The sequence below is a fragment of the Hyperolius riggenbachi genome, chromosome 4, assembly GCF_040937935.1.
Source record: "Hyperolius riggenbachi isolate aHypRig1 chromosome 4, aHypRig1.pri, whole genome shotgun sequence".
Taxonomy (NCBI): Eukaryota; Metazoa; Chordata; class Amphibia; order Anura; family Hyperoliidae; genus Hyperolius; species Hyperolius riggenbachi.
Window position 1 is genome coordinate 27,986,680 of NC_090649.1, and position 72,089 is coordinate 28,058,768.

The following is a 72,089-nucleotide window of genomic DNA, read 5'->3' on the forward strand; positions in this document are numbered from 1 at the left end:
AAGTGCCAGTTGATTGATTTGGAATGTTTACAGCACTTTTAGTTATTAAATCCCTCACATTTGGTGCTCTTCTAAATATCACTCTCAGTTTTTCAGGTATACAATGTGACAGTTCATGATCCGCCCGCAAGATGTGCCAGTGTCTTTGTAGAATCTTCCTGATATCTCTATGTTGTACACTATAGTCTGTAATCATTGACACTTCCGGTTCTTTCATATTAATTGACTTTTCCTTAAATATTATCGTTTCTCTATCTTTCCGTGTTACTTCTTCCCGAACTTGATTGATTTCTTTCTCATCATAACCTTTTTCTAAAAATCTTTGTGTTAATAGGTCTGCTTCGGTATTGAAGTCTGACAATTGCGTACAATTTCTGTAAATCCTTAGCATTTCACTCTTAGGCACTGATTTGAGCCAGTTTTGGTGGTGGCAACTATCATTGGGTATATAACTATTCCGATCCGTGGTTTTAAAGAAAGTTTGGGGTTTTAGACTACCCTCTTGTTTAGTAATGGTTAAATCTAAATAATCTACTTTTGTTGTGCTATAATCGCATGTGAACTTGAGGTTTTCTTCATTCCTATTAATGAACTCAATAAAGGCCAGCAAAGATATTTCATCCCCCTCCCACATAAACACCACGTCGTCTATGTACCTTTTCCAGAATTTCAATGCACTATGTCTTCTTGGGTCTATAAATTTCTCTTCCCATTCAGCCACATAGAGGTTAGCGAGACTGGGAGCATATTTAGCTCCCATGGTTACGCCAACCTTCTGTAGATAGAAACTGTTGTCAAACCAGAAATAATTTCTGCTCATGGCAAATTCCAAACATTCAAGTAAAAAATGTATTTGCTGTTGGTTAAAATTTCCTGAATTAGTTAAAAAATGTTCTACAGAGGATATACCTTTTTTCTGGTCAATGACCGTATATAAGGATGTCACATCAGCTGTGACTAAAAAACTATTCTCAGATAATTGCACATTTCCCAATAATTTAATCAGTTCTTTTGAATCTTTTAAATATGAGGGCACTGTAACTACCAATGGCTGTAGGAAATTGTCCAGAAATTCTCCCAATCTTGACGTTATGGAGCCGATGCCACTGACAATCGGCCTCCCTGGTGGTTTAACACAATTCTTATGAATCTTTGGTAGCGCATATAGTACTGGTGTTCTGTAGAAGGAGGGGACTAGATATGTGGCCTCCTTATCTACCAATAAACTTTCCTCTTTACCCTTACTGACAAGTTCTGTCAGCTCTTTCATAAATTTGGGGCCTGGGTCTTTCTTCAATTTTTCATAAGTGGTGTTATCTTTTAAAATATCCTGCATCATTTCGTCATATTGTGTTTTCGATAAAACAACTACCCCCCCCCCTCCCCCCGCCTTTGTCGGCTGGTTTTATTATTAGCTCCTTTTTATTCGTAAGGCTTTTAATAGCATCTTGAATATTTCTTTGGTTTCTTACCTTTCTCATCTTGATATTTTGTAGATCTTTATTAATAAGACTATTAAATGTCTCTATTTCATGATGATTTGAGTGAGGGGGATTGAAGGTGGAATTATTTTTAAGTCCACTAATTAGTGTTGATCTGCTCAAACTAGTATCCACAGTGCTTGTGGTAGGAGCACTGTTACTGGCGAAATATTTTTTAAGGTGCAACTTTCTAACAAACTTTTGGGCATCAATGTATGTTTTTGTTTTATTCAGTGGTTTTTCGGGAGCAAATTTCATTCCTTTATCCAAAAGTGTAATTTCATCTGCAGTTAAACTAATTCCACTTAAATTGAAGATCCCTTCTCCTCCCATTCCTTTCTGTCTTTTTTGCTTACATTGTTTCCTCCTTCCTCCTTTACATCCTCTTCTTCTGAAGCTTTTCTCTTTACCTTCTCTCTGGGAGGCATTCCCAGGCCTAAAAAATGATGATTAGTGTTGATACTTGGGGTTTCTGGTTCTGAGATCACAATGTTGGGAATAGTCTGTAACGGAGAATATTTATTGTAGGTAGGTATGTGGTATGTGGGTTGAGGTCGCCATCCTCTGTGAAATTTCTTTGGGTGTCTATATCCTGGCGAGGGAGGACCTGAAGGTTGAGGATATCTACGTGGCGGATAGTAAGGTTGGGTTGGTTGATAGTGAGGCTGTGGCAGGTAGTGGTCCTGATATTTAGGTCGATTGGGTGGGTGTCTAGGATAATATCTAGGTGGCCTCATGGGTTGGGGATTTCTTGGGTATGGATGTATTTGACTTTTTAGATAATCGAAATATAGATTTAGAGCAAGTATTTGTGCAAAAATACGAGGAGAAAGTGGAAGACTGTTTAGAATCGCAATTTCAGTTTCTTAGTTTCACATGTGAAAAAAAGTTAGCCTTATGGTGGGACATAGTCTCACTTGAACGACAAAGTAAAGAAGGAGTGATACCTAGGAGATTACGGTGGGACTTTACACCTAATGAACAAGAGAGGGAATGCATTTCAGATGCAGAATGGCTGGAATTTTTGAACAAATGTGGGAGAGAACTAATCACGGTCCTTTTAAAGGGAAAAAGGAGAAGATTAGTGGACATAAATAAAAAGATAGATGAAGCGAAAAATAAACTTGAACCTTACAAGGAGCTGGATGACTATAGAAAGTTATCAGCAGACTTACAATATTATTTAAAAGGCGTGGATAAGGATATTAAAATTAAAAAACAAAAGAAATACGTGAGAGACCATACTGATTATAAAAAGAAGACTGCATATAAATGGCAGTCAGGGAAAGTCCCAAATCCGCCCCCAAAAAATGAGAATAAGGATTCTAATATCACTCTCCCAGGTACCCCAGCCACAATTCCGAAAGAAGTTAAACCCCAACCTGAGGAAAAACCCACCCCAAGGGACCCCAAATGGATACCTAACAAACGACCATACCCAAGAAATCCCCAACCCATGAGGCCACCTAGATATTATCCTAGACACCCACCCAATCGACCTAAATATCAGGACCACTACCTGCCACAGCCTCACTATCAACCAACCCAACCTTACTATCCGCCACGTAGATATCCTCAACCTTCAGGTCCTCCCTCGCCAGGATATAGACACCCAAAGAAATTTCACAGAGGATGGCGACCTCAACCCACATACCACATACCTACCTACAATAAATATTCTCCGTTACAGACTATTCCCAACATTGTGATCTCAGAACCAGAAACCCCAAGTATCAACACTAATCATCATTTTTTAGGCCTGGGAATGCCTCCCAGAGAGAAGGTAAAGAGAAAAGCTTCAGAAGAAGAGGATGTAGAGGAGGAAGGAGGAAACAATGTAAGCAAAAAAGACAGAAAGGAATGGGAGGAGAAGGGATCTTCAATTTAAGTGGAATTAGTTTAACTGCAGATGAAATTACACTTTTGGATAAAGGAATGAAATTTGCTCCCGAAAAACCACTGAATAAAACAAAAACATACATTGATGCCCAAAAGTTTGTTAGAAAGTTGCACCTTAAAAAATATTTCGCCAGTAACAGTGCTCCTACCACAAGCACTGTGGATACTAGTTTGAGCAGATCAACACTAATTAGTGGACTTAAAAATAATTCCACCTTCAATCCCCCTCACTCAAATCCTCATGAAATAGAGACATTTAATAGTCTTATTAATAAAGATCTACAAAATATCAAGATGAGAAAGGTAAGAAACCAAAGAAATATTCAAGATGCTATTAAAAGCCTTACGAATAAAAAGGAGCTAATAATAAAACCAGCCGACAAAGGCGGGGGGGGTAGTTGTTTTATCGAAAACACAATATGACGAAATGATGCAGGATATTTTAAAAGATAACACCACTTATGAAAAATTGAAGAAAGACCCAGGCCCCAAATTTATGAAAGAGCTGACAGAACTTGTCAGTAAGGGTAAAGAGGAAAGTTTATTGGTAGATAAGGAGGCCACATATCTAGTCCCCTCCTTCTACAGAACACCAGTACTATATGCGCTACCAAAGATTCATAAGAATTGTGTTAAACCACCAGGGAGGCCGATTGTCAGTGGCATCGGCTCCATAACGTCAAGATTGGGAGAATTTCTGGACAATTTCCTACAGCCATTGGTAGTTACAGTGCCCTCATATTTAAAAGATTCAAAAGAACTGATTAAATTATTGGGAAATGTGCAATTATCTGAGAATAGTTTTTTAGTCACAGCTGATGTGACATCCTTATATACGGTCATTGACCAGAAAAAAGGTATATCCTCTGTAGAACATTTTTTAACTAATTCAGGAAATTTTAACCAACAGCAAATACATTTTTTACTTGAATGTTTGGAATTTGCCATGAGCAGAAATTATTTCTGGTTTGACAACAGTTTCTATCTACAGAAGGTTGGCGTAGCCATGGGAGCTAAATATGCTCCCAGTCTCGCTAACCTCTATGTGGCTGAATGGGAAGAGAAATTTATAGACCCAAGAAGACATAGTGCATTGAAATTCTGGAAAAGGTACATAGACGACGTGGTGTTTATGTGGGAGGGGGATGAAATATCTTTGCTGGCCTTTATTGAGTTCATTAATAGGAATGAAGAAAACCTCAAGTTCACATGCGATTATAGCACAACAAAAGTAGATTATTTAGATTTAACCATTACTAAACAAGAGGGTAGTCTAAAAACCCAAACTTTCTTTAAAACCACGGATCGGAATAGTTATATACCCAATGATAGTTGCCACCACCAAAACTGGCTCAAATCAGTGCCTAAGAGCGAAATGCTAAGGATTTACAGAAATTGTACGCAATTGTCAGACTTCAATACCGAAGCAGACCTATTAACACAAAGATTTTTAGAAAAAGGTTATGATGAGAAAGAAATCAATCAAGTTCGGGAAGAAGTAACACGGAAAGATAGAGAAACGATAATATTTAAGGAAAAGTCAATTAATATGAAAGAACCGGAAGTGTCAATGATTACAGACTATAGTGTACAACATAGAGATATCAGGAAGATTCTACAAAGACACTGGCACATCTTGCGGGCGGATCATGAACTGTCACATTGTATACCTGAAAAACCGAGAGTGATATTTAGAAGAGCACCAAATGTGAGGGATTTAATAACTAAAAGTGCTGTAGACATTCCAAATCAATCAACTGGCACTTTGGGTGATTTCAAAGGGTTCTACAAATGTGGTTTTTGTTTTGCTTGTAGACACTGTCCGAATGTTGCCCGGAGAACTTCTTCCTTTACTAGTAGAATGGGAGGAGACACCTTCCCTATTAAGAACCTTTTGAACTGTGAATCTAAGATGGTGGTTTATCTCCTTGAGTGCCCGTGTGGCCTACAATATGTGGGTTTGACGACGCGGGCACTCAGGGGGAGAACCTATGAACATGTAAAGAACATACGTAGTGGTTTTATGGATCATTCTGTCTCAGCACATTTTAAAGAGAAACATGGTTGCGATCCTAGGGGTTTGGTTTTTACAGCTATTGACCAAGTGAAAAGAAACTGGAGAGGGAACAACATGGATAGAGATCTGGCAAAGTTGGAGATGAATTGGATAGTGAAACTGAATTGCATGTATCCGAATGGCTTAAATATAGATTTTAATTTGAATTGTTTTTTGGCCAACAGTTGAAAATACCTGAAAGAAACACTTGAGGTGGGAATATTTATGTTGGCTACAATATAATGAAAGGATAGTGGAGTGAGATGGTAAGCTGTTCTCTATTTCAATATAAATATAAATATATATACCTATTAAGAAACATAGTGTACTGTTTAAAACTAAAGGGACAGATGTGCAATACACTGTTTGCCCACAGGATGGAGCAGGAGGATTCCTATCTAATTTGAACATTATGGCAAACAAAATAAGAAGAACAACTTGCCTTTTCACCACAAGAGGGAGTCTGTAGGACATTGATACATTGTTTCAATGAGACAAGATTGTATATATATATATATATATATACGTACATTATAATTAATTTTTTTTTTTATTTTAAAGAGATTTTTTATGGACTGTTTTAATTGCGCTGTTTTTTATGGTTTACATGTTCTCATATGTTTCTTCATATGTAATTTATTAATACACAATAGGCTGTGGTAGAATTTTGGTAGTCAATATGTGCTAATACTTGCTAGATACTATATGATCTTAATTTATATTTTTATAACGAATTTTTAATTATGAAGTCTTTCCCATAAGAGCATGATTCATTATTATCAATTTATATAGATATATGTGTATTTTATGTGCGGCGCACTAGCCGCTTACTCAGATGAAGCGCAACTGCGCTCCAACAACGGCCGTGTATCACTGTGAGACGCACGCGCGCTCCAGTGATGGCCTGGTTCATTCAGTGAACTGGAAGTAGTTCCGATGATAGCCGGAAGTGCCCGCTACGAGCGGCGGCTGTCATTCCGCAATCATGCTTACTGCTGTTGCTAACACTGCCTGAATTACCTTAATCCTCTTGCCTGACGATTCTGTACTGTATCTTTCTGTCTATTGCCAAACCGATCTGTCTGACTACTCTACTCACCAGGGAGCCCTTGTTACTGGTGAGGTTCTTTATTGTTAGTGCCCACCAGCTCCTCTGGTGAGGACTACTGTATTGTTATCATCCACCAGCTCCTCTGGTAAATAGCTTCTGTACTGATAGTGCTCACCAGCTCCTCTGGTGAGGGCTGCAGTACTGATATCATCCACCAGCTCCTCTGGTAATAGGCTTCTGTACTAATAGTGCTCACCAGCTCCTCTGGTGAGGGCTACTATACTGATAGTACTCACTAGCTCCTCTGGCGAGCTATCTGTATTACTGTTGCACCAAGAACGTTACACCTGTTACACCTTACACTCTACAATCACTACCCGTACCTGAACAACCGTGGACCCATCTGTCCATGGATTTTGTGGGCGAATTGCCCAGATCTAAGGGGAAAACAGTCATTTGGGTGGTAGTCGATAGGTTCAGCAAGATGGCCCATTTCATTCCATTGGACGGACTCCCCTCTGCTCAAGAATTGGCAGAACTCTTCATTCACCACATCTTCCGGTTGCATGGTATCCCGGAGAATGTGGTGTCAGACAGGGGAGTCCAGTTCGTGTCCGAATTATGGAGGGCTTTCTGTCATCATTTGGGTATGAACCTATCATTCTCCTCTGGCTACCATCCACAGACTAATGGACAGACTTAAAGGGTTAACTAGTCCCTTGAACAGTTCCTTAGGTGCTATGTGGCAGATGCCCTTGCCCAGTTGGATTGTGTAAAGTTTCTGCCATTTGCAGAGTTTGCACATAATACTTGAAGAGTGGCTCTTCAGGTTTTTCCCAGTTCCAGATAGTAACGGGAAGGTCACGCAAATTCTCTCCTCTGCCAGTGGTGTCATCTCCTTTCCCTGCTTTGAAGTGTGGCAGGGAACTTTGAAGGAGATCTAGAGTATGGTTAAAAGAAACTTAGAAAAGGCCTTTCAGACACAGAAAAAACAGGCAGATAAGAGACGGTCTGTGGAATGGGAGTTTGCACCTGGTGACATGATGTGGGTTTCTACCCGGCATTTGGCTTTAAAGCAGCCCTCTGCGAAATTGGGTCCCAGATTTATACGCCCATACCCTGTGTCCAAAAAGATTAATAATGTCTCTTATGTCATCTCTCTACCCTCCAGTATGAGAGGGATTAAATCATTCCATGTGTCGCTGTTGAAACCTGCTGTGCATGTAGACTCCCCTCCCCCCACTGGTGATTGATGGAGAACCTGAGTATGAGATTGAGCACATTTTGGACTCTCGGTGGGTACAGAACTCTATACAGTACCTTGTTCACTGGAAAGGGTATGGGCCTGAGGAGAGATTTTGGGTACCAGGGCATCGCATGCATGCAGAGAAACTCAGGAAAAGATTTCATGAAGTACATCCTGAGAAGCCAGATGGACCGTGTCCGGAGTCCACGCCTCGAAGGGCGGGGTACTGTAACCATCCCTGGAGAAGCAGCTGCGGGCAGTCTGGATGCCTCCGCAGCTGCTTCGGTTTCACTGTCAGGCATGTCTCCAGTCCCTCCGGCATCTAGCACGCCGAGGAGGGGACTGTCAGTGGCTCACAGAGTAGCTTTGTCGTGCATGCGCGCACAGACGAGACCTTTAGAGAAGGAGGCGTGTCAGCTGACCGGACGGTCGGCTGACATCAGCAGAGACTCTCGGCGTCTCCGATTGGCTGATGAGCGGAGGCGTGGCCGAGGGGTCTCCTCTGCTTCTTAAGCAGCGTGGATTCACTTGCAAAGTGTCTGCTGTTGCGAATGCTACGTGTTAGCACTCAGACCCTTAGATAGATTCGGTGTGCTTTGATCCGGGAGGAAACCGGGGATTTCACACAGACTAGGATTTATTATTGTTATTTGATATATTGCTTGATACTTGTGTATGACACTGGCTCTCCACTGATTTCCCTTTCGCTTAACGTCTTTGTACTATAGCCATCTGATCCTGTTGCTAACACTGCCTGAATTACCTTAATCCTCTTGCCTGCCGATTCTGTACTGTATCTTCCTGTCTATTGCCAAACCGATCTGTCTGACTACTCTACTCACCAGGGAGCCCTTGTCACTGGTGAGGTTATTTCTATTAGTGCCCACCAGCTACTCTGGTGAGGACTACTGCTTTGATAGTCTCCACCAGCTCCTCTGGTAAATAGCTTCTGTACTGATAGTACTCACCAGCTCCTCTGGTGAGCTATCTGTATTACTGTTGCACCAAGCACGTTACAGCTGTTACACCTTTTGTATTTGTTGTCACGGAAGCTTCTGATATACCAGCATTTTAGGTGATTCTGCAGATCATCGTATAATCAGGTATATATCTGCATTATTGGTGATACTGCAGATCACCTAATAATCAGAATTCTGCCTTTTGCTGACACAGATCATTACAAATGGCCAAAAACTGAGAAATAATGTTTTTTTTTTCCATTTCTTTCTTAATCTTCCTGTTAAAATGGATTTAGAGTAAAATAATTCTTAGCTAAATATATCACCCAAAGAAAGCCTAAATGGTGGCGGAAAAAAACAAGATATTGTGAGAAAATGCGGAAAAACCGCCGCAAGTCCTGAGAACAAGGCGGCGGATTCCGCGTCCGACGCGGCGGTTTGCACGCATAGGCCTACATCTGTCAGTATGGCTGAACACGGAGAAACCGCCGCATGCTCTGATAGCGGTGCGGCTGGTTCCGCGTCCAGCACAGCGGATGGTTTACAGCACATGTCTGGTGTGGCTGGGACTGATAGTCCACACAGGTTCAGAAGGACGCGTGCGCGCGCTGAGAGGCAGAGCTTTTATGACAGCCAGAAGGGAGTCAGCTGACCAAGCCGGTCAGCTGACAATTCAACCACTTCTCATTGGTCCAGCACTTAGGGGAGGCGCTGGAGAGCGCTATAGTATATATACTGGGTGCTGGTCATTTCTCTGGTGTCTGCCATTGCGATCACTACGTGGAAGCACTCAGACCTTTTGTCAGATTCTGTGTTATTCTCTAGACCAGTTCCTGGGTGTTGATGACCAAGGACCTCACACCCCAGACTAGGAATTCTGTATATCATTTGTGTTATTCTCTAGACCAGTTCAAGGGTGTTGATGATCACGGACCTCACACCCCAGATTAGGAATACTGTATATTATCTGTGTTATTCTTCAGACTAGTTCCAGGGTGTTGATGACTACAGAGCTCACACCCAAGACTAGGGATTAGCTTTACCATCCTGTTATACTTCAGACTAGTTCCAGGGTGTTGATGATCTAGGAGCTCACACCTAAAGACTAGACATTGTTGAATATTTGTTATGACCTTCTGCTTTCCTGACCTCTCTTCTGATCTCTGATTTGGTACTTTGCTATATCTGATATTCCATTGCCAAACCTTGCTTGCCTTAGGATTCCGTATCAGTCTCTTTCCTCTGTATCTGATCTGTCTGTCTGTTGCCGACCTGGCTTGTCCGACCTCGAGAACTATCTCCTCTGTTTAGAGATAGTTCACAGATCTGTCAGTGACACTCCACCATTGGTGTCACTCACACTCTGGTCCTTCCCACTCTCAGCCTGACTCCCTTGGGGAGCCTCGGGCAATTGGAAGGAGCCTGTTCTTTGGGCAGTATCTCTTACTGCCTTGCACCCTCTATATGGGTGCTCTCCTCAAAGTATTACTGTTGCACCAAACACTCATATTACTCAGGTGTCCAGAGGTTAGAGATATATCTGATTATCGGTGATACTGCAGATCATGAATAATCGGGTATATATCTGTATTCTCGCTGATACTGCAGATCACCGATAATCAGATCCTCTCTGTGTTACACCGATCGTTACAGATATAGATCATTTCAGTGTGATAAGTACTGATAAAGTTATTGGCCAATGAAAGGGAGGTGGAAGTTGCTCGGATGCATAAGGTGAAACAACACTGTAGGCTGAAGTGGTTATTATTATTATTATTATTATTATTATTATTATTATAAACTAGGGGTGTCATTTCTGAAGAAATCACATGATTTTAATAATTGTTATACAGTATGTCAATTAACAACAATTACTAGAAACAATTCATAATTGTGCTTGTTAAAAATTACCTCTTGCACCTGTTCAACAAACTTAATTAGTGTTATTGTACATAGAAATTGTCATTTGGGAAATACAGCTCATGGGAAATCTAATTACAAGAAAGGTTATTCTTGTTAAGCGAAGTTGTGTTTATAAAAAGACACCATCCAACAGCCTTTATCACTCTCTAGGGCTGATCATATTTCTGCTGAGGTTTTCACTTTTGGTATGTTGATGTTACTTTTACTTTGTTGCACAGATGTCGTCAAACAAGCCTGCTTGCTTTTTATGGAGATGTTAGTTGTCATTTACACAGAGCACTGGCTGTAGACCTTTTTTCTAAAACTCTGGGAGAACATTTGATACCAGTTCCCCTGAGATTAATTAACATCTGCTGCATTATAGCATTCTAGAAAGGTAGACAGATTAAGGACTTGGAGTCCGAAACATGTTAGTCTAAGTGTTTTACCTGAACTGGACATGTCCTGAATAAACTACATTGGAGTGGAGACTAGTGTTGGGCGAACAGTGTTCGCCACTGTTCGGGTTCTGCAGAACATCACCCTGTTCGGGTGATGTTCGAGTTCGGCCGAACACCTGACGGTGCTCGGCCAAACCGTTCGGCCATATGGCCGAACTAAGAGCGCATGGCCGAACGTTCCCCGAACGTTCGGCTAGCGCTGTGATTGGCCGAACGGGTCACGTGGTTCGGACCCGAGCGCGCTCTGATTGGCCGAACGGTCACGTGGTTCGGGTAAATAAATACCCGAACCACGTCATATCTCCGCCATTTGTCTGTGGGTTTAGCTTTGGGTAGGCAGGCAGGGTAGTTCGCGCTCCAGCCACGCTAGCCAGGGTCCCCCCTGTCATTGTGTCACTGCTGGGAACAGTAGTACACCGCTTGCTCAGCCACACTATATAGCATTCTGTTTACTGCCACTCTGTGTACCTCGCTCAGCCACACTATATAGCATTCTGTTTACTGCCACTCTGTGTCTGCTGGGAATAGTAGTACACCGCTTGCTCAGCCACACTATATAGCATTCTGTTTACTGCCACTCTGTGTACCTCGCTCAGCCACACTATATAGCATTCTGTTTACTGCCACTCTGTGTCTGCTGGGAATAGTGGTACACCGCTCGCTCAGCCACACTATATAGCATTCTGTTCACTGTTCTGTGTCTGCTTGGAATAGTGGTACACCGCTCGCTCAGCCACACTATATAGCATTCTGTTTACTGTTCTGTGTCTGCTGGGAATAGTGGTACACCGCTCGCTCAGCCACACTATATAGCATTCTGTTTACTGTTCTGTGTCTGCTGGGAATAGTGGTACACCGCTCGCTCAGCCACACTATATAGCATTCTGTTCACTGTTCTGTGTCTGCTGGGAATAGTGGTACACCGCTCGCTCAGCCACACTATATAGCATTCTGTTCACTGTTCTGTGTCTGCTGGGAATAGTGGTACACCGCTCGCTCAGCCACACTATATAGCATTCTGTTTACTGTTCTGTGTCTGCTGGGAATAGTGGTACACCGCTCGCTCATCCACACTATATAGCATTCTGTTCACTGTTCTGTGTCTGCTGGGAATAGTGGTACACCGCTCGCTCAGCCACACTATATAGCATTCTGTTCACTGTTCTGTGTCTGCTGGGAATAGTGGTACACCGCTCGCTCAGCCACACTATATAGCATTCTGTTCACTGTTCTGTGTCTGCTGGGAATAGTGGTACACCGCTCGCTCAGCCACACTATATAGCATTCTGTTTACTGTTCTGTGTCTGCTGGGAATAGTGGTACACCGCTCGCTCAGCCACACTATATAGCATTCTGTTTACTGTTCTGTGTCTGCTGGGAATAGTGGTACACCGCTCGCTCAGCCACACTATATAGCATTCTGTTTACTGTTCTGTGTCTGCTGGGAACAGTAGTACACCGCTCGCTCAGCCAGAGTATATAGCATTGTGTTTACTGCCACTCTGTGTACACCGCTCAGCCAGACTATATACCATTGTTTACTGACACTCTGTGTACACCGCTCAGCCAGACTATATACCATTGTTTACTGACACTCTGTGTACACCGCTCAGCCAGACTATATACCATTGTTTACTGCCACTCTGATTCTGCTGGGAACAGTAGTACACCGCTCGCTCAGCCAGACTATATAGCATTGTGTTTACTGCCACTCTGTGTACACCGCTCAGCCAGACTATATACCATTGTTTACTGACACTCTGTGTACACCGCTCAGCCAGACTATATACCATTGTTTACTGAAACTCTGTGTACACCGCTCAGCCAGACTATATACCATTGTTTACTGCCACTCTGATTCTGCTGGGAACAGTAGTACACCGCTCGCTCAGCCAGACTATATACCATTGTTTACTGACACTATATAGCAGACTATATAGCATTGTGTGTACACCGCTCAGCCAGACTATATACCATTGTTTACTGACACTCTGTGTACACCGCTCAGCCAGACTATATACCATTGTTTACTGCCACTCTGATTCTGCTGGGAACAGTAGTACACCGCTCGCTCAGCCAGACTATATACCATTGTTTACTGACACTCTGTGTACACCGCTCAGCCAGACTATATACCATTGTTTACTGCCACTCTGATTCTGCTGGGAACAGTAGTACACCGCTCGCTCAGCCAGACTATATAGCATTGTGTTTACTGCCACTCTGTGTACACCACTCAGCCACACTATATAGCATTGCGTACTCTGCCAGTCAGTGTGTATATTGCTGGGATCAGTAATACTCCACTCACCGTCAACCACTATATGAGCTCAACATGAGTTCCCCAGAGACCTCCGCTGTGAGCAGCACTCCCAACAACAGCAACAGCCAACGCCCCACGCAAGCTATAACATCCACCCCAGCAGCCAGTGGTCAGCAGCAGCCCTCCCCGGAGGAGAACGTTGTGTCCATCAGTCCGTCGCCAGAGCGATTAATGAGGGCTGCCATTGAGGAGATGATGGGGCCTGATGTGGAGGAGGAGGTCTGGCTCAGGCCAGCATCCCAAGTTAATGTTGAGGACGATGAGGGGTCTGTGTCTGGGGATGTTGGGGTGGCAGAGGTGGTGGGTGGGTCAGACTCAGGAGAAGAGTTGTATGATGAGGATGATGATCGGGACCATCTGTATGTGCCTCAGAGTCCGACCCCAGAAAACATGTTGTATCGTGTGTTTAGGTACTAAAATCTGCGTTCCCTCCCAGTAGTGTTGGGCGAACAGTGTTTGCCACTGTTCGGGTTCTGCAGAACATCACCCTGTTCGGGGTGACTATATAGCAGACTATATAGCATTGTGTTTAATGCCACTCTGTGTACACGGCTCAGCCACACTATATAGCATTGTGTTTACTTCCACTCTGTGTCTGCTGGGAACAGTAGTACACCGCTCACCCGCCACTGTATAGCATTGTGCTCTGTGTCACTGCTGACAATAGTGGTACACCGCTCACCCACCACTGTATAGCATTTCTGTACTGCCACTGTACTGCTGCCAGTCAGCGTGAACTTTAAGGATAAGTGAAATGAGGAAGAAATCCGGTGAAAGAGGGAGGGGCAAGGGAAGAGGTGTTTCCCCTGACGGTTCACGTACAGGCCACAGGGGAGCACCCAAGAAAACCCACTCAATACTGCCCATGTTGTCCAGGACAACAACCCTCACAGATCCAAAAGAACAGGACCAGATAATTACTTGGATGACCTCTCAAGCGTCCAGCAGTGGGTTAAGCAGCACCAGCACATCACGCACGAGGTCCGAGTCCTCAGCCAGTTAAAGTCTGGGCTTTCTTTGAAGACTGCACTGAGGATGTTACCATGGCGATTTGCAAGGTGTGCAAGACCCGCCTGAGCAGGGGGAAAAGTATTAACAACCTCTCCACCACCAGCATGAGCCGCCACATTCTATCCAAACATCCCACTCTGTGGGCAAACGCGGCAGGACAGGGTACCACCAGCAACACTGCCTCCCTTGGGTTCACCAGACTCACCACCAGACCCGCCTCAGCAGCAGCAGTAGCCCAGCCATTGCGTGGTTCACAACATTCACAAACATCAGACGATGCTGACACTGTCACTTTCCGGACTAGTGCTCTTGAGGTCTCCCAGTGTTCATCAAACACAACAACCAACAGCCCTTCGGTGTGCAGCGCTACGGTTGAGTTGTCTGTCTCTGAGATGTTTGAGCACAAGAGGAAATTGCCAGCAAATGACCCCCGGGCCGTGGCAGTAACAGCCAGCCAGCATAGCCAAGCTTCTGGCCTGCGAAATGCTGCCATATCGAGTGGTGGAGACAAACAGCTTCAAGGGCATGATGTCAGTGGCCATCCCACGTTACGTGGTTCCCAGCCGCTACCACTTTGCGCGCTCTGCAGTGCCTGAGTTGCATGAGCACGTGGTCAGCTAAATAACCCGAAGCTTGAAGAATGCCGTTGCCTGCAAGGTTCACCTCACCACTGACACCTGGACGAGTGCGTTCGGCCAGGGTCGATACATCTCCCTTACCGCGCACTGGGTGAACCTTGTGGAGCCTGGCAGCGATTCCTCACCTGCTACGGCGCGGGTGTTGCCCACGCCGCAAACAGCTGGATAACAACAGCAGCACCTACCTCTCTGACTCCTTCTCCTCCAACGCATCTCAAAGCTGTACCTCATCCGGAAATGCTAACCCAGCACCAGCAGCAGTAGGATCGTGGAAGCAGTGCAGCACAGCTGTTGGCATGCGTCAGCAAGCGTTGCTGAAGCTGATCTGCCTTGGGGATAAGCAGCACACAGGGGAGGAAATTTGGAGGGGAATAAAGGAACAGACGGATTTGTGGCTGGCACCGCTGGACCTGAAACCGGGCATGAAGCTAGACACCTGGCACGAACTGGCAATGTACGCAATAGAGGTGCTGGCTTGCCCGGCAGCCAGCGTTATGTCGGAACGCTGTTTCAGTGCTGCCGGAGGCATCATCACAGATCGGCGTATCCGCCTCTCCACAGAAAATGCAGACCGTCTGACTCAAATGAAAATGAATCAATCCTGGATTGGAAACGACTACGCAACACTCCTGGACCCCAACCAAGTAACATGACCGATGAACATCTGGGATGGTTTAGCGTTTCCGGTCCCTGTTTATTGAACCTCTCATCTGTATTACATTTATGACTGCATGGCGGCAAAAAGCATTGCTGCTATATCCGCACGCTTTTTGTCCTCATGCAAGGCCTGGGTTGTTGTGTCTCACAAAGCGTGGCCTTCTCCTCCTGCGCCTCCTCCTGTTCCATCACGTGTGCTGCTGCTGCTGCTGCTGCTGCTGCTGGGTTACCGTTGCCGGTCCCTGTTTATGGAACCTCTTATCTTTATTACATTTATGACTACATGGCGGTACAAAGCATGCTATCCGCACGCTTTTTGTCCTCATGCAAGGCCTGGGTTGTTGTGTCTCACAAAGCGTGGCCTTCTCCTCCTGCGCCTCCTCCTGTTCCATCACGTGTGCTGCTGCTGCTGCTGCTGCTGGGTTAGCGTTGCCGCGTGGTCCCTGTTTATTGAACCTCTTATCTTTATTACATTTATGACTACATGGCGGTACAAAGCATGCTATCCGCACGCTTTTTGTCCTCATGCAAGGCCTGGGTTGTTGTGTCTCACAAAGCGTGGCCTTCTCCTCCTGCGCCTCCTCCTGTTCCATCACGTGTGCTGCTGCTGGGTTAGCGTTGCCGCGTGGTCCCTGTTTATTGAACCACTTATCTTTATTACATTTATGACTGCATGGTGGTACAAAGCATGCTATCCGCACGCTTCTTGTCCTCATGCAAGGCCTGGGTTGTTGTGTCTCAAAGCGTGGCCTTCTCCTCCTGCGCCACCCTCCTCCTGTTCCATCACGTGTGCTGCTGCTGGGTTAGCATTACCGGTCCCTTTTCCTGGAACCTCTTATATGTATTACATTTATGACTGCATGCCGACAAAAAGCATGTTACCTGTGCAAAGAAAACAGACATTTCCCGCATTTAAAAGACAGTTTTCCCTTTGAAACTTTAAAATCGATTTTCTCAAAAACTATAAGCTCTTTTTGCTAAATTTTTTTTCCTCTTGTACCCACTCCCAAGGTGCACATACCCTGTAAATTTGGGGTATGTAGCATGTAAGGAGGCTTTACAAACCACAAAAGTTCGGGTCCCCATTGACTTCCATTATGTTCGGAGTTCGGGTCGAACACCCGAACATCGCGGCCATGTTCGGCCTGTTCGGCCCGAACCCGAACATCTAGATGTTCGCCCAACACTAGTGGAGACATCAGTGCGGACCTTCTTTTACTATTATAGCATTCTGCTGTATTGTATAGTGCCTTAATTGATAGAAATGTAGTTTCTAGACTGATTTTTTTCAGATCATTTAGATTCAGCTTACCATTACCAAATGTTTTCAGAGAGTTCAGGTTAATTGTAGGCAAGCTCACAATTCTGTTCTGAAGTACAAGGTTTCTGTGCTTTGTGGACACACATCTACACACAAACACACACAGGGCCGGTTTAAGGGCCTCCGGGGCAGGTTTACGCATGGGGCCCCGCTACCCCCCTCCACACATACACACGCAGGGGACCCTGCTACCCCCCCCCCCCTGCTGTATCCCGTGGCCCCTGCTATTGCCTGTTAAAACTTACTTGTCGGTAGGCAGCGGCAGCACTGTCCATGCACTTTTCAGTCACGCTGTCTGCCTCTCTTTGTCCAGCGCATGTTATATGAAAACACGTGCCAGACAGACTGGAAAGTACACGGACAGTGCAGCTGATGCCTACCAACAAGTAAGTTTTAACAGCTAATGTGCATGGGAAGCAGAATGGCTGATAGGAACAGGGTCTGGCGGCAATTGTCCCCTTTGTCTCTATGGCAACGCCAGCCCTGCACACACACATGCATTAATACACACAATCTTTAAAGTGTAAAGCAGTCTGAAGCCTGGCACACATTTTAAATTTCAATTGGCCAAACATTGACCAGTATTACCACCTCCACGTAGTATGAGTATTTACCAACACAATCTTTTTATAGTATTCAAAATCTGTTGGCCCTCATACTACATGGAGATGGTAAAATTGGCCAGTGATTGACCAATCAAAACTGAATGTGTGCATGCAGCCTGAGGAAGAAGTCCAAGTTAATTGGTTTTGTTGGGTCAAAAATGTTCAAAGTGAGTTAATGTCCTGATTGTAAATTATACAACTATGCTCCCCATACTATTCATTAAAAGTAAGAATAAAACATGTGGAGGCCTGTAAGGTTGTTTATGATGTACACTGTTCGAAGAACATGAAGGAACACTTGGAAAACATATCAGATCTCAATGTGAAAAAAAGTATGCTGGATATTCTGATATGGACTAGGTATTGTGTTAGGAAAAAGTGGGCGTTAAATCATTTAATGGAAATAAAAATTAACAAATGATCATTCTACAGAGGAATGAATTCAAAGACACCCTGAACATCAAACTGAAAAAATGATGCCTCAAGCAAGTGCATTTTGTTGAAATTTTATTGCAGCACATTATAAATCCTAGTCAGTGGTGCTCAGATGTCCCAATCCATGAATTCGGCAACCACGGTCATCTGCGATAGCAAAGCGTGATTGGCTCCGGATTTTGAATCGCGTCCATGCTTCGACTTTTTGTTCGTGAATGACGCAATCACGACCGGATCTGGATTTTCTTTTAACGTTAATAGCAAAGCTCCCACACATACTACAATCCCCCAAATTGCATGGATTATCAAGGTGATAAGGGGCTACAACTTAAACAAATAATTCCAAAAATAATTTTTTGTTTGTGAGAAAATGGATTTTAACGTGAAATCAACACTTTAAATGGGGCTATTAATTGGTAATAAGTGGTTTTAAACAGTGAAATACACGTTAAGTAATCACAGAGGTGGAGGTGAGTCCCAATGGCACTTGGCGATGATGGTACCACTAGAGGAGGATGAGTGGCTGACGCCAAAAAGACTCAGAAAAGGTTTATATATATATTTTTCTTTTTTTTTTGCAGCGATAGCAATGACATGACAGCAGAGTTGTCTGTGGACCTGGGCAGTGTGAACGCAGACTTTAGTAGCGACGGAGTCAGGAGGACAAAGCGGCCGGTCAGTGTGGCAGCACAGAAGGACCATGGCACCTCACTAGTAGTACCACAGTGTAATAGTGCAGCCCAAAAAAATTAGATGCGTCCGTGGACCCGGGCAGTGTGAACACAGACTTTAATAGCAACTGAGTCAGGAGGGCAAAGCGGCCGGTCAGTGTGGCAGCACAGAAGGACCATGGCACCTCACTGGTAATACCACAGCCAAAAAATTAACCAAGGTAGGCAGGTTGTAACTTGTTTCTTTGGAAAGGCAGGCATGGTTAACAAATTGCAGCAGCCACTTCAGGCCCCCCTGTGGCTGACAATAGGGGCCAGGAACTCACCTTCCACCCAAGCCTTGTTGATTTTCAGGAAGGTGAGTTTGTCCACAGAGGTGTGGCACAGCTGAGAGCGCTTCTCGGTAACCACACCACCGGCCGCACTGAAGCATCTCTCGGAGAAGACACTGGAAGGGGGGCAGGACAGGAGTTTCATGGTGTACTGGGCAAGCTCCCGCCAGATGTCCAGTAGAGATGGCCTGAACCTCCGATTTTAGGTTCGCAAACTGGGTTCCCGAACCTTCGCCAAACGTTCGATTCGCGCAAACTTTCGCGAACCGCAATAGACTTCAATGGGGAGGCAAACTTTGAAAACTAGAAGCATTTATGCTGGCCACAAAAGTGATGGAAAAGATGTTTCAAGGGGTCTAACACCTGGAGGGGGCATGGCGGAGGGGGATACATGCCAAAAGTCCCGGGGAAAAATCTGGATTTGATGCAAAGCAGCGCTTTAAGAGCAGAAATCACATTGAATGCTAAATTGCAGGCATACAGTGCTTTAAATGCTTTAAAACATCTTGCATGTGTATACATCAATCAGGGAGTGTAATTAGAGTACTGCTTCACACTGGCACACCAAACTCAATGTGTAACGCACCGCAAACAGTTGTTTGCGTGGTGACGGCTGTGCTGGACTGGTGCGCACCATGGCGAGATTGCTCTTCCTTACTCAGTGATGTCAGGTAATGTCTGACTGCCTTATCAACTTTCAATGGTTCTTTCTCTACAATTGTTAAAGCTTACATCTATTTTTTTAAATACTTGTTCTGCTTGCTGTTCAGTACCTGCAACGAGAATCTTTTATGGAGGGCAAGTCTGCCATTGTGAGTGACCACGGGTAATGGCCGGGAATCAGGGTTCGATTCCGGTCCGTGGCTACCACCACCGCACATCCAAGTAAGGAACCATTTGCTGTATAAGTAATGTACCTGCCCTGACCGTGCTTAGCAGACAAGGCCTTGACCCAGCATAAGATGAACCAAATCGAAAGCATTTGCCAAGAATGTGTTATGGGGGGCAAGTCTGCCATTCATTCACCTGTGTGAAACGTTCGATGGTACTTTCTCAGTAGCATGACCATGGGTAATGGCCGGTGAATCCAGTTCGATTCCGGTCCGGAGTGGGAGCCTAAGAAATGGCTACCACCACCACACATCCAAAGAAGGCAGCAGGCACGCTGTGGGCAAAGGAGCAGGAACGTCTACCACACATCCAAGGAAGGCAGCAGGCATGGCATGCACGTCCCGAGGTAGTGAACAAAAAGAGGATTTTCGAGGCCCTGCTGTATATGACACTGATAGACTGTACTACCTGTAACGAGAATCTGTTATGGAGGGCAAGTCTGCCATCCATTCAAGTAAAAGGTATGCCCTGACTTCCAGGTAGAATACAATGTGTAGTCAAAGATGCAGTGAAAGGTATGCAGTGACTGCAAACAGCTGTTTGTGTAGTGACGGCCGTGCTGGACTGGTGCGCACCATGACGAGAGTACAGGTGATGGCGACTTTCCAGCCCATATGGTCGCTGGGCTGAGGTAGCTGAATAACAGAAAAGTGACTGTCCAGCTGATCAAATTTGGTCTGTCCACAATGAGGCAACGACCTTATTATCTTTGGTGTGTTACCCCCCGAGACACTCATATAGCTGGCGGTCATTGCTTCATTGTGATACACAAGCCCCTTCACCGCGGCAAGGTAATGATCATGAAGGGGAATGGGTACATGTACATGCCTTCTGTTTTGCTGTTGCAGCTGCAGTGCAGCCAGAAAAATTAGGCAAGCATGTACACGCACCAGAAAAATTATTATAGCGACCGCTGCTAGCGGCCTTAAAAATTCAGGAATCTGCCTGGAGTCCTGGACCCTGTTTGTTGGTGGTGGTGGAGAAGGCAGCCAAGCGGCCTGCTGGCAAAGGTGCTGTGTGGGGGGCGACTTAGTCTTCGAGCAGGCAGCCAGTCACACAGCGTGCAGGCAGAGATGCTGTGTGTGGGGACTGACTTAGTCTTCGGGCGGGCAGTAGCCCTCTGGGATCCATGCCTCATTCATTTTGATAAACGTGAGGTATTGAATACTTTTGTGGCTTAGGCGAAAGGTAGAATGCTGGAGAAGCCTTGGTCCTCCTGTGCAGCGATGATTGCGCGCGATACCCAGGAATTACACAGGAGCGGCAGTTTGGCACAGCCCGAGCTGAGCTCAGGCTTACCGCTTCCAGCTCCTGAAATGGAGCCCGAGCACAGCTCAGGAATACTGCCAGGGGGGTTAAGGTGGCCTCTAACGGTCAAATTTCTAGCGAAAAATCGTTCAAGTGATCAGATAATTCTGTTTGGATGTGATCAGATTGGTTGTAAATAATCTCCATTGATGGGCACAATCAATTACGAATGATTATAAAAACGATTCTGAATGAATTTTGATTTGGATTTTCTTGTTGGTTGTGATAAATGGGAAGCAAAGATTTGTTCGTTGATGATGTAGTGAACTATGTATTATAATATTTCACTTCCGATAAAAATTATCTGAACGTGTAACGATCGGTGTCAGCACACAGAGAGAATCTGATTATTGATGATCTGCAGAATCATCAACAATACAGATGTATACTTGATTATGGATGATCTGCAGAATCACCAATAATACAAGTATGACTAACCTCTGGACACCTAATAAAGTGTAAGTGCTTGGTGTAACTGTAGGCTATCTCCTGAGAAGCGGGAGATATAGGCAGCTTGGCCAAGAACCACCTGTGGGGGAGGTGGCCCTGGGCAGTGCAGAGACTATCTCCTGAGAGAGAGAGTAGTGAGAACCTGGCAACCAGGGATATCTAATAATTCAGATAATACACTGTACTGCAGCCAGGGAACTCCAGGGGAAGAGGCCACTGGCTGCTGACAGGCCGGACTCTGTGAGGAGCGGTAGTCCTAAGTGCAGCTGACACTAGGTGGAATGGTGTCACTGCTAGCACAGATAGACTGAGCACTCAAGGGTGAGTGACAGCCTGGAAGGTCGGGCAGGCCAGGTCGGTAACACACGAGCAGATGAGGTACAGAGACAGAAGACTGATTCGGTAACCAGGTACAGGCAGGGTCCGGCAACAGGTAGGCAGATATGCAGAGGTACCGAATAAGAAAGCAATAGAGAAGTCGACAGAACAAATAGTCATAACAGAAATAGAACAGAGTCCTAGCCTGAGGTGTGAGGTCCTTGGTCTCGACACCCAGGAACTAGTCTAAAGTGTAACACAGTAATGACACAGTAATCCTAAGCTTGGGTGTGAGGTCCTTGGTCTCGACACCCCGGAACTGGTCTAAAGTATAACACAGCAATGACACAGCAATCCTAAGCTTGGGTGTGAGGTCCTTGGTCACAACACCCCGGAACTGGTCTAAAGTATAACACAGCAATGACACAGTAATCCTAAGCTTGGGTGTGAGGTCTTTGGTCACAACACCCCAGAACTGGTCTAAAGTATAACACAGCAATGACACAGTAATCCTAAGCTTGGGTGTGAGGTCCTTAGTCACAACACCCCGGAACTGGTCTAAGATAAAACACAAGTGTAATCTGGCTAAGTGTGAATTCCCAGGTCCTCCTGGTTCTAACACACTGTGGGATCTGACTGAGGTCTGAGTGCTCACACATAAGTATTCGCAACGGCAGACAACCTGAGACTGACCAGCAAGATCTACATATAGTGCAGCGCTCCTCAGCACCGCCCAGCACCACTCAGCCAATAACCCACTGCGCTGGGATCAGCTGATCGTCCTGATCAGCTGATCCCTCTCCTACTGGTATAAAGGTCCTGCCTCCCTGCCCGCGCGCGCGTAGCTCTCCATCTGTGTGCACTAGAAGGCTCAGACAAACCAGATGCATGCTGCTGTGCGGAAACCGCCGGTCTGAACGCGGAGACAGCCGCCCCGCTGCCAGACTGCGCGGCGGTATCTCCGCAATCCATTACAGAACGCTTGAATGATTTTTTGCTAGAAATTTCATCATTAGTGGACACTTTTAGACCAATAGTTTTACATATACTATGTGCTTTTAGATTCCTCATATTTACCAGTGGAAGTCTGACATTTCCTCCTCCTTCACTCAATTAAAAAACCTCCTACGTCAAAACCTACTCTTGTAGAAGTCCCTTCTAGCAAGAACCTCTCTTAAAGCCAATGGGTACCGATTTAAAAAAAAAAAAAGTCAGATACTCACCTAAGGAGAGGGAAGGCTCGGTTCTAATGAGCCTTCCCTCTCCTCTCCCGGTGCCCGGTGGATCGTCCATTCAAATCCCCCTCCGCGGGGACTTTGGAAGTCTTCAGGAGCACTCAGGCTCCTGAAGACGGGCCACTCCATACCACGCACGCGCGAGTGCGTCATAGACCCGCGTGAGTGCGTCATAGAGGGCGCTCGCGCATGCGCATTATGGAGCTGCCCGTCTTCAGGAGCCCGAGTGCTCCTGAAGACTTCTTAAGCCTCCCTTCGGCGGCCAAAGTGGCAGTATTTGACCGAACTGGTCGAATACTGCTACGGGGGATCCTGAGCGGGATCGGGCACCGGGAGAGGAGAGGGAAGTCTCATTAGGACCGAGCCTTCCCTCTCCTTAGGTGAGTATCTGACTTTTTTATTTTTAAAAGGGTACCCATTCACTTTAACTCAAAGAATGAGTATTACAACATAGACAGGTCACAAATAGATATGCGTAAACACTAAAGAAAAGACTTCTTATCTAGTGTTGAGCCGTAATTTTCGTAATTTTGTGTTTCCTTAATTACAGATGCAAATTTTGCCGCTACGACAAAAATTCGTAGTTTTTTAAGTGCCATGCAAACTGAAATTCTGTAAGCAAAATTTCAGTTTCATAAATTTTGAGTTCTGGCACAAATTTGTGTTTAATGCAAAATTTCGTAATTTTGTGTTTTCTATAGAAACAAAATTATTTTAACCACTTTGTCCTCCTTGACGTATAAAAACGTCAAGGAGGACATGTGCGCTCCCACGCACTCCCGCGGCCGTTCGCGCGTGTACACGCGCGCTCCCGGCTGCGGATTCGTTAGCCCAGGAATCAATGAATTGGGCTATGGTGCCCGATCACTGATTCCTCTCCCCCGCAGAAAAAGAGACAGCTTCTCTCGGAAGCTTCTTTTTTTCTGACTCCTATGTCCCTCTAAGCGTACATTGTACGCTTAGAGTGACGTCATGTAAACAAACTCAAGGTTGCCATCTTGGGGCCAAAAAGTAAAACTACATCTAAAAGTAAAAAAAAATTAAAATGCACATATAATTCCCCAAATAAAACACTTTTTACATCCCACCCTCCCAAAAATACCCACATAAAATGTTTAATAAAAAAACAAAAAAACATTACAATAAAAAACAAACAAACACATAAATATTTACCTAAGGGTCTAAACTTTTTAAATACCTATGTAAAGATGAAATATTTATATATATTTTTGTTTTTTATAAGCTTGTAAATAGTGATGGATGCAAAACGGAAAAAATGCTCTTTTATTTCCAAATAAAATATTGTCGCCATACATTGTGATAGGGACATAATTTAAATGGTGAAATAACCGGGACAAATGGGCAAATACAATACATGGGTTTTAATAATGGAGGCATGTATTATTTTAAAACTATCGTGTCCGAAAACTGAGAAATAATGAATTTTTTTCCGTTTATTATAATTATTCCTGTTAAAATGCATTTACAGTAAGGTAGCTCTAAGCAAAATGTACCACCCAAAGAAAGCCTAATTGGTGGCGGAAAAAACAAGATATAGATCAGTTCATTGTGATAAGTAGTGATAAAGTTATAGGCTAATGAATGGGAGGTGAACATTGCTCGGATGCATAAAGTGAAAATGACTGAGGGCTTAAGTGGTTAATTACGAAAATGGACGTAATTTTGTTTCTAATAGTAATTATGTGCATTTAGGTAATGACTAAATTCAGGAAAGACTCTCACTACTCTGCGTCTCTCATCACTTTACTTTGGTTCCTGCTCCTATTCACTGCAGATGTGGTAATTCCTCTATAATACTTCTTATTGATACTTTCTGTTGCATTGTATTCTTGTTGGATACACTGTATAGGTTTGCACTGGCACTTTGGTCTATATTGGCAATATCGGCCATCTCTTTGCACTAGCACATTCATTGCTATGCTTCAATCTTAAAACTTTTTAACTTTTTGGGCATTTTTCTATAGTGTTATCTCCCTTACACCAGCACCATATGATATCTACGAATATTAACAATATTGCACAGATCTATGTATAGTTTTTCAGCATTTTTATTGTATGATTCACAGGAAAATATTTTTATATATTTTTTTGTTTTTGCAATTTGTTCTTGAGAGATCACACATTTTATAGTTATATTATGCTTTTTGGGCTTGATTCACTAACCGGCGCTGAGCCGGTTTGTGCGACTTATCTGAGGTTAGTGTGCCTTATCTGAGGTTAGTGTGCCCTATCTGAGGTTAGTGTGCCTTATCTGAGGTCAGTGTGCCTTATCTGAGGTTAGTGTGCCTTATCTGAGGTCAGTGTGCCTTATCTGAGGTTAGTGTGCCTTATCTGAGGTCAGTGTACCTTATCTGAGGTTAGTGTGCCTTATCTGAGTTAGTGTGCCTTATCTGAGGTTAGTGTGCCTTATCTGAGGTTAGTGTGCCTTATCTGAGTTAGTGTGCCTTATCTGAGGTTAGTGTGCCTTATCTGAGTTAGTGTGCCTTATCTGAGTTAGTGTGCCTTATCTGAGGTTAGTGTGCCTTATCTGAGGTTAGTGTGCCTTTTCTGAGGTTAGTGTGCCTTATCTGAGTTAGTGTGCCTTATCTGAGGTTAGTGTGCCTTATCTGAGTTAGTGTGCCTTATCTGAGTTAGTGTGCCTTATCTGAGTTAGTGTGCCTTATCTGAGGTTAGAGTGCCTTATCTGAGGTTAGCGTGCCTTATCTGAGGTTAGTGTGCCTTATCTGAACTTAGTGCCTAAAAGATGCACAAAGCTACATCGCACACTGCACGATAACATCGCACCCGCTATACTGTACATGATGCGACCTTAAGGTTGCATAGGATGTGACCTAAACGGTGCATCAGTGCACCATTATCGTCGCATCCTATGCGACCCTATGGTCACATCATATACAGTATAGCGGGTGCGACGTTATCGTTGCACCGCGCGCAAAGATCGACGCATTACGTTGTGCACGCTGTGCGCGGTGCAGTGCGCGATGTAGCTTTGTGCATCTTTTATAGTGCACAAAGCTACTTAAGGGGCACTAAGTTCAGATAAGGCACACTAACCTCAGATAAGGCACACTAACCTCAGATAAGGCACACTAACTCAGATAAGGCACACTAACCTCAGATAAGGCACACTAACCTCAGATAAGGTTAGCGCTGTAGTTTGTGCCCACTAAGTGATAAGGCACACTAACCGGCTTAGTTCATGTGAGAGAACGCGGAAAAGCCACCGCGTGTACTGGCGGCAAGGCGACTGATTCCGCGTCCAGCACGGCGGTTTGTCCGCGGCAGCGTGCGTCTGGTGTGGCTGGGTCTGTTAGATTGAGGAATACGCACGCGAGGAGAGGCAGAACCTTTATGACAAACAAGGAGGGATCAGCTGACCAGGTCGGTCAGCTGACCTTAAGGCAAGTGACTATTAGTTGATCGCTGATGGGTGGCGCCGGAGAGTGCTGCCCTATATATAGTCACTGCTGGCCAGTCTCAGGTTGTCTGCCGTTGCGAACACTTACGTGGAAGCACTCAGACCTTAGTCAGATCCAACAGTGTGTTAGAACCAGGAGGACCGGGGAATTCACACTGAGCCAGATTACCTCTGTTATTATTGTGTTATACTTCAGACTAGTTCCAGGGTGTCGAGACCACGGACCTCACACCCAAGACTAGGGATTCTGTGTTATCATTCTGTTATACTTCAGACTAGTTCCAGGTTGTCAAGACCATGGACCTCACACCCAAGACTAGGGACTCTGTTTTATCATTCTGTTATACTTCAGACTAGTTCCAGGGTGTCGAGACCACAGACCTCACACCCAAGACTAGGGACTGTGTTATAATTCTGTTATACTCCAGACTAGTTCCAGGGTGTCGAGACCACGGACCTCACACCCAAGTCCAGGAATACTCTGTACCATCATATTATACTCCAGACTAGTTCCAGGGTGTAGAGACCACGGACCTCACACCCAAGACTAGGCATTGTTGATATCTGTTATGACCTATTGCATTCCTGACTATCCCTCTGCTTTCTGATTCGGTACCTACGTATATCTGATTACCTGTTGCCAGACCCTGCTTGCCTTGGATACCGAATCAGTCTTCTGCCTTTGTACCTTATCTGTCTGTGTGTTGCCGATCTGGCTTGCCCGACCCAGAGAGCTATCTCTCTCCTTCAGAGATAGTCTCCAGACCTGCTAGTGACATCCACCTGTCAGGTGTCACTCACTCTCAGGTCCTTTCTACCTTCACCCTGGGACTCCACCCCTTTGGAGGTCTCAGGCTGCTGGAAGGTTTTTGCACTTCCCAGAAAGCGGTATCCTCCATACTGTCAAAGACCACCTGCTCCTCGGGTGGTCTCACTCAAAGTTATTACCGTTGCACCAAACACTCACACTATATAGGTGTCCAGAGGTTAGTTATTCTTGGATTATCGGTGATTCTGCAGATCATCAATAATCAGGTATAATCTGTATTCTTGGTGATACTGCAGATCACCAATAATCAGATTCTCTCTGTGCTGACACCGATCGTTACAGTTCATCACTCTAAATAGCTTGCTTATTAAGACTTTATTTCTTAGTTATTGGAATGTCTCAGGATTAGGTTATTACTGTTAATACTATTGTTAATACAGTACATTTTCCACAAGCCTTTGATCGTCACCATTGCACGGCAATTCCCAGATGGTCAGTTCTGCAAACAGAATTCTATTTCTTGTATTGCACATGTACTTTTTAACCTGTTTTAATTCCTTGGACTACAATACAAGTAAAACACACAGTTTTACACTACTTCCTGCATACTGTTTAGTACACAAGATAGTGTGGGGACATCCAGTGGCCAAACAAAAAAATTACACATACATACACGTACATATGTTAAAATCTACATATATATAAAATCGGATATACCGTATATACTCGCATATAAGCCGACCCGCATATAAGCCGACCCCCCAACTTTTCCCTGAAAAAACAGGGAAAAATGATTGACCCCCATTAGTGTTGGGCGAACAGTGTTCGCCACTGTTCGGGTTCTGCAGAACATCACCCTGTTCGGGTGATGTTCGAGTTCGGCCGAACACCTGATGGTGTTCGGCCAAACCGTTCGGCCACATGGCCGAACTAAGAGCGCATGGCCGAACGTTCCCCGAACGTCCGGCTAGCGCTGTGATTGGCCGAACGGGTCACGTGGTTCGGACCCGAACGCGCTCTGATTGGCCGAACTGTCACGTGGTTCGGGTAAATAAATACCCGAACCACGTCATATCTCCGCCATTTGTCTGTGGGTTTAGCTTTGGGTAGGCAGGCAGGGTAGTTCGCGCTCCAGCCACGCTAGCCAGGGTCCCCCCCAGTCATTGTGTGTCACTGCTGGGAACAGTAGTACACCGCTCGTTCAGCCACACTATATAGCATTCTGTGTACTGTTCTGTGTCTGCTGGGAATAGTGGTACACCGCTCGTTCAGCCACACTATATAGCATTCTGTGTACTGTTCTGTGTCTGCTGGGAATAGTGGTACACCGCTCGTTCAGCCACACTATATAGCATTCTGTGTACTGTTCTGTGTCTGCTGGGAACAGTAGTACACCGCTCGTTCAGCCACACTATATAGCATTCTGTGTACTGTTCTGTGTCTGCTGGGAATAGTGGTACACCGCTCGTTCAGCCACACTATATAGCATTCTGTGTACTGTTCTGTGTCTGCTGGGAATAGTGGTACACCGCTCGTTCAGCCACACTATATAGCATTCTGTGTACTGTTCTGTGTCTGCTGGGAACAGTAGTACACCGCTCGTTCAGCCACACTATATAGCATTCTGTGTACTGTTCTGTGTCTGCTGGGAATAGTGGTACACCGCTCGTTCAGCCACACTATATAGCATTCTGTGTACTGTTCTGTGTCTGCTGGGAATAGTGGTACACCGCTCGTTCAGCCACACTATATAGCATTCTGTGTACTGTTCTGTGTCTGCTGGGAACAGTAGTACACCGCTCGTTCAGCCACACTATATAGCATTCTGTGTACTGTTCTGTGTCTGCTGGGAACAGTAGTACACCGCTCGTTCAGCCACACTATATAGCATTCTGTGTACTGTTCTGTGTCTGCTGGGAACAGTAGTACACCGCTCGTTCAGCCACACTATATAGCATTCTGTTCACTGTTCTGTGTCTGCTGGGAATAGTGGTACACCGCTCGCTCAGCCACACTATATAGCATTCTGTTTACTGTTCTGTGTCTGCTGGGAATAGTGGTACACCGCTCGCTCAGCCACACTATATAGCATTCTGTTTACTGTTCTGTGTCTGCTGGGAATAGTAGTACACCGCTCGCTCAGCCACACTATATAGCATTCTGTTTACTGCCACTCTGTGTACCTCGCTCAGCCACATTATATAGCATTCTGTTCACTGTTCTGTGTCTGCTGGGAATAGTGGTACACCGCTCGCTCAGCCACACTATATAGCATTCTGTTCACTGTTCTGTGTCTGCTGGGAATAGTGGTACACCGCTCGCTCAGCCACACTATATAGCATTCTGTTTACTGTTCTGTGTCTGCTGGGAATAGTAGTACACCGCTCGCTCAGCCACACTATATAGCATTCTGTTTACTGCCACTCTGTGTACCTCGCTCAGCCACATTATATAGCATTAGCATTCTGTTCACTGTTCTGTGTCTGCTGGGAATAGTGGTACACCGCTCGCTCAGCCACACTATATAGCATTCTGTTTACTGTTCTGTGTCTGCTGGGAATAGTGGTACACCGCTCGCTCAGCCACACTATATAGCATTCTGTTTACTGCCACTCTGTGTACCTCGCTCAGCCACATTATATAGCATTCTGTTTACTGCCACTGTGTACCTCGCTCAGCCACGCTATATATATAGCATTGTTTACTGCCACTGTGTGTACACGGCTCAGCCAGACTATATAGCATTGTGTGTACTGCCACTGTGTGTACACGGCTCAGCCAGACTATATAGCATTGTGTGTACTGCCACTGTGTGTACACCGCTCAGCCAGACTATATAGCATTGTTTACTGCCACTCTGTGTACACGGCTCAGCCAGACTATATAGCATTGTGTGTACTGCCACTGTGTGTACACCGCTCAGCCAGACTATATAGCATTGTGTGTACTGCCACTGTGTGTACACCGCTCAGCCAGACTATATAGCATTGTTCACTGCCACTCTGTGTACATGGCTCAGCCAGACTATATAGCATTGTTCACTGCCACTGTGTGTACACCGCTCAGCCAGACTATATAGCATTGTTCACTGCCACTCTGTGTACATGGCTCAGCCAGACTATATAGCATTGTTCACTGCCACTCTGTGTACATGGCTCAGCCAGACTATATAGCATTGTTCACTGCCACTCTGTGTACATGGCTCAGCCAGACTATATAGCATTGTTTACTGCCACTGTGTGTACACCGCTCAGCCAGACTATATAGCATTGTTTACTGCCACTCTGTGTACACCGCTCAGCCAGACTATATAGCATTGTTCACTGCCACTCTGTGTACACGGCTCAGCCACACTATATAGCATTGCGTACTCTGCCAGTCAATGTGTATATTGCTGGGATCAGTAATACTCCACTCACCGTCAACCACTATATGAGCTCACCATGAGTTCCTCAGAGACCTCCGCTGTGAGCAGCACTCCCAACAACAGCAACAGCCAACGCCCCACGCAAGCTATAACATCCACCCCAGCAGCCAGTGGTCAGCAGCAGCCCTCCCCGGAGGAGAACGTTGTGTCCATCGGTCCGGCGCCAGAGCGATTAATGAGGGCTGCCATTGAGGAGATGATGGGGCCTGATGTGGAGGAGGAGGTCGGTCTCAGGCCAGCATCCCAAGTTAATGTTGAGGACGATGAGGGGTCTGTGTCTGGGGATGTTGGGGTGGCAGAGGTGGTGGGTGGGTCAGACTCAGGAGAAGAGTTGTATGATGAGGATGATGATCGGGACCATCTGTATGTGCCTCAGAGTCCGACCCCGGAAAACATGTTGTATCGTGTGTTTAGGTACTAAAATCTGCGTTCCCAGTAGTGTTGGGCGAACAGTGTTCGCCACTGTTCGGGTTCTGCAGAACATCACCCCGTTCGGGGTGACTATATAGCAGACTATATAGCATTGTGTTTACTGCCACTCTGTGTACACGGCTCAGCCACACTATATAGCATTGTGTTTACTGCCACTCTGTGTCTGCTGGGAACAGTAGTACACCGCTCACCCGCCACTGTACAGCATTGTGCTCTGTGTCGCTGCTGGCAATAGTGGTACACCGCTCACCCACCACTGTATAGCATTTCTGTACTGCCACTGTACTGCTGCCAGTCAGCGTGTACTGTAAGGATAAGTGAAATGAGGAAGAAATCCGGTGAAAGAGGGAGGGGCAAGGGAAGAGGTGTTTCCCCTGACGGTTCACGTACAGGCCACAGGGGAGCACCCAAGAAAACCCACTCAATACCGCCCATGTTGTCCAGGACAACAACCCTCACAGATCCAAAAGAACAGGACCAGATAATTACTTGGATGACCTCTCAAGCGTCCAGCAGTGGGTTAAGCAGCACCAGCACATCACGCACGAGGTCCGAGTCCTCAGCCAGTTACAAGGAGCCAGTGGGCACAAAGATGACACAACCGGCAGCGACACCACGCACACAACTGCCAGATAACCAGACGACGTTGGAGTGAGCTGCGCAGAGGTTGTTCTGGGGAGCTCTACTCCACGGCGGCGGCCCCCCACAATGACATATGACGAGTTTGAGGAGATGGAAGAGGAGGGTATGGACAATGTGGACATAGACCCAGATTTTGTTTGTGAACGAGAACATCGCCGTCGTAGCAGCAGCACAGATGAGTCTGTTGAAGAACCCACTGCTGCACGAGTTCGCCTTGTGCCACAAGGTAGGCGGCGCGCAATTTCAGGCACCACAAGCGTGGAAGTTCAAGTGAGAGGCAAAAGAGGCGCAAACAGAAATCGCCAGCAAGGCAGGTGCTCCAAAGTCTGGGTTTTCTTTGAAGACTGCACTGAGGATGTTACCATGGCGATTTGCAAGGTGTGCAAGACCCGCCTGAGCAGGGGGAAAAGTATTAACAACCTCTCCACCACCAGCATGAGCCGCCACATGCTATCCAAACATCCCACTCTGTGGGCAAACGCGGAAGGACAGGGTACCACCAGCAACACTGCCTCCCTTGGGTTCACCAGACTCACCACCAGACCCGCCTCAGCAGCAGCAGTAGCCCAGCCATTGCGTGGTTCAAAACATTCAAAAAAATCAGATGACGCTGACACTGTCACTTTCCAGAGTAGTGCTCTTGAGGTCTCCCAGTGTTCATCAAACACAACAACCAACAGCCCTTCGGTGTGCAGCCCTACGGTTCAGTTGTCTGTCTCGGAGATGTTTGAGCGCAAGAGGAAATTGCCAGCAAATGACCCCCGGGCCGTGGCAGTGACAGCCAGCATAGCCAAGCTTCTGGCCTGCGAAATGCTGCCATATCGAGTGGTGGAGACAAACAGCTTCAAGGGCATGATGTCAGTGACCATCCCACGTTACGTGGTTCCCAGCCGCTCCCACTTTGCGCGCTCTGCAGTGCCTGAGTTGCATGAGCACGTGGTCAGCAAAATAACCCGAAGCTTGAAGAATGCCGTTGCCTGCAAGGTTCACCTCACCACTGACACCTGGACGAGTGCGTTCGGCCAGGGTCGATACATCTCCCTTACCGCGCACTGGGTGAACCTTGTGGAGCCTGGCAGCGATTCCTCACCTGCTACGGCGCGGGTGTTGCCCACGCCGCAAACACCTGCACCGCCGTCCCTCCCACTGGATAACAGCAGCACCTACCTCTCTGACTCCTTCTCCTCCAACGCATCTCAAAGCTGTACCTCATCCGGAAACGCGAACCCAGCACCAGCAGCAGTAGGATCGTGGAAGCAGTGCAGCACAGCTGTTGGCATGCGTCAGCAAGCGTTGCTGAAGCTGATCTGCCTTGGGGATAAGCAGCACACAGGGGAGGAAATTTGGAGGGGAATAAAGGAACAGATGGATTTGTGGCTGGCACCGCTGGACCTGAAACCGGCCATGGTTGTGTGTGATAATGGGAGTAATCTCATTCGCGCTTTAAGGTTGGCTAAGCTGACACATGACGAAGAAGAGGAGGAGGAACAGCTGGAGTTGGAGCAGGAATTTCCTGCCACCACTGACGAGGGCCAGAGCGGTGCACGTTGGACTTCCACAATTCAGCGCGAATGGTCAGCAGAAGCAGACCAGGAAGAAGGTGACGACTATGATGCATCACAACAACTATCACAACGCTCACAAGAGGATGATGAGGATTCTGGTAGGACTCTGGCACACATGGCTCAATTCATGCTAGACTGCATTGAACGCGACCCACGCATTGTGCGCATTCGGGACAACACCAATTACTGGGTTTATATACCCTTCTGGATCCACGGTACAAACACAATGTTCCAAAACTGCTTGAAGAAAGAGTCAGACAGGTCAAAATGGAAGAATACCAGCAGGCCCTTGTGGAGACTTTAGAGAGGAGATTGACATCCTCCCCCTCCTCTAGCCAGTTGTACGCCGACAGATTGACTTCCGCAAACCCAGGCCGACCAGGAGGGCAGCAAACAACACAAGCCGCAGCTAGTGCCCAAAAGGGAATGGTATGGGCAGTGTCCTTGGAGTGGGAAAATTTTCTGACACCCATGCAGCAGCAGCCCACTGAACAGCAAGCGTGCAGATCCACCTCCAACACCGATCGCCTGGAGAAGATGGTCAAGGACTACATGTCAGATGGCGTAGCTGTGTCTAACAATCCATCTGCACCCTTCAACTATTGGGTATCGAAGCTAGACACCTGGCACGAACTGGCAATGTACGCAATAGAGGTGCTGGCTTGCCCGGCAGCCAGCGTTATGTCGGAACGCTGTTTCAGTGCTGCCTGAGGCATCGTCACAGATTGGCGTATCCGCCTCTCCACAGAAAATGCAGACCGTCTGACTCAAATTAAAATGAATCAATCCTGGATTGGAAACGACTACGCAACACTCCAGGACCCCAACCAAGTAACATGACCAATGAACATCTGGGATGGTGTAGCGTTTCCGGTCCCTGTTTATTGAACCTCTCATCTGTATTACATTTATGACTGCATGGCGGTACAAAGCATGCTATCCGCACGCTTCTTGCCCTCATGCAAGGCCTGGGTTGTTGTGTCTCACAAAGCGTGGCCTTCTCCTCCTGCGCCTCCTCCTGTTCCATCACGTCTGCTGCTGCTGCTGCTGCTGCTGGGTTAGCGTTGCCGGTCCCTGTTTATGGAACCTCTTATCTTTATTACATTTATGACTGCATGGCGGTACAAAGCATGCTATCCGCACGCTTCTTGCCCTCATGCAAGGCCTGGGTTGTTGTGTCTCACAAAGCGTGGCCTTCTCCTCCTGCGCCTCCTCCTGTTCCATCACGTCTGCTGCTGCTTCTGCTGCTGGGTTAGCGTTGCCGGTCCCTGTTTATGGAACCTCTTATCTTTATTACATTTATGACTGCATGGCGGTACAAAGCATGCTATCCGCACGCTTCTTGCCCTCATGCAAGGCCGGGGTTGTTGTGTCTCACAAAGCGTGGCCTTCTCCTCCTGCGCCTCCTCCTGTTCCATCACGTGTGCTGCTGCTGGGTTAGCGTTACCGGTCCCTTTTCCTGGAACCTCTTATATGTATTACATTTATGACTGCATGCCGACAAAAAACATGTTACCTGTGCAAAGAAAACAGACATTTCCCGCATTTAAAAGACAGTTTTCCCTTTGAAACTTTAAAATCGATTTTCTCAAAAACTATAAGCTCTTTTTGCTAATTTTTTTTTTCCTCTTGTACCCACTCCCAAGGTGCACATACCCTGTAAATTTGGGGTATGTAGCATGTAAGGAGGCTTTACAAACCACAAAAGTTCGGGTCCCCATTGACTTCCATTATGTTCGGAGTTCGGGTCGAACACCCGAACATCGCGGCCATGTTCGGCCTGTTCGGCCCGAACCCGAACATCTAGATGTTCGCCCAACACTAACCCCCATATAAGCCGGGGGTAGGAAATGCTGGATTGGTGCAGCCCCCCAGTGTGTCCCAGTATAGCTAGTATAGTGCCCAGTATAGGTAGGTAGTGTCCAGTATAGCTAGTATAGTGCCCAGTATAGCTAGTAAAGTGCCCAGTATAGCCAGTATAGTGCCCAGTATAGCCAGTATAGTGCCCAGTATAGCGCCCAGTATGGGTAGGTAGTGCCTCAGTTTAGCTAGTATAGTGCCCCAGTATGGCTAGTAAAGTGCCCAGTTTAGCCAGTATAGTGCCCAGTTTAGTTAGTATAGTGCCCAGTTTAGCCAGTATAGTGCCCAGTTTAGCCAGTATAGTGCCCAGTTTAGCTAGTATAGTGCCCAGTTTAGCTAGTATAGTGCCCCAGTATGGCTAGTAAAGTGCCCAGTTTAGCCAGTATAGTGCCCAGTTTAGCCAGTATAGTGCCCAGTTTAGCCAGTATAGTGCCCAGATTAGCCAGTATAGTGCCCAGTTTAGCCAGTATAGTGCCCAGTTTAGCCAGTATAGTGCCCCAGTATGGCTAGTAAAGTGCCCAGTTTAGCCAGTATAGTGCCCAGTTTAGCTAGAATAGTGCCCAGTTTAGCCAGTATAGTGCCCAGTTTAGCTAGTATAGTGCCCAGTTTAGCTAGTATAGTGCCCCAGTATGGCTAGTAAAGTGCCCAGTTTGCCAGTATAGTGCCCAGTTTAGCCAGTATAGTGCCCAGTTTAGCCAGTATAGTGCCCAGTTTAGCTAGTATAGTGCCCAGTTTAGCTAGTACAGTGCCCAGTTTAGCCAGTATAGTGCCCAATTTAGCCAGTATAGTACCCAGCATAGGTAGGTAGTGCTCCCCCCCAGCTCCCCGCTCCCCCCGCGGCCACCGCTGCTATTACCTGCTTAGGCAGCGGCCGCTTCCTAATCCGCGTTCCCCTTCTGAAACTTTCTCAGAGTGTATCACAGCAGCGCGCCCGTGACGATGCAGGGGGCAGGAAAGATCGCGGCTCCCTATAGCGGCGTTCTGTATCAGGAACCGCTCTTTCCTTCTCCCTGCATCGTCACAGCAGCAGCGCCGGGCGCGCTGCTGTGATACACTGAGAAAGTTTCAGGAGGGGAACGCGGATTAGGAAGCGGCCGCTGCCTAAGCAGGTAATAGCAGCGGCGGCCGCGGGGGGAGCGGGGGGGGGGGGGGGGAGCGGGGCGCGGACCACCCACCACCCACCACCAGGGAAGACTCGCATACAAGCCGACCCTCCAACTTTTGACCCCCTTTTTGGGGGTCAAAAATTCGGCTTGTATGCGAGTATATACGGTATGTATGTGTGTATGTATGTATGCATGTGCCGCGATCACTCGAAAACGGCTTGACTGATTTGAGTTCTGGGGGTCTCATATCCCCCCTGCACACCTGGGCAGAGCTACAAACAGCCAATTAGAATTTACCCATTCATGTCAATGGAAAAGCAAGAAGTTTTGAATCAGGATGATACCATTTATTGGCTAACTTAGAGATGGATAAACAGTGAGCTTTTGACTTATAAAAAGCCTTCGTCGGACTGGTTCCTGACCAGAACTGAAAAACACAGCTTATATACACTGACATACAGAGGAGAAACATTCTTTAGCAAACATAAATGTAATAAGATGCCTTAACTGTTACTGAGAAGGCTTTCCCAGGCATCCTGGCTAAATTGATAAGATCAATAGAATCCTCAACATGACATGAAGCAGACTCTGGTGATGGGGAGACATCGTAAATTCCGAATTCAAATGGTAACTGGCCTGGTTACATGCACCATTAATTCTAAGCTTAAGAGAATTGTGGCATTTCAATGTCAATGGAAAAAATGGAAAAGGCTGCCATTCTCAAAGTAATCAAGCCAGAGTCCCCACATTTGGCACAGTTGGTCACTTGGTGACCGAGGTTACAAATCCAGGAAAAGTGGTCGGAGCATACATTTCAGCCATTCATTTTTAATGGGAAAGTGTAAACTGCAGCCATTCTTAGACTGTTAATGGCAGGGTTCTCAAACTTGGCACACTTGGCCACTGGGTGAATGAGATTAAGATTAGAGATGGCCCGAACGGTTCGCCCGCGAACGGTTCCAGGCGAACTTTAGGTGGTTTGCGTTCGCCAGTGAAGGCAAACTTTTGCGGAAGCTTGGTTCGCCCCCATAATGCTCCATTAGGGTCACATTTGACCCTCTACATCACAGACAGCAGGCACATTGTCGCCAATCAGCCTACATTCACTCCTGAAGCCCCCCACCCTTATAAAAAGCAAGGTTCTCCAGCTTTTTTACTCACTCGTCTGCCTACAGTAATTAGTGAAGGGACAGCTGCTGACAGACTCTTCTAGGGTAAGCTTAGTTAGGCTCTTGTAGGCTTGTTCCTGGCTGATTGTTATTCCTTATATAGCACCCCACAACAGCTTCCTCCAGAGGAGGAGGATTTTGTCTTCCACGGATTTATGGGATGTCAAAAGCACACTTACATACCTTGGCCAGGAATTGAACCCAGGTCAACTGCTTGGAAGGCAGCTATGCTCACCACTATACTACTGACACTACAGGCTGAAGCCAGCCTAGCTGGCCTGGGAAGGATAAAAAGCTAGGTGGCCATTCAACCATTCCTGCTAACCTAAAGCTTACTTGTGTCTTACAACACATTGGCTTAAGACTTAACCACATCCAATGCTCCAATATTGGGAAGCTTCTCTGTTTGCTGTTTTTTTTGTTTTGTTTTGTTTTTAAGTGTGGTGTCACAGTTCACTCATCTCTTCAACTACAAGAAAGGCCCAGGAGTAGTCTTAGCTACCGCAATATCTATGTTACGACAGGGCCCTTATTACACTTTCTCTTACAGGGCTATGGAAACCATTTTGCCCATGCGATAAAGCAAGGTGCAAAAATGAAATCATGCCCAGCAGAGGATGGCTTTGATCCACCAACCTCTGGGTTATGGGCCCAGCACAATTCTGCTGCACCACTCTACAGTATGCTTACATTTGTATACAATCTTCATTACATTAGTTGAAATAGTTACACTACAATCTATGTTACAGCAAGGCCCTAATGATACTTTCTCTTAACCCTCTGGGTGATACAATTACATCGCCCAGGAGGGGGCGCAGCACTTTAAAAATTTTTTTTTTTTAAATCATGTAGCTAGCCTAGCGCTAGCTACATGATAGCCGCTGTGCAGCGGCATCCCCCCACCCCCTCCGATCGCCTCCGGCGATCAGCGCAAGCAGGAGATTCCGTTCAGCAGGAGATTCCCCCGTCGCCATGGCGATGCTCGCGATGATGTCACCGACATCATCGACGTCGTGACGTCAGAGGGAGTCCCGATCCACCCCTCAGCGCTGCCTGCCACTGATTGGCCAGGTTGCGCAATAGGTCTGGGGGGGCGCTGCGCGGCATGGCGGCTAGCGGCGGATAGGCGGCGAGCGGAAGTTACACGCAGCTAGTAAAGTGCTAGCTGCGTGTAACAAAAAAAAAATTATGCAAATCGGCCCACCAGGGCCTGAGAAATCCTCCTGCGCGACATACCCCGAGCTTAGCTCGGGATTATCGCCCAGGAGGTTAAGAGGCTATGGCCGCCGATTGGCCCATGTGGTAAAACAAGGTGTAAAAAATAAAGTACACCTAGCAGAGGATGGTTTCAATCCATCAACCTCTGGGTTAGGGGCCCAGCTCACTTCTGCTGCACCACTCTGCAATCTGCTTACATTTGTATACAATCTTCACGTTTAAGAAGGGTACATTAGTTGAAATAGTTACACTACAATATATGTTACAGCAAGACCCTAATGATACTTTCTCTTAAAGGGCTATGGCGGCCATTGGTTAGTGCATTTGGCTGTTAACCGAAAGGTTGGTGGTTCAAGCATTTTGTGTTCAACAGTTGTCGGAAGAAAACCCCAGATAGCAATTTAGCAGCAACAACATACACACAGTCCTTGTGGCACAATTGGTTTGTGCATTTGGCTGTTAACCAAAAGGTTGGTGGTTCACCAGGGAAGGCCTTGCATTTTGTGTTCAACAGTTGTCCGAAGAAAACCCCAGATAGCCATTAGCAGCACCAACATACACACAGTCCTTGCGGCACAACTGGTTAATGCATTTGGCTGTTAACCAAAAGGTTGGTGGTTCAAGCCCACCCAGGGATGGCCTTGCATTTTGTGTTCAACAGTTCTCAGAAGAAAACCCCAGATAGCCATTTAGCAGCAGCAACAATCTCACAATCCTTGTGGCACAATTGGCTAGTGCATTTGGCTGTTAGCCAAAAGGTTGGTGCTTTAAGCCCACCCAGGGATGGCCTTGCATTTTGTGTTCAACAGTTGTCCGAAGAAAAGCCCAGATAGCCATTTAGCAGCAACAACATACACACAGTCCATGTGGCACAATTAGTTAGTGCATTTGGCTGTTAACCGAAAGGTGGTTCAAGCCCACCCAGGGATGCCTTTGTGTTTTGTGAAAGGGAACTAATGTACCCTTCTTAAACTTGAAGATGTGAGCGTGCTTTTGACATCCTACAAATAGAGATGTAGCGAACGGTTCCAGGCGAACTTTGGGGGTTCGCGTTCGCCTGGACCAAGCAAACTTTTGCGGAAGTTCGATTCGCCCCATAATGCACTATGAGGGTCAACTTTGACCCTCTGCATCACAGTCAGCAGGCACATTGTAGCCATTCAGGCTACACTAAGCCCTGGAGCCCCACCCCACCCCCCCCCCCCCTTATATAAGACAGGGTCTGGCGGCCATTAGCCTCACTTGTGTGCCTGCTAGTGAGAGGAAAGGGACAGCTGCTGCAGACTTGTTCTTCTAGGGACAGATTAGTTAGGTTCTAGGCTGCTTTGCTTGCTCCTGACTGATTATTATTGCCTTTAAAGCACCCATCAACAGCAACAGCTCTTTTCAGAGCTCCTCCTGTACATATTTATTTTTTCTGTGTGTCAAACTGACACTTTTGTTGCATGCACAGCCTTGCTAATTGATAGTGTGCGTGTGCCACTGCCTGCAGCCCAGTACATTCAGTCACTGACTGCCTGTGTGTGTGACAGGGAGCTGCACATTGTACTACCCAGTACTGCATATACCCAGTACCTGTTGTGTTTACTTAACCCACCTCATCACTGCATATACCTAGCTTTGTGTTGAGTGAACCTAGCTCACTGCATCTAACTACCTGTTGTGTTGAGTGAACCCACCTGGCCACCTCACTGCATCTAACTACCTGTTGTGTTGAGTGAGAACCCACCTCACTGCATCTTAAGAACCTTTACTGTTCAGTGAACCCAGCTCACTGCATCTTACTACCTGTTGTGTTGAGTGAGAACCCACCTCACTGCATCTTAAGTACCTTTACTGTTCAGTGAACCCAGCTCACTGCATCTTACTACCCAGTACCTGTTGTGTTTACTTAACCCATCACATCACTGCATACACCTAGCTTTGTGTTGAGTGAACCCAGTTCACTGCATCTAACTACCTGTTGTGTTGAGTGAACCCACCTGGCCACCTCACTGCATCTAACTACCTGTTGTGTTGAGTGAGAACCCACCTCACTGCATCTTAAGAACCTTTACTGTTCAGTGAACCCAGCTCACTGCATCTTACTACCTGTTGTGTTGAGTGAGAACCCACCTCACTGCATCTTAAGTACCTTTACTGTTCAGTGAACCCAGCTCACTGCATCTTAAGTACCTTTACTGTTCAGTGAACCCAGCTCACTGCATCTTACTACCTGTTGTGTTGAGTGAACCCACCTGGCCACCTCACTGCTTCTAACTACCTTTTGTGTTGAGTGAGAACCCACCTCACTGCATCTTAAGAACCTTTACTGTTCAGTGAACCCAGCTCACTGCATCTAACTACCTGTTGTGTTGAGTGAACCCACCTGGCCACCTCACTGCTTCTAACTACCTTTTGCGTTGAGTGAGAACCCACCTCACTGCATCTTAAGAACCTTTACTGTTCAGTGAACCCAGCTCACTGCATCTTACTACCTGTTGTGTTGAGTGAGAACCCACCTCACTGCATCTTAAGTACCTTTACTGTTCAGTGAACCCAGCTCACTGCATCTAACTACCCAGTACCTGTTGTGTTTACTTAACCCACCACATCACTGCATATACCTAGCTTTGTGTTGAGTGAACCCAGCTCACTGCATCTAACTACCTGTTGTGTTGAGTGAACGCACCTGGCCACCTCACTGCATCTTACTACCTGTTGTGTTGAGTGAGAACCCACCTCACTGCATCTTAAGTACCTTTACTGTTCATTGAACCCAGCTCACTGCATCTTACTACCTGTTTGTGAGAAATCGCGGAAGGAGAGCCGCCTCTACTCAGCGCGAGGCGGCTGTCTCCGTGAGGGGCTTGGCGGAGCGTGGAAAAACAGCCGCCTCTACTCAGCGTGAGGCGGCTGTGAAGGGCATGGTGGAGAGCGGAGAAACCGCCGCGTCTGACGCGCATGGCCCCGTTACAGAAACACCGCAGATCGGTGCTGGGGTGGCTGGGACGCATAGTCCGTCCAGATTTAGAATGACGCGCGTGCGCGCGGAGAGGCAGGACCTATATGGCAGCCAGAAGAGGGTCAGCTGACCAGGCTGGTCAGCTGACAACTCGGCCCTCTCTCATTGGTCCAGCACTTAGGGAGGTGCTGGAGAGGTTATGTGTATATATACTGGAGGCTGGTCATTCCTCTGGTGTCTGGCGTTGCGAACACTTCGTGGTGGCACTCAGGCCTGTCTGTATCTGTGTTCTAGCATAGTTTCCAAAGGTGTTGATGGCTACGGATCTCACACCTTAGCGTTAGGAAATTATATTGTATTATCTGTTATGACCTTCTGCTTGCCTGACTACTCTTGTGAACTCTGATCCTGTACCTTGATATTTCTGATACTCTGTTGCCGAACTCCGGCTCGCTCTAAGACTCTGCATCCGCCTCCTGTTTCTGTACCTCGATATTTCTGATTCCCCTGTTGCCGAACCCTGCTTGTTTCTTAGACCCCGCCTCTGCCTTCTGAATCTGTACTGTATCTGTCCGTGTGGTTACGACCTGGCCTGTCCGACCTCGAGAACTATCTCTCCTGTTAAGAGATAGTTCACAGATCTGTTAGTGACACTGCCCATTGGTGTCACTTACGTTCTGTCCTTCCCACTGTCTCAGTCTGGCTCCACCCCTTGGGGAGCATCAGACCTGTGGAAGGAATCTGATCCATAGCAGTCGCTCTTACTGACTAGCACCTATCTTACGGGTGCTTTCCTCTAAGTATTACTGTTGCACCAAACACAATCATATCTCAGGTGTCCAGAGGTTAGAAGATATATCTGATTATCGGTGATACTGCAGATCGTCAATAATCGGGTATATTCTGCATTCTCGGTGATACTGCAGATCACCGGTAATCAGACCTTCTCTGTGTTACACCGATCGTTACAGAACGCCAGACCAAAATACTAATGGACGCACACACTGATCGTTTGGTTGTACTTGCTGCTTCGGTGGACAACATCAATCAAGTACTGGGCACCCACAGAACCCTTATCGATGCCCTATCAGGGTCTGTACAAACCCTCCAGACATCAGTAGATCATGTGCGATCCCCTTCGAGCTCTGACATACGTATGCCGGTACCTGAAAGGTTTTCTGGCCACAGATCTGACTTCCGAAATTTTAGGAGTAGAGTGTTGTCCTATTTTGAGCTGAGACCCCAGTCTTCAGGAACAGAGACCCAGAGGGTCACATTTATTAAGACCCTATTGTCAGGCGATTCTCAGACATGGGCGTACAGTTTGCCCACTGAGGACACAGCCCTTACCTCCGTAGAGGAATTTTTCAAAGCCATGGCTGTAATTTACGACGACCCAGACCTTGCCGCGACCTCTGAGCGGAAGCTCAAGCTTTTGCGGCAAGGCAAAGGTCCGGTCGAAGATAATGCGGCTGAATTTAGAAGGTGGTCAGTTACGGCCAGGTGGGACACCTATGCCCTGCTGGACTGCTTTCTGTCTGGTTTGTCGGATGAGGTCTCCGACTTGATGTTGAGTCAGCCCGAGCCCAAAACAGTCGATGAGGCCATCTCATTGGCCATCCGAATCGACCGTAGGCTACGCCATCAGAGACAGACTAGGGGCAGTCACCGTGTCAGGGTGACATCTTACGCGGCACCTTCCGCTGCACCCCTGGTAACTCCATCTCCGCCTGTCTCATCCTCTCTGGCCTTGCCTCCACCCGAGCCAATGCAGATTGGTCGGTCAAACTGACCCAGGTGGAGCGAAGGCAGAGAATGACTGAACAACTGTGTCTGTACTGTGCAGAAGGAGGGCATAGAGTGCGAAACTGTCCTAACAAGCCGGGAAACGAGTTTGCCTAGGAGTAGTGGGGGGTGACACCCTCACCCCTTAAAGAGAAAAAATTGCTTCTCCCTTGTACGATTACATGGGATAATAAGTCTGTAGCCACTGAGGCTTTTATTGATTCTGGCTCAGCGGCTAATTTTATGAACTTTGAATTTGCTCAGAAGTTGGGTATTCCTCTCACCCCAGTGAGACCTCCCATTCAGGTCACGGCAGTGGACGATTCCCCTCTGCAACGGAATCGTTCCCTGTCACAGACCCCGGAGGTGAAGGTCACAATAGGGGTACTGCATGGGGAACAACTACAGTTTTTTGTATTACATATGTCAACCTCCACTATCATCCTAGGTATGCCGTGGTTACAAGTCCATTCACCACAAATAGACTGGGCCACGGGTCAGTTAATAACCTGGTCACCTCATTGTTTTCAACGGTGTTTAGGAAAGCTGACATTGGGTCAAACCAGAATTCAGGTGGAAGGTGTACCAGACCAGTACTCTGAATATTCTGATGTGTTCTGTCCCAAGGCCGCTGATAAATTGCCCCCACATCGCCCTTTCGACTGTCCCATCGATCTCCGTTCAGGTTGTATGCCCCCCCGGGGCCATTTGTACAATTTAACTGGGCCCGAAAAATGGGCCATGCAAGTTTATATTCGTGAAAATTTGGCCAAGGGTTTCATTCGGCCATCCCGGTCACCTGCTGGGGCAGGTTTCTTTTTTGTTAAGAAAAAAGACGGAGGCCTGCGGCCTTGCATTGATCACCGGGGCCTGAATAAGATTACGGTGAAGAATCGTTATCCTCTTCCCCTAATAGACAACTTATTCACACAGGTCACCAATGCCAAAGTCTTTTCTAAGTTAGACTTACGAGGTGCGTACAACCTGGTACGAATAAGACAGGGCGATAAGTGGAAGACGGCCTTTAATACGCCCGACGGGCATTACGAGTATTTAGTGATGCCCTTCGGGTTATGCAATGCGCCAGCCGTCTTTCAGGAGCTCATCAATGAGGTCTTCAGGGAGGTGTTGGGGAGATTCGTTCTAGTATACCTAGATGATATACTTATTTTCTCCAACACCCTCTCTGAGCATAGGACCCATGTTAAATTTGTGTTGGACAAACTAAGATGGAACCAGCTTTACGCCAAACTGGAAAAATGTATATTTGAAGTAACTTCTGTCGCTTTTCTGGGGTATATAATTTCCACCTCAGGCCTGTCCATGGACCCTGCCAAAGTCTCCGCTGTTCTGGAATGGCCGCAGCCAGTGGGGTTGAAGTCTTTACAGCGGTTTTTAGGCTTTGCGAATTATTATAGAAGGTTCATAAAGGGGTATTCCGCGGTCATTGCACCTCTCACCTGTCTTACGAAAAAAAGGGGCAGATACCACCCACTGGTCTCCTGAAGCATTAAAAGCATTCTCCACCTTAAAAGATTTGTTTTGTTCCGCACCCATCTTGAGACATGTGGACACCTCTTATCCATTTATTGTTGAGGTAGACGCCTCGGAGGTTGGGGTAGGGGCTGTGCTGTCTCAGTGGTCAGGGTTGCAGGGAAGACTACACCCTTGTGCTTATTTCTCCCGTAGGTTCTCTCCGGCAGAGAGAAACTACGATATAGGCAACAGAGAGCTCCTAGCCATTAAACTTGCCTTTGAGGAATGGCGTCACTGGCTAGAAGGAGCAGAACATACGATTACTGTATACACGGATCACAAGAATTTAGAATACATCGAGGGGGCTAAGAGATTAAGTCCCCGTCAGGCTCGATGGTCTTTATTTTTTTTGAGGTTCAGATTCGTAATTACGTATACCCCGGGTAGCAAGAACATTAAGGCAGATGCCCTGTCCAGATGCTTTGAGCCGGAGACAGCACAGCCCTCTGCCCCAGAGACCATTATCCCACAGAGATTGGTGCTAGCAGTAACGGAGACTTGGGAAGACTGGACAGAGACCTTGAGTCCCTTTCAGCAGGATGTCCCTGAGGGAAAGCCTGAGGGGGTTTTATTTGTGCCTCTGCCATTCCGTCTCCGGATGCTACAGATGTTCCATTCACACAAGAATGCGGGACATCCTGGGGCGTCTAGAACACAAGATCTTGTGGCCAGGTGTGCTTGGTGGCCTTCTCTGGCAGTAGACTGCAAAGAATTTGTTAGGGAATGTGTGGTATGTGCTAAAAGCAAACCCTCCCGGCTGGCACCTGTAGGTACGTTGCAGCCTTTACCCACCCCGAGTGAACCATGGACCCACTTGTCCATGGATTTTGTGGGTGAGCTTCCCAGGTCAGAGAGCATGTCGGTCATTTGGGTGGTAGTCGACCGCTTCGGCAAGATGGCCCATTTTGTGCCCTTGAAAGGACTCTCCTCGGCCCAGGAATTGGCCGACTTGTTTATCATACACGTGTTCCGGCTGCACGGCATTCCGGAAAACATAGTGTCCGATCGGGGAGTCCAGTTCGTATCTAGATTCTGGAGTGCATTCTGCCATCAAATGGGCATGAAGCTGTCGTTTTCATTGGGCTACCACCCACAGACCAATGGTCAGACGGAGAGGGTCAACCAGTCTTTGGAGCAGTTTTTGAGATGCTATGTTGCAGAGGCGCAGAATGACTGGGTCAAATTTCTGCCCTTCGCAGAATTCGCACAAAATAATTTGAAAAGTTCTTCCACCGGATTTTCTCCGTTCCAGGTAGTGTCTGGAAGATTGCCCAAATTCTCACCATTACCAGTGGCCTTCACTCCGTTTCCAGCTCTGGAGGCCTGGCAAAGGTCTTTTAAAGACATTTGGCGGACGGTGAGAGATAGTTTGCAAAAGGCGTTTCTGAGTCAAAAGGGTCAAGCTGACAAGAGACGTTCGTTGGAGTGGAGATTCCAACCAGGAGACTTGGTTTGGGTATCCACACATCACTTGACCCTGAAACAGCCCTCAGACAAATTGGGCCCCAGGTTTGTCGGTCCATTTCCGGTAGCCAGAAAGATCAACAACGTCACCTATGCCATTAACCTTCCTGCCAGCATGCGTGGCGTAAAAACTTTTCACGTGTCACTACTCTTATGACCTTCTGCTTGCCTGACTACTCTTGTGAACTCTGATCCTGTACCTTGATATTTCTGATACTCTGTTGCCGAACCCCAGCTCGCTCTAAGACTCTGCATCCGCCTCCTGTTTCTGTACCTCGATATTTCTGATTCCCCTGTTGCCGAACCCTGCTTGTTTCTTAGACCCCGCCTCTGCTTTCTGAATCTGTACTGTATCTGTCCGTGTGGTTACGACCTGGCCTGTCCGACCTCGAGAACTATCTCTCCTGTTAAGAGATAGTTCACAGATCTGTTAGTGACACTGCCCATTGGTGCCACTTACGTTCTGTCCTTCCCACTGTCTCAGTTTGGCTCCGCCCCTTGGGGAGCATCAGACCTGTGGAAGGAATCTGATCCATAGCAGTCGCTCTTACTGACTAGCACCTATCTTACGGGTGCTTTCCTCTAAGTATTACTGTTGCACCAAACACACTCATATCTCAGGTAGAGTTGGGCCGAACGGTTCGCCTGCGAACGGTTCCATGCGAACTTCAGTGGTTCGCGTTCGCGTCCCGCAGGCAAACTTTTGCGGAAGTTCGGTTCTCCCCATAATGCGCCATGAGGGTCAACTTTGACCCTCTACATCACAGTCAGCAGGCCCAGTGTAGCCAATTAGGCTACACTAGCCCCTGGAGCCACTCCCCCCCTAATAAAAGGCAGGCAGCGGCGGCCATTACGGTCACTCGTGTGCCTGCGTTAGTGAGAGTAGGGCGAGCTGCTGCAGACTGTCTCTCATAGGGAAAGATTAGTTAGGCTTAGCTTGTTCCTGGCTGCATACCTGTTCTGTTTAGTGAGCCCACCATACCTGCTCTGTTCAGTGACCCCACTGGATACCTGCATACCTGTTCAGTGAACCCGCCACTGCATACCTGTTCAGTGAACCCACCACTGCATACCTGTTCAGTGAACCTGCCACTGCATACCTGTTCTGTGAACCCACCACTGCATACCTGTTCTGTGAACCCACCACTGCATACCTGTTCTGTGAACCCACCACTGCATACCTGTTCAGTGAACCCACCACTGCATACCTGTTCAGTGAACCTGCCACTGCATACCTGTACTGCTCAATGAACCTGCCACTGCATACCTGTTCTGTTCAGTGAACCCGCCACTGTATTCCTGTTCAGTGAACCCGCCACTGCATACCTGTTCTGTTCAGTGAACCCGCCACTGTATACCTGTTCAGTGAACATGCCACTGTATACCTGTTCTGTTAAGTGAACCCGCCACTGTATACCTGTTCTGTGAACCTGCCACTGCATACCTGTTCAGTGAACCCACCACTGCATACCTGTTCAGTGAACCCACCACTGCATACCTGTTCATTGAACCTGCCACTGCATACCTGTTCTGTGAACCCACCACTGCATACCTGTTCTGTGAACCCACCACTGCATACCTGTTCTGTGAACCCACCACTGCATACCTGTTCAGTGAACCCACCACTGCATACCTGTTCAGTGAACCTGCCACTGCATACCTGTACTGCTCAGTGAACCCGCCACTGCATACCTGTTCTGTTCAGTGAACCCGCCACTGTATTCCTGTTCAGTGAACCCGCCACTGCATACCTGTTCTGTTCAGTGAACCCGCCACTGTATACCTGTTCAGTGAACCCGCCACTGTATACCTGTTGTGTTCAGTGAACCCGCCACTGCATACCTGTTCTGTGAACCCACCACTGCATACCTGTTCAGTGAACCCACCACTGCATACCTGTTCAGTGAACCTGCCACTGCATACCTGTACTGTTCAGTGAACCCGCCACTGCATACCTGTTCTGTTCAGTGAACCCGCCACTGTATTCCTGTTCAGTGAACCCGCCACTGCATACCTGTTGTGTTCAGTGAATTTGCCACTGTATACCTGTTCAGTGAACCGGCCACTGCATACCTGTTCTGTGAACCCACCACTGCATACCTGTTCTGTTCAGTGAACCCGCCACTGCATACCTGTTCTGTTCATCAGCCAGGCGACCATATGGGCTGTAAAGCCACCAAAACCTGCACTCTCGCCATGGTGCGCACCAGTCCAGCATGGCCGTCACTACACAAACAGCTGTTTGCGGTGCGTTACACGGTGAGTTTGGTGTGTCAGTGTTAAGCAGTACCTTAATTACACTACCTGATTGATGTATACACATGCAAGATGTTTTAAAGCATGTTAGGCCTGCAATTTAGCATTCAATGTGATTTCTGCCCTTAAAACGCTGCTTTGCGTCAAATCCAGATTTTTCCCGGGGACTTTTGGCATGTATCCCACTCCTCCACCTGGGGGTCCAGGTGTTAGACCCCTTGAAACATCTTTTCCATCACTTTTGTGGCCAGCATAATTTTTTTTTTTTCAAAGTTCGCATCTCCATTGAAGTCTATTGCGGTTCGCGAACTTTAACGCGAACCGAACCTTCCGCGGAAGTTCGCGAACCCGGTTCGCGAACCTAAAATCGGAGGTTCGGCCCCACTCTAATCTCAGGTGTCCAGAGGTTAGAAGATATATCTGATTATCGGTGATACTGCAGATCGTCAATAATCGGGTATATTCTGCATTCTCGGTGATACTGCAGATCACCGGTAATCAGACCCTCTCTGTGTTACACCGATCGTTACACTGTTGTGTTGAGTGAGAACCCACCTCACTGCATCTTAAGTACCTTTACTGTTCAGTGAACCCAGCTCACTGCATCTTACTACCTGTTGTGTTGAGTGAGAACCCACCTCACTGCATCTTAAGTACCTTTACTGTTCAGTGAACCCAGCTCACTGCATCTAACTACCCAGTACCTGTTGTGTTTACTTAACCCACCACATCACTGCATATACCTAGCTTTGTGTTGAGTGAACCCAGCTCACTGCATCTAACTACCTGTTGTGTTGAGTGAACCCTCCTCACTGCATATACCTAGCATCCCCCCGAGATGGACAAAATGGACAAACCAGGTAGAGGAAGAGGTAGAGGCAGACCTAGAGGAAGGCCACCAGGCACCGGCAGGTCTGTGGCTGTGCGAGGTGGTGTTGCTGTGATTTCGTGCGGACCTGGCCCAAAATACGGTGCTCAGAAGAAGGCACGTGCCATCACTTCCCAAAATCGTGAGGAGGTGCTTGAGTATTTAACACAGAACACCTCATCTCCCGCAGCCACCAGCGCTACAACAAGCACCACATCCGCTGCATTTGACACTTCGCAGGAGTTATTTGGTGGTGGTGAAATCCCTGATTCCCAGCCACTACTGCAACAACAACAAGAAGGCGCAGGTAGACCACCTCATACGTCTGAGTTAGGTGGCGATAGTATGGACGTAACGTGTGTGGATGGGGATGATGGACCAACTGAAGTTGGTGCAGTTGAGGAGGTGTCTGAGGAAAGCGCAGCTGGCCAGGAGGATTATGATGACGATTATACGGATACCACATATGTTCCCGGTAGAGGAGATGACCAGGGGGACAGTTCAGAGGAGGAGTCAGAGAGGAGTAGGAGGAGATGACTCCATGATAGAAGCAGAGGGAGCTCGTCCTCAGAAACAGCTGGGGGCAGTGTCCGGTGCCATTTATCACCAGCTATGGCCAGCCAGCCAACATGCCCTTCAACGTCAGCTGCTGATGCCACCGTAGCGCCATCACCCCTGGGGGGCTCAGCGGTTTGGAAATTTTTTCACGTGTGTGTCTCAAATCGGAGCAAAGCCATCTGTTGTCTCTGCCAGCAAAAATTGAGCCGTGGAAAGGCCAACTCTCACGTAGGGACAAGTGCCTTACGAAGGCACCTGGAGAGAAGGCACAAACAGCTATGGCAAGAACACCTGAGGAAAAGCAGCACCCCTCAAAAGACAAGCCACCCTCCTTCTCCTCTTCCTCCTTCAGGTGCATCGTCTTCATCCACTTTCTCCCTTGCACCTTCACAGCCACCCTCCTCCACACCGCCTCTTCCCTTCAGCGGTTCCTTCTCCTCTGCCCACACCAGTACCCAGCTGTCCGTGAAGGAATTTATTTGAGCGTAAGAAGCAAATGTCTGCCAGTCACCCTCTTGCCCGGCGTCTGACAGCTGGCGTGGCGGAACTATTAGCTCGCCAGCTATTACCATACAAGCTGGTAGAGTCGGAGGCTTTCCGTAAGTTTGTGGCCATTGGTACACCGCAGTGGAAGATACCAGGCCGCAATTATTTTTCACAAAAGGCCATACCCAAACTCTATCGTGCAGTTGAGAGGCAAGTGGTGTCATCTCTGGCACACAGCGTTGGGTCAAGGGTCCACCTGACCACGGATGCCTGGTCTGCCAAACACGGGCAGGGCCACTACATTACATACACAGCCCATTGGGTCAACCTGGTGACCGATGGCAGCAAGCAGGGAGTACGTGGCTGCGCAGCGGACCGACTTGTCGCACCTCCACGGCTTGCAGGCAGGCCTCCAGCCACCTCCTCTCCACCTGCTATCACCGCTTCACTGTCGTCATCCTCCTCCTCCTTGGCTGGTTCCGCGATCTCCTCTCCAGCTACACAGCCCCAGCACCCCAGCGCCTATGCTGCATGCCAGGTACGACGGTGTCACGCAGTGTTAGACATGTCTTGCCTGAAAGCGGAGAGTCACACTGAGCAGCTCTCCTGGCTGCTCTTAACAAACAGGTGGAGCAATGGCTGACCCCGCACAAGCTTGAGATCGGCAACGTGGTGTGTGACAACGGCAGCAATCTCATTGCTGCGTTGAATTTGGGAAAGCTGACACACATACCCTGTATGGCACATGTGCTGAATCTAGTCGTGCAAAGATTTGTGTCCAAGTACCCAGGCTTAGAGGACGTCCTGAAGCAGGCCAGGAAGTTGTGTGGGCATTTCAGGCGCTCTTACAAGGCCATGGCACGCTTTGCGGACATTCTGCGTAGAAACAACTTGCCAGTGAGACGCCTGATTTGCGATAGCCTGACTCGCTGGAATTCCACCCTGCTGATGTTCTCTCGCCTGCTAGACCAGGAGAAAGCCGTCACCCAGTACCTGTATCATTACAGTACAAGGACACAATCTGGGAGGATGGGGATGTTGTGGCCCAACAACTGGACACTGATGCGAAATGCATGCAGGGTCATGGAGCCCTTTGAGGAGGTGACCAAACTGGTGAGTCGCGATGAGGGCACCATCAGCGACTTGATCCCCTACGCCTACTTCCTGGAGCGTGCCGTGCGTAGAGTGGTGGATACAGCTGTGGAGGAGCGTGAACAAGAAGAGTTACGGCAGCAGGAGTCGTGGGAGCCATTTACACACAAACCCGATGTTCCCACAACACCTGCGGCAGCACAGAGGGGGGAGGAGGAGGAGGAAGAAGAGGAGTTGTGTGGGGAAGGAGAGGAGTCAGACTCTGATGATGGTGATGATGAGGAAGGTGTTTCTGTGGAGGAGGAAGAGGCGGCGGAAGGAGAACAACCGCGGAAGCCGTCACAGGGGGCTTCTGCTGCTCCACGTTCCCGTGGTATTGTTCGTGGCTGGGGGGAGGAAGAGGAGTTGCGTCCCGTCACTGAGGAAGAGCAAGAGGAGATGGAGAGTATGTCTGCATCCAGCTTTGTGCAGATGTCCTCTTTCATGTTGTCCAGCCTGTTGAGGGACCCCCCCGTATCAAAAAACTCAAGGCGAATGACCTGTACTGGGTGGCCACGCTACTAGACCCTCGGTACAGGCACAAAGTGGCGGACCTGTTATCAACTCAACAGAAGGCCGAAAGGATGCAGCACTTGCAGAACAAGCTGTCGATGATGCTTTACAATGCATTTAAGGGTGATGTGGCCGCACAATGCAATCAAGGTACCACTGGCAGTAACCCTTCTCCTCCCAAGTCCACGCAGGCAAGGACAGGACGCTCCAGCGATCTCAGGGTGATGTCGGACATGCGGACATTTTTTAGTCCAACTCCTCGCCATAGTCCTTCCGGATCCACCCTCCACCAACGCCTGGACCGGCAGGTAGCCGACTACCTGGCCTTGAGTGTGGATGTAGACACTGCGAAAAGCGACGATGAACCCTTGGACTACTGGTTGCGCAGGCTTGACCTGTGGCCAGAGCTGTCCCAATTTGCCATACAACTTCTCTCTTGCCCTGCCGCAAGCGTCCTGTCAAAAAGGACCTTCAGTGCAGCTGGAGGCATAGTTACTGAGAATAGAAGTTGCTTAAGTCACGACAGTGTTCAGTACCTGACCTTTATCAAAATGAATGAGGAATGGATCCCGGAGGGCTACTGCACGACCGAAGACTAAGTCAGTCCCCACACACAGCATCTCTGCCTGCAGGCCGCTTACCTTCTCCACCACCAACAGGGTCCAGGACTCTAGGCGGATTCCTGAATTTTTAAGGCCGCTGCTAGCGCTACACTAATTTTTCTGGTGCGTGTACATGCCTGCCTAATTTTTCTGGCTGCACTGCGGGCGGCTGCAACAAAAAAACAAAAGGCATGTACATGTGCCCATTCCCCTTCGTGATCATTACTTTGCCGCGGTGAAGGGGCTTGCGTATCACAATGAAGCAATGACCGCCGGCTATTTGAGTGTCTCGGGTGGGGGTGGCACACAAAAGATAAGGTCATTGCTTCATTGTGGTCAGACCAAATTTGATCAGCTGGACAGTCACTGTTGTTCTATCATTGAGCTACCACAGCCCGGCGACCATATGGGCTTGAAAAACGCCACGGCCTACACTCTGGCCACGGTACGCACCACTCCATTACGGCCGTCACTACGCAAACAGCTGTTTGCGGTGCGTTACACAGTGAGTTTGGTGTGCCAGTGTGAAGCAGAACTCTAATTACACTCCCTGATTGATGTATACCCATGCAAGATGTTTGAAAGCACGTTAGGCCTGCAATTTAGCATTCAATGTGATTTCTGCCCTTAAAACTTCTGCTTTGCGTCAAATCCAGATTTTTCCCCGGGACTTTGGGCGTGTATCCCACTCCGCCATGCCCCCCTCCAGGTGTTAGACCCCTTGAAACATCTTTTCCATCACTTTTGTGGCCAGCATAATTTTTTCTATTTTTCAAAGTTCGCCTCCCCATTGAAGTCTATTGCGGTTCGCGAACTTTTCCGCGAACCGAACCTTCCGCGAAGGTTCGCGAACCGAAAATCGGGGGTTCGCAACATCTCTACCTACAAATCCCTGGAAGACAAGATCCTCCTGAGGAGGAGGAAGGGAGGATTACACTCCCTGATTGATGTATACACATATAGTAGTGTAGGCCTGCAATATAGCATTGAACGGGATTTCTGCCATTAAAACACTGCTTTGTGTGAAAATCAATTTTTTTTTCTGGGACTTTTGACGTTTATCCCAGTCTACCAGGTCTCCCTCCAGGTGTTTGATGCTTTGAAACATCTTTTCCATTACTTTTCTGGCCAGCATAATGTTCTCTAATTTTTCAAGATCGCCTCCCCATTGAAGTCTACGGCAATTCGGTTCGCGCCAACTTTCGCGGTAGGTTCGCGAACCTAAAATCGGAGGTACGGGCCATCTCTAATTAAGATTCAGAAAAGTGGGTGGGGTCTACAACAGCTAATCAAAATTCACCTATTGATTTTCAAAGGTAATATTGAAACTGCTGCCATTCTTACACTGTTTATGGCAGTGGCTTCAGACTTGCTACAGTTGGTCATTGGGTGACTGGGGTCCAAATTCACTAAAGGGCCACAAACAGCCAATCAGATTTACTTGCTGGATAAACTGCTTTCATTCACTCATTTTCGATGCCAGGAACCTGAAAGCTCACAAACTTGGTCATTGAGTGACTGTGTGTCAAGGTTACAAAAAGTGGGCGGAGCTAAAAACAAATTTCACTGTAAAATATAGACTGCAGCCTGTGAGAAAACGCGGAAAAGCCGCCGCGAGTACTCAGAGTAAGGCGGCTGATTCCGCGTTCAACATGGCAGCTTGCGCGCATGGGCCTGCCACTAGCAGTATGGCTGAACGCGGGGAAACCGCCGCATGCTCTGACAGCGGTGCGGCTGGCCCTGCGTTCAAACCGGCAGATGCATTACAACACATGTCTGGTGTGGCTGGGACTGATAGTCCACACAGGTTCAGAAGGACGCGCGCGCGCGCGCGGAGAGGCAGAGCCTTTATGACAGTCAGAAGGATGTCAGCTGATCTAGCCGATTAGCTGACAATTCTATCAGGTTTCATTGGTCCAGCACTTAGGGGAGGCGCTGAAGAGCGCTTGTGTATATATACCGGGTGCTGGTGTCTGGCGTTGCGATCACTACGTGGTAGCACTCAGACCTTGTCAGTATCTGTGATATTATCTGTGTTATTATCTAGACCAGTTCCTGCGTGTTGATGATCAAGGACCTCACACCTCAGACTAGGAATTAGCTTTACCATCTAGTTATACTCAGACCAGTTCCAGGGTGTTGATGATCAAGGAGCTCACACCCAAGACTAGGCATTGTTGATTATTTGTTATGACCTTCTGCTTTCCCGACTACTCTTCTGATCTCTGATTAGGTACTTCGCTATATCTGATACTCTGTTGCCAAACTCTGCTTGTCTTAGGATTCCGCAGCTGTCTCCTGTCTCTGTCCCTGATCTGTCTGTCTGTTTCTGACCCGGCTTGGCCGACCTCGAGAGCTATCTCCTCAGTCTAGAGATAGCTCACCGACCTGTGGGTGACATCCTTCCTGGTGTCACTCACACTCTGTCCTTCCTACTCCTAGCCTGACCCCTCCCTCAGGAGAGTCTCAGGCTTGCAGAAGGAACGTGTTATTGTGCAGTACTCCTTACTGCTGTGCACCTGCTCCTCAGGTGCAGTCCTCAAAGTATTACTGTTGCACCAAACACTCTTATTACTCAGGTGTCCAGAGGTTAGAGATATATCTGATTATCGGTGATACTGCAGATCATCAATAATCGGGTATATATCTGTATTCTCGGTGATACTGCAGATCACCGGTAATCAGACCCTCTCTGTGTTACACCGATCGTTACACAGCCATTCTCACACTGTTAATGGCAGGGTTCTCAAACTTTGCACAGTTGGTCACTGGGTGACTGGGATTAATATTCATGAAAATGGGTGGAGCCTTCAACAGCCAATCAAAATTCACCTGTTGATTTTCAAGGGGAATATTTAAATTACTGCCATTCTTACACTGTTAATAGCAGACGCCTCAAACCTGGTACAGTTGGTCAGTGGGTGACTGGGGGTTCAAATTCGGAAAGGGGGAAGAGCCACAAAGCCAATCAGATTTGTTTAATTTTAATGGGAATATACAAATTATTGTTACCAAGGACCCCAAAGCTCATAAACTTCATAATTGAGTGACTGTATGTCAAGGTTAGAAAAAGTAGGCAGCGCCAACAACTACATTTTTCTACATGGGAAAATATAAACACAAACATGTTAATGGCAGGGCTCCCAAAAGTGACACAGTTGGCCACTGAGTTAATATTTAGAAAGTGGGTGGAGCCTACAACAGCCAATTAAAATTTACCTATTGATTTTTTTAAGGGGAATATTTACATTGCTACCATTCTTACACTGTTAATGGCAGAGGCCTCAAAGTCAGTCATTGGGTGACTGAAGTCTAAATTCACTAAAGGGGGTGGGGCCACAAACAGCCAATGAGATTTGTTATATTGATTTCAGCCATTCTGTTATTGGCAGGGTTTTCAAACTTGACACAGTTGGTCACTGACATGATTGGGATTAATATTCAGGAAAGTGGGTGGCGTCTACAACAGCCAATCAATATTCACCTACTGATTTTCAAGGGGAATATTTACATTGCTACCATTCTTACACTCTTAATGGCAAATGCCTCAAATCTGGTACAATCAGTCACTGGGAGACTGGGGTTTAAATTCTTATTAATGCCAAGGACCCCAAAGCTCATAAAATTGGTCTTTGAGTGACTGTCAATGTCAAGGTTCCAAAAACAACTAACTTTTTACATGGGAAAATATAAACTGCAGTCATTCTTACACTGTAAATGGCAGGGTTCTCAAACTTGATACAGTTGGCCACTGGGTGAATGGGATTAATATTCAGAAAAGTAGGTGGAGCCTACAACAGCCAATCAAAATGCACCTATTGATTTTCATGGGGAATATTGAAACTGCTGCCATTCTTACACTGCTACAGTCTGTCATTGGGTGACTGCGGTTCAAATTCACTAAAGGAGCGGAGCCACAAACAGCCAATCAGATTTCTTTGCTGAATAAATTGCTTCCATTCACACAATTTTGATGTCAGGAACCCAAAAGCTCACTAACTTGGTCATTGAGTGACTGTGTGTCAAGGTTACAAACCATGGGTGGAGTCAAAAACAGATTTCCCTGGGAAAATGTAAACTGCAGCCCTTATTCACTGTTAATGGCAGGGTTCTCAAACTTTGTACAGTTGGTTACTGGGTGACTGGGATGAATATTCAGAAAAGTGGGTGTAGCCGAGAAATGCCAATCAGTATTCACCTGTTGATTTTCAAGGGTAATATTTAAATTGCTGCGATTCTTGCACTGTTAATGGCACAAGCCTCAAACCTGGCACAGTTGGTCATTGGGTCACTGGGGTTCACATTCAGAAAAGGGGGCGGAGCCACACACAGCCAATCAGATTCGTTTTTATTGAAGCCAAGGACCTGAAAGCTCACAAACTTGGTCATTGTCCACGTTACAAAAAGTGGGCAGAGCCAAATACAAATTTCACTAGGAAAATATAAACTGCAGGCCTTCTTACACTGTTAATGGCTGGGTTCTCAAACTTTGTCCAGATGGTCACTGGGTGACTGGTATTAATATTCAGGGAAGTGGGTGGAGCCTATAATGGCCAATCAAAATTCACCTATTGATTTTCAAGGGGAATATTTAAATTGCTGCCAATGTTAATAGAAGATGCCTCGAACCTGCTACAGTTACTAAATGGGTGCCTGGGGATCAAATGCTGGAGAGGGGCGGAGTCACAAACAGCTAATCTAATTTGCCTAATTTCTATGGTAATATACAAATTATTGATGCCAATGCTCGCAAACATGATCATTGAGTGTTTGTGTGTTAGGGTTAGAAAAAGTGGGCGGAGCCAACACCAGCCAAATACATTCCTGGGCCAGGTCATCAGCTAGTATATAATAATAAAAAAATCCCCCATTAATTTTAACCCCTTATTCCCCCATTCACTATAGTTACCAAAATAAACACTTATTTTAGTTTTTTTTTTTTTTTTTTTTAAGTAATATCATTAAAAAAAAATCATAAATAGTTATTTTAGGGACTTTTTTTTTTTTTAAATATGAATGTCATAAGGATATAATTTTAGCAATTTGTAAAATGCCTTGTAATTATTAACCCATTCAGGTTCCGTGGTTTTCACGAGAGAAATGTTCACCTCCCATTCATTAGCCTATAACTTTATCACTACTTATCACAATGAACTGATCTATATCTTGTTTTTTCCGCCACCAATTAGGCTTTCTTTGGGGGGTACATTTTGCTAAGAGCCACTTTACTGTAAACGCATTTTAACAGGAAGAATAAGAAAAAAATGGAAAAATTCATTATTTCTCAGTTTTCAGCCATTATAGTTTTAAAATAATACATGCCTCCATAATTAAAACTCACGTATTGTATATGCCCATATGTCCCGGTTATTACACCATTAAAATTATGTCCCTATCACAATGTATGGCGACAATATTTTATTTGGAAATAAAGGTGCATTTTTTCCATTTTGCATCCATCACTATTAACAAGTTTAAAATAAAAAAAATATAGAAATATTTCATCTTTACATTGATATTTAAAAAGTTTAGACCCTTAGGTAAATATTTACATTTTTTTTTTTTATTGTAATGTTTTTTTTTATTTATAGTAAACATTTTATTTGGGTAGTTTTGGGAGGGTGGGGGGTAAACAATAGATTTATAATGTAAATGTGTGTTGATTTTAATTCATTTTTATTTTCAGGTGTAGTATTACTTTTTGGCCACAAGATGGCGGCCATGAGTTTGTTTACATGACGTCACTCTAAGCGTAACACACGCTTAGAGTGGCGCATCAGGCAGTGAATGGCCAGAAAAGGCGCAGCTTCCGAGAGAAGCTGTCGCTTTTTCAGCGGGGGAGAGGAATCAGTGATCGGACTTCATAGTCCAATACATTGATTCCCTGACTACCGAATCCGCGGCCGGGAGTGCGCGTGCACACGCGCGATCGGCCGCGGGGGCGCGCGGTAGCGCACATGGTTTCTGGACGTAGTTTCTACGTCCAGAAACCAAAATAGGTTAATATAGTTTAAAGAAACACAAAACAGAAAATTTACACCTTTATTTCCAAATAGAGATGGCCTGAACGGTTCGCCGGCGAACAGATCCCGGCGATCGCGGAGAACCGCAAACTTTACCGGAAGTTCGATTCGCCCCCATAGTGCATCTTTAGGGCCAACTTTGACCCTCTACATCACAGTCAGCAGGCACATTGTAGCCAATCTGGCTACACTCCCTCCTGGAGCCACTCCCTCCCTTATAAAAGGCAGGCAGCACCGGCCATCTTACACACTCGTTTGCCTGCAGTAATTAGAGAAGGGACAGCTGCTGCAGACTCTCACGTAGGGAAAGATTAGTTAGGCTCTTGTAGGCTTGTTAGCATGCTCCGTGCTGATTCTTATTGCTAAAATAGCACCCCACAACAGCTCTTTTGAGAGCTAATCTTGTTCTTGTGGTCTATTTTTTTTTGTGTGTGTGTCCCACTGACACTTGTGTTGCATAGACAGCCTTGCTAATTCATACTGTGTGTGCCACTGCCAGGCCCTGCACATTCAGTGACTACCTGTGTGTGTGTGACAGGAGCACATTGTAATACCCAGTACTGCATATACCTACCTACCTGCAGTGCACCCACCTACCTATGTGAGTTGAGCGCACGCAGTATCACTGTGCCTGTCTGCTACCTGTCTGTGTGTGACTGACAGGTGCACCTTGTAATACCCATTACTGCATTTACCTACCTGTTGTTCACTTCAGTGCACCACCTACCTATGTGAGTTGCGCGCATGCAGTGTCACTGTGCCTGGCCGCTACCTGTCTGTGTGTGACTGACAGGTGCACATTGGAAACCCGCACCACTCTCCCGTCAATGAAGCCCACTCGCTCTGCCATCTCTATGACAGCAGAGATACGGGAGTCAGTCAGTCACCTGTTCAGTTTGGCATTTGCAGAAACATAATTTTATTGTGTTAATACTTCATCCGACTACCAAATACTGAATCTGAGAGAGCTGAAGCGCTTTGAGTTCTATGGGAGAAAAGCACCATAGACATGTTATTGTTATATGTTAGTGCTTTATAAACATAATAATACTGTAAAAACAATAATAATACCAATAATAACATGGTTGACATTTTAGGATTGAGCCCATAAACTGGCAAAACAAAAAACAAAACAAAAAAACATGAGACTGCAGATTATTATTTTTTTTACCTTTAATTATCTCAGAACGCTAGGTGGGATTTAAAATATATGATTTTTTTTTTTTTTTTTTTTTTACAGAATGGCTTGGAAAAATGTCCTTTATGTACAGAACCTACTTTTTGTAAACTTTTTGATAATATACTTGGTTATTTTCAGAGCAAATTCCCTTATTATTCAGGCTACAGCCACGGACAGCAGTTTTTATACCCCAATGTATTTTTTTCTTGTAAATCTATCTTTGCTGGACATCTGCTTTTCAACCTCAAGTATCCCACAAATATTAAGACATCTGTTATCAGCCAAGAAAATTATTTCATTTGCAAAATGTGTTGTACAAATGTACATATTTCTGGGGATGACAGAGCGTATTATTTTAGCCGTAAACCCCTATGACAGTTATATTGACATTTGTTTTCCATTACATTATACTACAATTATTTCCCTAATTGGATGCATCAAAATAGCTGCAGCAGCGTGGATCTGTGGCTTTCTCTTGGCTGTTTTTCTTGTTTCACATATTTAGAGTGTGGATCTTTCTGGACAAAACAAAATTGACCAGTAGTGTGTAAATTGCCAGAAAACTTATCATTAGGATGCGGAAATGTGACTGCTGTCAAATGTGTGCTTTTTGTGGTTGGTGTCTTTGCTTTATTTATACCAGTTAGTTTTATTATCATCATATAATATATAATAATATATATTAAAATAATAAGAGCCATTTTAAAAAATAAGTACAGAAGTGTGAAGAAAAAAGAAAAAAGGCCTTTTCAACCTGTATATCTCATATCTAGTGGTAGAACTAAACATTCGCAGCAGACCCCGTAGACTTTAATGGAAGGCACATTTCTAAAACATTCAGAGAATCCCTGACGCTACAAATACTGGTGTGCAAAGCATCCAAAAACCCAGACAGTGGCAGGCGGAGGGGGAATTAACCTCCTTAGCGGTCTGGATGAGCTCAGCTCGTCCATTACCGCCGGAGGGCGCTGCTCAGGCCCTGCTGGGCCGATTTGCTCCAAATAAAAAGGTGCACACGCAGCCAGCACTTTGCCAGCCGTGTGTGCTACCTGATCGCCGCCGCTTTGCGGCGATCCGCGGCAAGCAGCGGCGAAAGAGGGTCCCCCCAGCCGCCCCAAGCCCTGCGCAGCCGGACCAATCAGTTCCAGCCAGCGCTAAGGGTTGGATCGGAGGCGGCTGACGTCAGGACGTCGGCTGACGTCCATGACGTCACTCCGCTCGGCGCCATGGCGACGAGGAAAGCAAAACAAGGAAGGCCGCTCATCGCGGCCTTTCTTGTTACTTCTGATCGCCGGAGGCGTTCAGAAGTACGTGTCAGGAGCGCCCTCTAGTGGGCTTTCATGCAGCCAACTTTCAGTTTTTTTATTAAAAAAAAACCCTCCCGCAGCCGCCCTGGTGATCTTAATAGAACACCAGGGAGGTTATTGGTAAAACATTCATCAACAAAATATGTATTTTACACAGAGGCATTTTTTCATGTGTGAGATCACATATAGTTTTGAGGTTTTTCAAAAGAAAGATTTTAGAATGGCTGCGGTGTTTATCTGCCTAGACATTTTTAACTGCAGCCACTATATGAGAGGCCTGAAATATGTGGCATGCACCAGCCTAATAATAAAATGTGTAAAGAAAATTTAAGTAGGGTCATATTTTGTATTGTGTAGTGGTGGAGGATAGCTGTTGTTGCCTGTGGGCATGAAGAATGGCAATTACACATCTGTATCATAACCCTCTGACTGAAATCCATGCCTCATTCATTTTGATAAATGTTAAATAGTCCACACTGTTGTGAGTAAGGAGACCTATCTTATCAATAGAGATGGCTCGAACCTCCGACTTTGGGTTCGCAAACCTCGAACGCGAACTTCTGCAAAAGTTTGTGTTTGCGTGAACCATGCAAACCGCAATAGACTTCAATGGGCAGGCGAACTTTGAAAAATACAAACACTGTTTCTGGCCACAAAAGTGATGGAAAAGATGTTTCAAGGGGTCTAACAGCTGGAGGGGGTCAGTGACTACAAGAGGAAAAAAAATTCAGAATCGAATTTAAAATTCTCCTTCTGACCGTGAGAAAATTAAACGCCCGCTGACTTTAGTGGTTAATAGCAAAGTCCCCTTACATAGAAAAAACACTACATTTGTAGGGTATGTAGAGGGGGACAGTGACTACAAGAGGGAAACATTTTTTTCAAAAAGACCTTATAGTTTTTGAGATAATCGATTTTAAAAATCTCCTTCTGACCGTGGGAAAATTAAACGTCCACCGAATTTAGCGGTTAATAGCAAAGCCTCCTTGATTGCTAGAAACACCAAATTTGCTGGGAATGTTAGGAAGAACAGATTTTTTTTTCAAAAAGACCTTATACTTTTTGCGAAAATTGATTTTAAAGTTTCAAAGGAAAAAAGTTACATTTAAATGCATAATTGACACTTCTTAGGGAAACAATTCCCGCCAACTTTAGCAGTTAATAGCAAAGGCCCCTTACATCCTAGCTACACCAATTTTGCAGGATATGTTAAAAAGATAGTGGGAATTTGGGAAACAATATTTGAAAAAAAATGTATTATTATTATTATTTTTTATTATTTTTTTTTTTGTTATTTCCGATAGAGATGGCCCGAACCTCCGATTTTCGGTTCGCGAACCGGGTTCGCGAACTTCCGCAAAAGTTTGGTTTGCGCGAACTTTCGCGAACCGTAATAGACTTCAATGGGGAGGCGAACTTGGAAAACTAGAAAAAATTATGCTGGCCACAAAAGTGATGGAAAAGATGTTTCAAGGGGTCTAACACCTGGAGGGGGACATGGCAGAGTGGAATACATGCCAAAAGTCCCGGGGAAAAATCTGGATGTGACGCAAAGCAGCGTTTTAAGGGCAGAAATCACATTGCATGCTAAATTGCAGGCCTAAAGTGCTTTCACACATCTTGCATGTGTATACATCAATCAGGGAGTGTAATCCCTCCCTGTTCCTCTTGTCTTCCAGGGATGTGTAGGATGTCAAAAGCCAGCTTACATACATTGGCCAGGAATTGAACCCAGGTAAACTGCTTTGAAGGCAGCTATGCTCACCACTATAACACCAACACTACATGCTGAAGCCAGCCTAGCATGTACCATTGTGATATACCCAAGAGAAAAATGAGCTTGCTTAGGAATTTGTAGGATGTCAAAAGCCAACTCACATACATTGGACAGGAATCAAACCCAGGTCAACTGCTTTGAAGGCAGCTATGCTCATGACTATACCACCAATGCTACATGCTGAAACTTCTTGGAGCAGACTTACTTCCTCCCTTCAAAAGACTCACATACATCCCCATAAAATAATTCAACAGCATCTGCATGCACAGTCTCTGTGGCACAATCTGTTAGTGCATTCAGCTGTTAACCAAAAGGTTGGTGGTTCAAGCCCACCCAGGCTACAAAAGCAAAAAGAAAAGGGGCACCCCCATAAATAATGCAATAAAATATTAGGAAGCAAATGACTGGTGCAAAAAAACAAAAGTAGATGCAAATTCTCTCTTTATTAAGCCAATTACAAAACATATAAAAACACTTAAAAACAAGGCAATGCTGTGCCCAGCCCAAAGGCCCCTTGTATCATGTAATAATGGCAATAAGCCCTGCAAACAGTCAAAAGAGCTGCACAGAAAAAAAGCATCTGTATGAAATTAATTTTAATAATATATATAAAAATAGTGTGTAATTAAATATAATGAGGTAAGTGACACTGCACCCCCACAGCTCCACAGGAGTAAGACGCACCTAGGTAGATGTGCAGGTAAAAGATTTTCAAAACAATGAATGCCTCCTGAGCTAAGCGTCCATAAAAAAGAGGTGCAAAAAACCTATAAATCTATATATGTCCTCATAGAGGAGAGTGAAGTGCAAAAAGTTTGATACTAACAATGACAAGAATATAAGTGCAAAAAATATCTACGTGAGGGTGACACAGGTGAAGGCAGGTGGGGAGAGACAGCGGGAGCCGGCAGCTATGCATCCTGACAGGACGCACTATAAGCTATACTAACCGATTCATGAATGATCTGGTTCTTTTTAATGAATTGAATCGAATGAATCGGTTCAGAGCCTCTTTGGCTGGGAATTGCTCTTCCTGCACCACCACTAGTGATGCTCATCCGGATTCCGGATACCCGAACTACCCGGATTACCGAACTTTTTCTGCTATCCGACCTCGGATCCGGATTCCAGAAAGCTGGCTAAGTCCGGAATCCGGAACCGGGTGAATACGGATACATAAAATAAAATATTCGCCTTGTATGCATTTCGTAGACTACGCTTTAAAATACGCAATTACGCGTAGTGCGAAGCGTAGTGTATGCTAATGCTTATGCCCGTATGCAGAAAATTGTACGCATTAATTCTTTATTAAATGCTTATACCGTTAACTCTTCTATGCGCACATTCCCCTTTCCAATGCATAAATTTGTAAGCATGCAACCGCACGCGGAAAATTAGATGCGAGTAACGCATTCATAGGTCACTACGCAATACACATGTTAACTGCGCATAGTGGGCGTAAGCTACGTGTAGCGGTACTTCGCTACACGTAAATTCGTAACCGTAGTTTTGAAACTTCACCTACGAACTACGATGCGTAGATGCGAACTACAATGCGTAAATTTGCACTGGCGTAGTTTCTGCTCATCCCTGGCTATTAGCCTTAGCTACAGTGTAGGTTAAGGATTACTGTGTTGTTGCGTAGTTAGTTAGTACTGCTAGTTAGTTGTTAGAGAGTAGTACTGTGTTAGTTTTATTATTAATTACTACAGATTGCTGCAGTGCTGCTGTGCTGAGTCAGTGTGACAGATAGACAGTTAGTGTGCACTGTCTTGCACTCTGCTGTCTGTCACTCCGTTAGGTGAAGTTATATTACTGTGCTACTATCCACCACTGATTTTCTTCAAAGTCCAAGTAGAGTACCCCGATTTTATTAAAGTACAAATACCCCACATCATCTGATGACATCATCACATATAAGTTGTACTATGTCTGCTGGCACTGGCAGCCGGGGGAGGGGAAGCAAGGCCAAGTGGAGAGGGAGCAGCATTGCTACCACCGTCAGCAGTTCTGCTGCGTCAGTGTCCATTCCACTGCTAGCCACTGGCCGTCCAGCTCTTAGGGGGAGTTACGCTGTAGAGGCGCAGCAGCGTGTAGCGGCCATTTTCCAGCTGGTGGCAGATGAGCAGGCCACCACCAGCTCTACAACAGAGACCTCCAACTCCACCAGCACTCCTGTTCACAGGAGCAGCAGCAGCCTCCCAGCAATTCCTGGGGACTCAGTCATCACGTCGACCCCAGCGGGCAGCCTACCCTCAGTGAGCATGCTTTTCACTCCAGGCACCACGATCACAATCAGCAGGGCTGTTACCAGCAGCGAGTTTGAGGAGGATATTCTGGGCGCATTGGGCTATGTGGAGGAGTCACAGATGCAGACGGTGGGTGTTGGGGGGGGGGGGGGGGAGTATGTTGTTGATGATGAGATGAAGGACCGTGACTACCATCCACAGGAGGGAGATGTCAGCTCTGACTCTGAGGAGGAGGATGTGTCGGTGGGTTTGGCACGGAGGATCAGCATTGCAGACATTGACAGGAGCAGCAGTGGGCATGGAATGCGGGACCCACAGCCTGCTGCTTCATCTTCTGCCACTACTACCACCAGCTGCACCACTCAACCCCCAACCACCACAGGGAGAAAAGCATCAGCATCCCATTCAGGCCGCAGGGGAATCTTCACGTCCCCAGTCTGTCAGTTCTTCACTCTGCCCACAGTGGACAGCAAGTTTGCCACATGCAATGTGTGCGAACTACAGATGAGCAGAGGTTGTGACCCCTCCAAGTATGGCACCTCCAGTTTCATTATGCATCTAAACAAAAAACATTTTGTTGAGCATGAGGAGTTCAAGAGGCTGAAGCAAGCTGGTGCTGGCAGTGGTCAGACTCAGCAGCACCAGAACCCCCTTTGCCACTCCTGCTGACACTGAGGCCTGTTTAGGCAGCCAGTCTTCAGTGGCCTCCTCTGCTCCCTCCTTCACTTCCCGTGCAAGGAAAAAATGCCGCCAGACCCTGTTGGGCGAGTCTTTCCCTGTTGTTGGCAAGAGGGGGATATGAAGTGGCTGGGAATCACTATGCCTGCCTTACCACCCTTTACCACCACAACCTCCTGGCTCCTCCTGATTGTTAACTACTACTAACTAAGCCTGGTTCACATTTTTTTTACAGCCATGGTACCAACGCTACGTGCCATGGTACAATCTCCGGCATGCTCCTGGCACACGTTTGTAACGATTGTGGGATATCTCCGTGGTCAGCGCACAAGATGTGCGCTGACACTGCGGAAGTCCTCCACAAGCGTGTCAAAATAATATAATCCAGCTTTTGGTGCAAGCACCAGTAGAGGGGAATTCCCACCGGCAGATGGAGCTGTGGAGTGCAGAGGAATAAACCCTTTGCGCTGCCACAAATGCCAGATGGAAATTTAACAAAGAGAAGCAACACAAGGCAAGATAGCCCCCAAAGAGAGAGAGCAAAGAGACAGAATCAATGTGTGTCCACCAAACTAGTCGCCACCCAGCGACGGTGAACACACAACGGCGGAAACGAAGTGGGAACGTAATCGCAAGAATGGCGATTGCCAAATAGTGACACCAGACTGAGCAGGACAGAGCACGAGAGTAGCAAAGGCACAGCAAAACCACAATAAAAGATAAGGAAAATAACAAACGCTAGCTAAATGCGAACACCGCACTCATTCGCAACAGCGAACACATTTACAGCGTGGTCTCCGCACGAAAAGCGCAACAGAGACAAGCACGCCACCCTAACTAGCCACAAATAACACAAATGAGCACAAACAGACAAGACAGACAAATGAGGTAGCCACTAGCAACCGCTGCTCCAGCTTACACTCCAGGAACTCAGATCAGAAGGATCCACAGCCGCTACCGCTAGAGGCTAGTGCGATCCAAACAAGACAGACAGATGAGGTAGCCGGTAGCAAACGCTGCTCCAGCTTACACTCCAGGAACTCAGATCAGAAGGATCCACAGCCGCTACCGCTAGAGGCTAGTGCGATCCAAACAAGACAGAGCGATTCGCTATCAACCGCCGCTGGCGACAGCGCAATCGCGACAGACAAGACAGGACAGAACAGGCAGTACAAATATAGACAAACTGACTGCACTAACTAGGAATGCAAGGAGCACTCCCCAAGAATTAACTATACTAAGATAGCAGTGGCTGACATTCCAGGTGTGTCCAGCGGGAACAAACCTCTATGAGTAGCAAAGGACTCTGGGATCACATGGTATTTATACTGCAAGCCTTCAAAGGAGGCAGCTAGGCCGTTTGCATGACAAGTGTATGCAAATTGCCCAGCAGCAGAGCAGGTCTGAAACTTGCAAAGCACAGGCAGGTCTTTTTTCCAGAGACCTGCAGCCCTCAGACTTAAGGAATGGACAAACAGCCGTCTGCCCGTGCAGACAGCTGAGCAGACCGTTACAACATTACACCTGCTGCTGCTGCATTGCCCTGCTGCCTGTGCTGCTCCCACTGTCAGGGTGCCACAGGCCACTGCTGCTGCTACCTATTATGCCCAAAACATGCACAAACCACGGAGTTAGGTGGTTTGCGCTTACACATCGCGCACAGCCCGCTCAGTGCGTGCGCAGCGCGGTGCACTGGTGATAGTGCGCGGTGCGACTATAATGTCGCACCTGCTGCCTTGTAAACGTCGGACTTGGTGTGCCAAAAATGGCGCATCGGGTGCCCCTGAAATGGAATATCAATGCACTGCTTGAGTGGCCACCTGATGCGCCATTTTCGGCGCACCAAGTGCGACGTTTACAAGGCAGTGGGTGCAACGTTATCGTACTATTACCAGTGCACAGCGCTGCGTGTGCACTGAGTGGGGCTGTGCGCAAAGAAGCTTTGCATGGCTTTGAGTGCGCACAAAGCTACTTTAGGGGCACTAAGTGGCTTTTTTACTAAGGGGCACTAAGTGGCTTTGGAAGCAATTTAAAGGCCACTTTCCAATTTTCAATCCGGATGATTGGATTTACCTGGATAATGGGTTCGGATATCCGGATCTATTCGGATTGCAGAACGGTTCAAATTCGGCTATCCGGATTTATCCATATAGTTTTCTATCGGATCAACACGGATATCAAAAAGAGGTATCCGAGCACCACAAGCCACCACCTCTATCAGCCTGGTATGGTAATGCTGCATTTTGACAACCCTCTGTGATGGTAAAGGCCATTTTATGTTTGTGACGAGGGTCTAACAAAGTTCCCCCCAGTACTGGTCCGTCTCCTTAAAGAGAACCTGAACTGAAAATAAAAAGTCAAAATAACCATACACAGGTCATACTTACCTCCCGTGTAGTCTACTCCTCAATCTCTTTCTCCTCTCCTGCATCCCATTTGTCCACTGTGATCAATGAAATTCTCTGTCCTCCATTTTGAAAATGACCATTACCCCATAACAGCTTCCTGGTCAGCACACTGTTACTGCAATATCACCCACTTGAGCTATAGGGTAACATGGACATTACCTTGCACATTCCGTTGTAACTGACAGCTCCTGATACATAACTGACAGCAACCGGTATATTTCAGTTCTGACAATATATTGTCAGAACTGTAAGGGATCACTGTAAGAAGAAAATGGTGAGCTTCTGAGAGGAACTGACAGTGAGGCTAGTATGTAATATTCATTTGCAGGTGCGTCATGTGTTTATTTGAAATAATTTTACTCAATTCAGGTTCCCTTTAATTGTTTTTATATTAATGTCCTTCCTGAGACACATCAGCATGAAATGCCCCATTCTAATAAGGTATGAGGCAGAGGGCTCCAGCTCCTGCTCCTCATCCATGGCAACATTGTCCAGGTTTTGTTCTCCCTAGCCACGGACAAGTCCAGGGCCCCCCAAAAGGTGAGAGGCCTGCTCCTGCATCTCTTGCTCTTCCCCACCAATCCTCTGACTCCACTTCAGGCTCCTCCCTCTGCACAGGCATAGCATATGACATAGCCCTCTCTGGTATGGGTGATAGCATGAAGTCTTCCTCCTCTATCAACTCCTACTTATCCAAGGCCTAGTCAATAACACATCACTGATAGTGCATTCCCTGCAACTAACCAGTTTAGTAGTCTCCTTAAAAGGAAGCATCAGCCTGCAGGCATCATGAATGAGCATCCAGTGCCATGGGGAAAAAACAAGCTCCCCTGAATCTTTCTTTACGCAAATCACAGAGGTACTCATTGACTGCACATTGCTGCTGGTACAGCCAATCCAATATAAGAAACATCAAAATCAATCTTATGGAGCTGTCACAAATGAACCTTCTCATGGGCATGTTGTATTGGCGCTGAACGACAGCAGGGTGAGCCATGGCTATGTAGGTGCTTCAGAAATAGCCAGCCATTCCTCTTCCCCTCATACATCCTTCTGTCCCTCTGTGCCTCCTTCTGTCCCCCTGTCCCTCCTTCTGTCCCCCTGTTCCTCCTTCTGTCTCCATTTGGGCTTACTTATGTCCCCATTTGTGCCTTCTGCTTTCCCCTTGTGCCTCTTTCTTTCCCCGTGCCATCTCTTTCCCCCCCCTCCGCCCCCATGTGTGCCCCTCTGTCCCCTTGTTCCTCCCTCTTTCCCACTGTGTTTTCTTCTACTCTCCTCTGTGCCTCCTTCTGTCCCCCTGTGCCTCCTTCTGTCTGCTTGTGCCTGCTTCTGTCCTCTTGTGCTACATGAATACAGTGGAAGACTGGCAAACTCTAAAATATGTCTTCGGGGCGTGGCCTGCAGGCAATGTGAGAGCACGTGTCTCACACAGCTCCCGAAGTGATCCTGACTCTATTTGATCCTGGCAGCGGTGGAATTGTTGGAATTCAGCTAAATACATCAGATTCAAGGAGAAGAAGTGTCCAGGCATCTTTCTGGAGAGTTATAGCTTTCTCTGAGCCCACAATGACCCATGCTAATCAGCGAGAAGATATGGGCCCTGATCTCTCACCGAGAAGTCAAGATGGTGCTGAAGGAAGATATATGTTTCCTGCGTCAAGACCTGTCTAACATACGTGAGAGAACAGCAGCCTTAGAAACTAGAGTGAGTGATACTGGAGATCAACTAGGCCCTGTAACCAGAGATCTGCAGAGGGTGATTGCGTATTCCATTGCGAACCCAGATAAATCTGATAACATGGAAAACCGTCTCAGAAGGAATAATGTCCGTGTGGTCGGCCTCCCTGAAAAAACAGAGAAAGATGATGTGGCGCTCCTTATGGAAAACTGGTTGTTGGAAGTATTTGGTGCATTTTCTCTAAAGTCTATGCGGTAGAACGTGCTCACAGAGTGCCTGCTCGCCCCACAGCTCCGGGTGTGCACCACTTTAAGCTGTTTACAGCTGCCATGGGCTCAGGGCCGGATTACCGACCAGGCAACAAAAGCAGTCGCTTGGGGCCCCATTCAGAGTCAAAGGGGCCCCATCAGCACATAAACCAGCCCTTGTCATCCTGTCAACGGTGGCTGGATGGTATAATGGTTAAAGGGACTCTGAGCAGTGCAGTAACTATGGAAAGATGCATATCATTTTAAAGCTCTCTTTCTCCTCTTTCCAATGATATATAAACAGCTGCTCTATGCCTTTTAGTTTTTGATATTTTCGCGATCGAAATCGCGGCCACAGGACGACTTTTCTCCAAAGTCAGCGGTGGCTGGATGGTATAATGGTTAAAGGGACTCTGAGCAGTGCAGTAACTATGGAAAGATTCATATCATTTTAAAGCTCTCTTTCTCCTCTTTCCAATGATATATAAACGGCTGCTCTATGCCCTTTAGTTTTTGATATTTTTGCGATCGAAATCACGGCCACAGGACGACTTTTCTCCAAAGTCAGCGGTGGCTGGATGGTATAATGGTTAAAGGGACTCTGAGCAGTGCAGTAACTATGGAAAGATGCATATCATTTTAAAGCTCTCTTTCTCCTCTTTCCAATGATATATAAACGGCTGCTCTATGCCTTTTAGTTTTTGATATTTTTGCGATCGAAATCACGGCCACAGGACGACTTTTCTCCAAAGTTGGCAGCTCGATTCAGCACAATGCAATGAAATATAAGGAACCCAGGGGGATATAATTACAAACATCATGCTGGTAGGTGTGAGAATGTAATGAATTAGTTGTGGGTATGCTTAAAGGCATATCCACAGGCACTGCTTGGAGTCCCTTTAAGGGCTCTGCCGCTGACACAGGAGACCAAGGGTTCGAATCTCAGCTCTGCCTGTTCAGTAAGCCAGCACCTATTCAGTAGGAGACCGTAGGCAAGCCTCTCTAACACTGCTACTGCCTATAGGGCACGTCCTAGTGGCTGCAGCTCTGGCGCTTTGAGTCCACCAGGAGAAAAGCGCGATATAAAAGTTATTTGTCTTGTCTTGTCAAATGATGCCGTGCGCTGCTGATTGTCTTCAGAGCCAGGCTCTCCTCCTAGGTCCCCCTCCTGCTACTGTGCGCTCTGCCGCTGCCCACTCCACCCTCCCTTCCCACAGAGAACCACAGCTGCAGCAAGAATGATAGCAGCAGATGGCAAACGCTCACTCACCTATCCATGATCCAAGCGATAGAGATCCCGTCATCTGAAACCCATCTGTCTCTTCTACAGTGCAGCCGCTCGCTCTGAACTTCCTGATTCTCAGATCAGACAGGAAGTAGGAAGTAGTAATAGTAGTAGTAACAGAGCGGCAGCACTCTAGAGGAGACAGATGGGCTCCGGATGACGGGACCTCTATTGCTTGGATCGCAATAGGTGAATGTGATTCATCTGGTGCTGTCATTTTCCCCAACTGCGGCTGC